We start from the raw sequence: 72089 nt of genomic DNA, 5'->3' as shown, positions 1-72089 counted from the left end.
GTAAACTAATATGTGGCAAACATACATTTTGTTAAGTTTTGTGTAAAACGTAACTCTCCGGCTAGCGGTCAGAGGTGTCACGTGCACAATATTCCTTTCAGACTATAATATTAGTGAATGCCTCGCACTGTCTGTACTTTTAAAAGTGATTACTATCAGCCTACCTCACTTAACCCAAGCACATTTCAATTTGCTAGCACTGACACAGGTTGCATGTCCCGACACAAATACATTGCTGTCTATAACTTCATGTAGCTCTGACGTTCCTATTGTCATCATTTCAAACACTGTCATTCATGGGTGCAATCACATCTACTTCTCCAAGTTTCCAGCACAAGTGGCACTCTACAGCTCTGAAAATTTTAACTACATCAAGTTGCTTTTTCTCAAGTGTCTACATAATCTCACTCATTGCAATTGCTTTTTCTGTAACAAAACTTTTCCCCTCTAATCAAGGTTTTTTTTTTTTGGTAACATTTCCTCTAATGCAGAGAATCTTCCAATGATCTTATTGTTTTGTAACATCTTTTGCAGACAGAAGAGTCATTTTTGGTTACAAAGTTCTAGAATATAAATTTTCACATGTACTTGTTTTTAAAGTGACATTTGCTCTGAATTCTAGAATGTTCAAGATTTGAAATATAGGGCCTGATTCATCTTAGGACATATGTTCGTTTGTCCCCTCTCATTAGCAACAACTAACCCAGGCAATGAGCATTGTGCTTAGATCACTTTTGGGTGGGAATACTTTTAAAAATGATTTAATTATTTTTTTAACACAGCACCAGGGGTCAAGCACTGACCGTCATATCTTTGGTTGAGTCCACCTCTGATTTAGTTGCATTTACGTGAATATGCCCTCAGTTGTCCACCCTATCCCTGCCTTTTCTGCTTCCCTAAACGTAATGCGTTGTAAGTATAAGACTCTGCACGCAGACGTATTTATACATTTCTTTGGTGCACAGGCAAATTCTTATTTTATGCAATAAAAATGTCTCTGAGGATCCGCATGGCTCTCACTAGTCTCCCGTTTTAAATTTGACATAGTCTCCCACTTGGAACTTGGTCAAACGTGCATGTCAGCTGCAACTCTCTCTTTCTCTGTGGTCAATCCTATTTTCAGCATTTCTTTGGCTGACTACCAGACAAGGGCAAGATTATCACTAGTCCTACTCTGATGGACTTTCAAGAACTTGGTTAGGTTAAACTACTTGAACCTAATCCTTTGTATTTCCATCTATATCTCCACCTTTAAGGATCACATATATTGAGAATTTTCCGGCGGGTTTGAAAAACCAATCAGATTCTAGCTGTCATTTACTTAGTGCATTCGACAAAATATCAGCTATATCTGATTGGTTGCTATAGGCAACATCTCCACTTTTCAAACCCGCTGGAAAACTCTTAGCTTGATACATTTACCTCCTGGTCTTCATCTAAGTCAAAAGAATAGACAAACACAGTCTGCTTAAACGAATAACAGACAAATTACAGTACGGTTTTTTTTTCTTATCCATATTGAATACATCTTTTTAACATTCAAAGTATAGGTTGGAGAAAAGTTTGTGAACCCCTAAGCTAATGACTTTGAAAAAAACAAATTAGCAGTTACCTAAGCTGGGGGTATATTCACTGAACTGTGGGTTTGAAAAACTGGAGATGTTGCCTATAGCAATCAGATTCTAGTTGTCATTTTGTAGAATGTACTAAATAAATGATAACTAGGGGCCTGATTCATTAAGGATCTTAACTTAAGAAACTTCTTATTTCAGTCTCCTGGACAAAACCATGTTACAATGCAAGGGGTGCAAATTAGTATTCTGTTTTGCACATAAATACTGACTGTTTTTTCATGTAGCACACAAATATCAACTTTAAATTTCAGTGTACAAATAAGCTATCAAGTATTTGTGTGTTACATGAAAAAACAGTCAGTATTTAACTTATGTGCAAAACAGAATACTAATTTGCACCCCTTGCATTGTAACATGGTTTTGTCCAGGAGACTGAAATAAGAAGTTTCTTAAGTTAAGATCCTTAATGAATCAGGCCCTAGAATCTGATTGGTTACTATGGGCAGCATCTCCACTTTTTTAAATCCGCAGTTTAGTAAATATACCCCCTGGAGTCCAATCAATGAGACAAGATTGGAAATGTTGGTTACAATTGCCCTGCCCTATAAAAACCACAAATTTGGAGTTATTTACAGGAAGCATTGCCTGATGTGAATCTTGCCTCAAACAAATGAGATCTCAGAAGACTTAAGATTAAGATTTGTTGACTTGTATAAAGCTGGAAAGGGTTACAAAAGTATCTCTAAAAGGTTTTATTTTTATCAGTCCATGTAAGACAAATTGTCTATAAATGGAGAAAGTTCAGCACTGTTGCCGCTCTCCCTAGGAGTGAAAGTCCTGCAAAAATAACTGCAAGAGCCCGGCGAAGTATTCTCAGTGAGGTTAAGAATAATCCTAGAGTGCCAGCTAAAGAGTTAAAGACATCTCTGCAACTTGCAGACATATCTGTTGGCGAGTCTTCAATATGTAAAACACTGTACAAGATTGGTGTTTATAGGAGCACAACACAGAAAAAGCCACTGATGTTCCAAAAAATATTGCTATAGGTCTGTAGTTCGCTAAAGAGCACCTGGATATTCCTCAGTGCTACTGGCAGAATGTTCGGTGGACAGATTAAACGAAAGTTAAGTTGTTTGGAAGGAACACACAGCACTTTGTGTGCAGAAAAAAGACGCAGCACATCAGCATCAAAACCTCATCCTAAGTGTAAATTATGGTGGAGTGAGCATCCTGATTTGGGGCTGCTTTGGACCACTTGCTCTCATTGACGGAAAAATTAATTCCAAAGATTACGACATTTTGCAAGTGACTGTAAGGCTAACTGTCCGCCAATTGAAGCGTGATGCAATGGGATGATGACCCAAATACAAAAGTATATTAACAACTGAATGGCTTAAACAGAAGAAAATTAGCCTTTTGGAGTGGCCCAGTCAAAGTCCTCAACCCAATTAAGGTGCTGTGCATGACCTGAAGAAAACCGTTCACAGCAGATATCCCAAGAATATTCCTGAACTGAAACAGTTTTAAAGGGAGGAATCGTCCAAATTTCTTACTGACCGTTGTGCAGGCCTGATCCGCAGCTACAGGAAACATTTGGTTGAGGTTATTGCTGCCAAAGAGGGGTCAAACGGTTATAAAATCCAAAGGTTCACATACTTTTTCCATGTTGCACTGTGAATGTTTGCACGGTGCATTCAATAAAGACATCAAATCATACAATTGTGTGTTATTAGTTTACACAGACTGTGTTTGTCTATTCTTGTGACTTCGATGAAGGTCAGATCACGTTTTATGACCAATTTATGCAGAAATCCAGATAATTCCAAAGGGTTCACATACTTTTTCTTGCCACTGCACCTCCTGACTCCTGTTTTTTTGGCTCACGTAAAGAAAAGAAAAATAAATATAAGGAAACAAAAATAAGGGGTAATGAAGTTGCTGTGAAGAAGGACTGTTGCACAGTTTGTAAGGATCTATCTACATTATAATTTTTATGTTATATAGTGTAGCCAGGATTTTGCTTGTGAATTTTTACTCCTGGCTCGGGTTGATTCCCTGGGCTACGTTCAGGGCACGAATACCCATATGAACTGAGAAATGGGTAAAAAATTAAAGATAGCACTCACTTTATTGATGTGTTTTAAAACATTTTCTATACACTTTTCATGCATTGCACTTTTACCAATAAAATCAATTGTACTGATAGCATATGTGTTTTAAATGCAATATTAAAATTTTAGAACACAATGATGTGTCCTGTACCACTGAGTTTTATATGTCCTAGTTTAATGTTCTTTTTATGTGTTTGTTAACGTATGAAAACCACAAAAAAGCTGATAGGTGTGAACAAGCACACAATGTTTGTGAAGCAATATTTTTGAAGCGACAATTTGAAAATCATTGTGATGTGGTAATACAATGGCCGGTATAGACAAGATCTGGCAGACTTTACATAGGAGATAAGACATGGGAGATACTTTTTTCTGGTATGGTACCTTAAGTTCAAACTCCTAAAATATGTGAATATGTGAACAAGCCTTGGGATCTATTGCACTCCCAACAAAGGGGAGTGACTGATAACAATTTTTCTGGTGAGTCCCTAATCTCACACTAATAGCATATTTGAAAAATTAGTTCTAGTTGAAATAATAATTACCCTGCTTAAATATAGTGACATATAAGAGTGAGCTTATAAAGCAAAAAAATATAATATTTGAGTTTGCTTCTGGAGAAGGGACATGCTATTTTTGGAATATCTTTGTTGCATTATTAATAGTTAGTTGATAAACTTAATTCATATGAGCAATCTTTAAAATGGATTTGTTCAACCAATTAATTATCACCCACCAGCCATTTTGCTTATGGAAATTCCCGACTTCTTGTGTTGTGTTGTTAATTGCAATTTAGAAACATGTTCTTCTATAACAGCGTGTTGCTAAAATAATACATTTGCATCTAATTTTTTGTTTGATTATGTATGCAGTGATATTGTTAATTTGTTAATTCAGGAGACATCTGTACATCGCTTTTTGACATTGTTCACTTTTAAGTTTAATATGAAATGCGGTGTTACCATTAATTGTAATATGTAGCATATTATAGTGTTCTACTATTTTTCAGCTAAAATAATTGGCTGGAGGCTGCCAACTTCCTGTCTTCACTAGACCACAGGGGACACCACTACCAAGATGGGAGATGAAGCGTAGCGTTTCATATTAACATGTTATAGTGCCATATACATAAACGCACAGTGCTATATACAGTATATATGCACACACAATACCATATACATACGCACACACACAGTGCCATATACATATGCACACACACTGTGCCATATACATATACACACAGTGCCATATACACATACACACAATGCCATATACACACACACATACACATAGAATGCCATATACACACAAACAATGTCATATACATACACAAAACCCAATGTAATATACATACACAATGATAGGCATATGAGGCCAGTTTCCCCAGCAATGTAACGCCCGCACGCACCTGGCCCCAGTGACGGATCGGGGCGATCGCCCTCCCTAGCAGGGGCTTGCTGCCAGCGGCTGCACACTGTGCAGGTCCGTTCGGCAGTGATAATGTGCTGCCCGGCTGCCTTAGAAGTTAGAAAGGGGGCCGGGCTTAAATCGCCCCCCCCCCCCCCCCTACATCGCCCGGGGTAGAAAAAAATTCTAGATCCACCCCTGCCTGGCCCCTTGTACATACCTGCTGACATCCCTGAGTGAAAGTTTTCTGCAGAAGCAGGAAAGTAAGCCTCATCAAGGGAGGCTAAAAGCTCTGCAGCCGCACACCCTGCAAGAACATGCAGTCTGGCAACAGTCTGATTTGTTGCCTGGCTGCCTGTCTCAATTAGATCTCTGAAAGGGCCTGCCCGATTAGCTGCACCTCCTCACAGGATTAGTTACACCCCTTCCCGTCCCCTCCAGTCGGGTGAAAAAACAGGAAAAAAAACCCAAACCTAAAAATGCCGATGATAATTTAAAAAGTGAATGCAATAATAAAAACAGTGTCAGAGCAGCCCCATTAGGCCACCGGCAATCCGGGAGAATTTCGGGTAAAGTATATGGCCAATCTGCCCCTGATATCCATTGAACATGGGAATGAAGACACATTTCTTTCTCTACCGCTGTTGTTCTGAGTTTGTAAATTAATGCACCTTCTAGCACAAGCATAATAGGAATGACCTCAGTGAAACAGGCATGGGGGTAAATGTATGAATCTCCGGATTCTTCATCTCCGGCGTATTTAGCCTCTTCAGCGCTTAAATTTAAAGCGGCGCTGCATTGTAAAGGGAAGTTTCCCTTTACAATGCAGCGCCGCTTTAAATTTAAGCGCTGAAGACACTGAACACGCCGGAGATGAAGAATCCGGAGATTCATACATTTACCCCATGGTCTTTACTGACCAAACATATGGCTGCACCAAAAAGTTTTAGGGGTTCTATTAATTAAACAATGAAAAGCCCTACACATTAAGGGGTCAGTTCCACTTAGTAAAAATAAATAAATAAAATAAAATTACTTTTAAAGTATTTAAATAATAAAGCATCTTTTAATTTATTTTATTCCCTTAACAAAAGGCGGATCATTGTTACAAATGCATGGGAAAAATTTCGCCAATGCAAACTCCCTGAGACTGGACCGGTGAAGCCATAATTTAACCCTTACCACTGTAGGCAGCTGAGCCTGTGAGATACTTTAATTGTAAATTGTGGCAATAGGTGATTTTCTATCAATGCACTAAATCTTTTTGCTGCATTTTAATAAATGGAGCATTTTAATAAATGGAGACTATGGTCTGAGATAAACTGCCACAGCATAAGCATTATATAGACAACCCGAGCTGTTTGGGACTAGCCAGTCATTAATGTGGTTTTATATTTTGTGCAGTGTGTTTTCAACATTGCCAGTTTAGAATAGTACCTTACAGTTTTTACTCAGTTGGGGGACATTATTTATTTTATTAGACATCATTGTGGCAGTACAAGTGCAAGTATGTACTTGCTCCCTTGTGGATGACAAGCTTTCCATTTGGACTATGGCAGACTAAGAGAGAAAAAAGATTTTAGGTAAGTGCTATTCAGCATTGAGCTGGTGCTCTCTAAGGGAGGGGTCCAAATAGATTTTTTTGAGCCCATTGCTGAACAGGCTAGGTTGTTTGATGACAGGGGGACACATGCTCATGGTCTCCCTGTTAATAGTGTTAAAGCGGTGTAGACTGGTGCCCTTTGCCTCTAGCAGGTAGACCCCAACACTTTTGGCCCCCAGTTTTAGTAGCGAACAGCAGAGACTACATATATTATTCTGCATCCTTAACAACTCAAATCTCAAATATATAAGCTCTGCAATTGACTAGTCAACCAATTTAGCAATTATCCATGTTGTAATACAATATAATTAGCTGCAAGACCATGCCCAGTTGCCCTGACCGACAATTCACTTTTGTTTTTCTTCTGTAACAAAGTCTCAAGGGTAATTAGCAACAAATTACTGCACACAATGGCGTGGCATGTCCGGGACTGTTACATTAAAGTAAAATAATTGAATGAAGCATTCTCACATAGAGCTTTATTAAGTCAATTTGTGCTGCATTAAAATGTGACTTAACTAAAATTTGTTGCACTGTGCATATGCACAACTTGCGCCTGAGTTTTGAGTTGAGCGGATCTCATAATTGGCTCTTGCAGCGGTGGATCAGGGGTGTTCACACTCAGCATAGTAGGAGTGGGGAGACACATGTCAACCATACACCTTAAAGATGATTCAAATTTGAGTTGCACATGTCTTTTAGATAAGCCTTTTAGGCGGCATATATGTTTGTGTTCCGTATCTATACATTAGATTTAGAGTTCCATATCTGTGCAAATTAAAATACAGGAATGTACGTGTATGGACATATTTTCGTGTGTATGCAAAAGCCACAATTTAATGTTTAAATCAGACTCATAAGAGTCCAGGATTGTCAATATTGTGCGCTTGTATTCCACCTTAGTTTATTTTACTATAAAAACGTATACATTATTAAATAAATATTATTTTTAATTTTAACTAACAATTACTACAATAGCTGATAGAAAGATAGATAAATTCAATTGTTCATCTTAAAAATTTACATTTTTTATAGTCGTTAACCTAGTTTTTATTCAGATTTCATTGACAGCCTAATCTCATTTTATGGGAGTATTTTAAAATCTATAGTCACTGCCTCCCTGGTTATGGTATGTGCTATAAATTTTAAATTGCTATATCTCATGTTTGTTACCCTGCATGAAATACAGGGTAAAAGTAAAGTGAATAGTTGTTCATCATCAATACAGGTTATTTATTAAATGTTTAACGGAACACTTCGATTTTTTTTAAATAAACAAATCAATCAATCTGTATTAAATCTATACTAGAACAATCAAGAATCGAGAAAGTTTCACAAGTTTGGAACAGATACCATGACTTCAAATGACTTTCATTTATCCCCATTTGCTTATGTGTAGACGTTCATGGGGGGGGGAACAACACACAGTCTTTGCCCACCCAACAGAAATCATGGGGGGGCAACTGTCCTCTCTGCCCCCCCCCCCCTATTCCAACACCCCTAGCCATGGCTGGATGTGTATTTGCTCCTCACCCTGCTACTGCAAGTACATTATAATGATGCTGACAAATGGCATCAATAGCTAGTCGTTGCTAATTGGATGACTGTGTAATCACAGCAGGTAGCAGTTCATTCATTGCTTGTAGTTATGTAACAAAATGTAGTGGATACTTCCTCAGAACATCTCGGTTAATTGAATCTCCTATGGTTTTTCATATGGGCGAAAATACTTTATTTTTATGTTTGCTGTAAATCTACTGATTGAGGGCTGGACATATCTTGATATGCGCACTGCTCTGAATATGGGCAAATATATGATCTTTTTTGTGTGCATACTTTCGGCACACAAAATACACCTGATTTGCAGCTATTTCTGAATCAGACATGTGTACAGCTGTGCTCTACATTATAGTGATATTATGAATGTATTTAGGACACTGCCCTATATGTTACTAGGTGTATTTAGATGCTTGTTCTTTGCTCTAATACTTTGTTTTGTAAGGGGTTTTAATTTGTTTAAATGACCACTAGGCGTAATATCCATACATTCAACAAGATCTGCTGCTGAATTTCTGATGTTCAGATAAGCATGTCTTATTTATATTTTGTTATGCAGATTCCTATGTTCTTACTGTCATATTAAAACTGCATTATTTTGCTACTATCCTTGGTGCCTATTTGTTTTTTATGACCTTTATACTTTAGACTTTATTCCTGACAAACAAACAGTTGTACATCCAAGAAGGCTGCCATAAGAACTTACTAATGTTCCTGTACTAACTTTCACATCGCTAATAGAAAGTAAAATATTTCTTACAATTACGTACTTCAATGTGAAAAATAAAGAAGCAGACTCTAGTACAATGTGAATATGTAACAAGTCAGATCATTATAGTATTGTTACAGTTGGTTAAATAATGATAATTCCACATATAAAATCAACCAAATAGTCACAGGTGCTTCAATTTCAGAAAATAGCAATGAATTCTGCTGTAGGAGCATCAAAATAATCCCATTATTACTCATCTAATGAGGACTATTTCCTTCAGCAACAAAAATAATATGTCCCGGTGTGACTCAAGGATAATAAGTAAAAAGACAGTATCCTTGACATATGCTGTCATAAAACTTATGAAATGCGTGAAGTTGACATAAATATATTTGATCTGCACAGATCCTTCAGTGTTTCGGATTGAAGTACTTTGTGCTCGCCACATAGGATGATATCCCCGGTAGTCTATATAGTTGGTCCAGAAAACAAAAAGGAACGGCGTCCCAGAAAGTTTGATCCCATCAGTATATTACAAGGACATCTCAAATCAGAGGCATATAATTTTTCGAAGTGAACATTAGTATAGAGCTCAACAGGGTTATTATACACAGCTCCAGGGAGAGATTAGGAATGCACTGTTCCAGTATAAACTCCATAGTCATTATGTATCAACACAGTTCAATCAGTGTATATAGATGTATTTAAAATAATATCCAATAGGTGAGATATAAACAGATAATAGCAATAATGTGTGTGGACAGGCACTCTAAGTTGGATGCCCCATAACCCATTTCACTGTGTTCTCCTGCAGCTTCCTCAGAGGTGAATATCTACAGCATGGAAGATACCGCTAAAGCACTATTTAAACCTGTATCAATCAATCATAGTGGTGCAGGTAATTGTTTAACAGATTAACCCCTAACATTTGTGATTACCAACAAAGAGTCTTGTCCCTATACACAGTCATGAAATATGGAATGTAAGAAATTATGATTCATAATTTTAATTTTGCAAACAATATTTTAATTTTATTTTTTTTATGAATTCAATAATAATTTGGATACCCCCCAAAATACTTATTTTATTTATTCATCCATAAAATGGATATTTAATTTTCATATTCAATTTATATATCTACCTCTTTTGGTTAACTGACTATTTTCAATGCCTATAAGCAGGGCCTGATTAAGGGTTCTGGCCGCCCTAGGCTAATACGGCCGCAGCGCCCCCCCCTCCTCCGAATATATAGGTGTATAGGAAGACTCCTGAATATGAATGTTCAGGTGTATTCTCCAGCATTCAAATTTAGACAGATTGTGCCATTGTCTCTTACCTGTCCTTGCTCTTCTCTCTTGCAACTTTGTTATCCTCTCGCTGGCTTCTGGAAAGTTGGCGTCCTTTTTTGAAAATGCAAAAATGTATTATAATGCAAACCCTGAATGATTAGGCCCTTTAGTTAAAACAAAACACTCCATTATGGCCAGCTAAAAGTACCCCATTGGACAGGCATATATAAGCAATATCTGAATATTTGTTGTCAATCAAATACAAACCTCTACCAGCCCCATCTCACTAATATTTAGTATTCTAGTGATTGCTGAGACCACCCATGTGACCACCACACAATCATGAGATTCTGCCCCCCAAAGCTGCTCTATTTTTTAAATACCCCCTGCAGCCATTTTCCTTAACCACAACCCCCCCCCCACAACCATTTTCCTTAACCCCTGCTGCAGCCATTTTCTTTACCTCCCACCCTGCATCCATCCCCCTTGCAGCTATTTTCCTTACCTCCACTCTGCTAGCTATCTATCCCCCCCGTCACATCAAAACTCCCCCAGTCACATATATCAGCCCCCCTCCTCTGCCCTCCTTCATACATATCAACCTCTCTACCTCCCTATAGATTTTCATGGCAGCCCCCCCCTCCCACCCTATAGATTTGTATGACAGTCCCCCTCTCCCTCCCTATAGATATGCAGGGTAGTCCCCCTCCTCCCTATAGATATGCAGGGTAGTTCCCCCCCTCTCTATAGATATGCAGTGTAGTTCCCCCCCTCCCTATAGATATGCAGGGTAGTTCCCCCCCTCCCTATAGATATGCAGGGTAGTTCCCCCCCCCTTCCTATAGATATGCAGGGCAGTTCCCCCTTCCTATAGATATGCAGGGCAGTTCTCCCCCTCCCTATAGATATGCAGGGCAGTTCCCCCCCTCCTTATAGATATGCAGGGCAGTTCCCCCCCTCCCTATAGATATACAGGGCAGATCCCCCCTCCCTATAGATATGCAGGGCAGTTCCCCCCCCCTCCCTATAGATATGCAGGGCAGTTCCCCCCTCCCTATAGATATGCAGGGCAGTTCCCCCCTCCCTATAGATATGCAGGGCAGTTCCCCCCCTCCCTATAGATATGCAGGGCAGTTCCCCCCCCCCTCCCTATAGATTTGCAGGGCAGTTCCCCCCCCTCCCTATAGATATGCAGGGCAGTCCCCCCCCCCTATAGATATGCAGGGCAGTTCCCCCCCCTCCTTATAGATATGCAGGGCAGTTCCCCCCTCCCTATAGATATGCAGGGCAGATCCCCCCTCCCTATAGATATGCAGGGCAGTTTTCCCCCCCTCCCTATAGATATGCAGGGCAGTTCCCCCCTCCCTATAGATATGCAGGGCAGTTCCCCCCCTCCCTATAGATATGCAGGGCAGTTCCCCCCCCTCCCTATAGATATGCAGCGCAGTTCCCCCCCCCTCCCTATAGATATGCAGGGCAGTTCCCCCCCTCCCTATAGATATGCAGGGCAGTTCCCCCCTCCCTATAGATATGCAGGGCAGTTCCCCCCCCCTCCCTATAGATATGCAGCGCAGTTCCCCCCCCTCCCTATAGATATGCAGGGCAGTTCCCCCCCTCCCTATAGATATGCAGGGCAGTTCCCCCCCCCCTCCCTATAGATATGCAGGGCAGTTCCCCCCCCCTCCCTATAGATTTGCAGGGCAGTTCCCTCCCCCCCTCCCTATAGATATGCAGGGCAGTTCCCCCCCTATAGATATGCAGGGCAGTTCCCCCCCTCCCTATAGATATGCAGGGCTCCTCTCCTCAGATCAGCAGATAGGAAGTGAAGACGTCCTGCTTCCTGTCTGCTGCACAGCAACAGGCAGCCTGGCGATTGGCTGTGTGTTGCTAACCACTGACCACCAATGCTTTTGATCGTCGAGCCCTCCACTCCCCCGCAGCGACACCCCCCCCCGCGGTGACCCCCAGTGGCGACCCCCCCTCCCCCACCCCGAAAAAAAAATGAATGAAGAAAAAAAAAAATAATAAAAAAAAAAAAAAAAAAAATACCCACAGTGCCGCGCCCCCCGGGACCCAGCGCCCCAGGCTGCAGCCTGGTCAGCCTAGTGGTTGATCAGGCCCTGCCTATAAGTGTATGATTTTGTAAGTTATGTTGATGTTTTTGTAAGAAATGGTGGAAATCTATGAGTTTGTATACTTTTAATCATATTTAGTCTATGCTCTAAAAACTTACATTTTAAAATGCAGGTGTGCCAGCAACATACTGCAGGCCACCTATCTATGTTAGATGTACATAGTGTAGTAACTCTTACAGTTGATAAACTCTCACTTGGAATTTTTTCGCCGGTGATTTAAAGCTAACAGTAATATTTTGAATAATTTGACATTATGCAAGAATAGTTTTCACATTCAAAAAAACAGAACAAAACACTGGCAAGCAGTTTAATCAATTCAGCACACCGTGAAATTAATATTTGTTCTCGTTCCAAAAAAATAAATGGCAGCGAGGTAATTTTTGAGACGTGTAGCTTCTCCTAAAAGTGATAATTGATTTATCTGGTATTGATTATTTCAGTAGGGGATCTAGTCTCAACATATAATATTCCTACATATTCCTACATATAATCTCTTTCACTTTTTGGGACGCGTAACTGGACTTTGAAATGAATGAGAGTGGGCTATCTTCCTGAGATTCTATTCTTTTAATATCCACATCTCAATGGTATGCTGAATAGTTATTTTTTAACAGACAGTACAGCATTATTGATTTAAGTCCATATTGTGATATGTTTATTTATTTACCCCATGAGTGTTAAATAGAATCCCAAATGCTGCTATATCCAATTTTCTCTACCATTATAATTAAGGCATGGGAGTGTCCCAAATGTAGGGGTACCAAAGACAGTAGGATGGGTAGATATGCTTATAATATAATGTCAAATAATATCATAAATAATTGTGATTGCTATTCTTTTGAAATTTGCATCCCCTACATATTTTTATGAATTTTGGCTGGTTAGTGGTAAGAACATTTATTTACATTGTATAACAAGTAATGAGCTTTGCAATTGGCAATTGATCACCCCAATGCCATTTGCCTATTGCAAGTAGCATGCACACAGTTCAATGACGCTATGATGCTTTGTTGCTAACATTTTAAGCAGTTAAAGGAAGTTGAAGCCACGCTGTTACAGATCACTAATATCAGCCTCTAGTTTAATAACAAGGGGGCAATACATTTGAACTAATCTTTTAGGGATTACTTCCCCAATATTTAACTTTGACATGGATGTCAATGGTTTCTGCACAATTAAAGATATGCATGTCACTAAGCGATATAAAATATTATTTTTAGGGCAGAACACAATTGTTTTCTGATGATAAAACGTGAACGGGTCAGCGAATTTGAAACATTTTATCAGGGTGAAATCGCTAATTTATTTCCTATACTTGAATATAATTGGATTCCGCTTGATTTTATGTATGCTGGTGTGACTCAAAAAATGTATTTGCTAACAAAAAATGAAGTGGGTGAGAGGGCAGAGGAAATTTGGAGCATCTTACAGTATATATTGCTGTGATCTTGAATGTTGATGGATTCTGCTCAGACAGGACTATGCTGCGGTATAATCACTGAATCACACACAATGCTGTGTTTGTAATGGAATCAGAATTGTTTATTTATTATCGTATATTCATATACTGACATTTTTTGCCGCACTGTACTGTCATACATCAGTATGTTTTGGATTGTGGGAGGAAAATAGAGGACGTAGAGGAAACCCACGCATCCATTGTGCCACAGTGTTGCACACAGAGGAAGAAAGAAGTAAATACGATCAGTGCGTTTGAAGCATATTTTCAGGTACAGTGGTAGTACAGCCCCTGACATTTGTTGTGTAAAGTTCAGACGCCCTAAGAACCTCACAGGGATCATTATGTAAAATCATGCCTCATTTCCAAAAATTGCGCAACTGTTCTGCTGCTACAGACACAGGGTTCTTTGTGCCACTTGATGCCACCAGTGCCCAGAAGGAATATTTTGCTGTTGGACTCGAACCACAAACTCTGGGTTGCAGTAGTACAGCCTCTGCACAATGAGCTACGAGAGAATAACCTGCTACACCCTTTTTATTATTACTTCATCTGTGCAGACATGCATCAAGGAATGGTCTAATGATCTGCTGCTAGTTTCCTCATTTCATATATATGAGATATACGTTTTTATTACATTTTCATGTTTATGTTTTTAAGAGAGCTAATCATTTTATCTATATGATTGTGTATTTATAGTGTGATTATGTGGTATAAATAAAACTAATATAATATTACATACCATTCCCGGGTAATGAAATTTGCCATCTATAATTGAATTTAAATATGTATATTCATTATTTAATTTATTAATTAGCATTAAGTATATATATATATATATATATATATATATATATATATATATATATGTATATATATATATATATATATATATATATATATATATCTAAAATTATATATATATAATTTTGTAGAATTTATATATTTTTTAGACAATTTTTTTCTATTTTTATATTTCACTATGTATATATTTATTATTCATTATATGTATTATTGTATATTATCACTTTCAACGCTGTTTGCTTCAGAATTTTGGTCTTGTGTTTCCTCTGGTTCTGGTCTTACTATTACTAGAGTCCCCAGACTGACACTCTACGTAAAGGTACAGCATTCCTTTTCAAAATATGAATGTTCCTGACATTGGAATTCATCATCTCCTTTAAATCTATCTCTGCCTAGTTTTGTGTATTGACAGATGATCCGGAAAATGTTCATGGTAAAAAAAATGTTAATATTAAACTACAATCACTTTAGAACCGCCGCTTTATTTATTTAAACCTTTCTTTATTTCCTTCTAAATCACTGCCAGTTTTAGCCTCATTTATGTCTTAATTTGATCATGAGAGAGAGGACATTGGCACTGTCCAAAGTGACACTTTTTTTTGTATTTGAAGCTTTTTATTACATTGAAGAAGAGGGTCAGAAATGTCCTTCTCTGCCAAAATGTAACTGGAACGAGCAAAATTCATCCATTATTGGTCTAGGGACAAGAGTCAATTTTGGACCCTCAGAGACAGTGAACAATACATGTCCTTGCAAGGGAGAAAAGACTTCCCCCTTTCTAATTCAAATAATATCCTCCAGAGTTTGTAGCTGCACTCTGTAAACACAGCCACAAAATGTCTATGTTGCCATTTTTTAATCCCATATAGAATTTATTTGTTGCTCAAATAATTTAGGTATGCTATTTGATCTTCCATTGTGACTACAGTTATACTGTTCTTCATGTAAATAATTATTATTCTAATTTAGAACTAAATATATGGCTGACTTTGCTACCACATATATTTATTTATACAGTTGGGATATTTTATTGATTTGCATGTATCTTAAAATATATGCAACTATTAACTTAGTGTATAGATATGTCCATCGCAAAGATGCGACTGTCATTATCATCAACACGAAAAATTACACCTTGCCTATGGGAAGTGCAAAGATATCCATCCTAAAAAGCGCACCTTAAGGATATGGATACATGTAAGTCAAGAGAATGTCCCTGACATACCTCTCCAAGTGGTTTGCGAGAGTAAGACATGCTCAACTCTAACTACAGAGCTCGTTTTGGTACTCAAGCACAGTATGGAAATGCACATTTTTACATGGACTTACTCCCAACTCTAAATCATGCCCTTTATGGGAATGTTTTAATGGGATGTAATAATAGGTTTAAAAAATGCAATCTGTTCTTCAAATATAGTCAAATTTGCTGGGGGGAGTAACTATTCCTTTTTAAAAACATTTCAACTTTTTACTGTTATTCTTCAATTTGGATCTGTGTAAGTCTGGCTGTGCCCAGCCTGGGGTGTGCACTTTTTCAGGGCTCAGGAGCCATGCTATTAGATATCCACTGACAAAAAGAGAGGCCTCTATCAGTCCCCAGTAAGTCAGACAGCATATAACTGAGATCCTCCAACCCTTCCAGTAAAACTGATCTCCTTCCCACTTATCTCTTTGTTTCAACTATCTGAACTAAATATCTAATTCATATTTAAAAAATACCCTTCTCATCAATTCATTTTTCAGCACAGGTACACTCAGGTCAATAGAAAAATAAGGGTATGATGATTTGAGCAGGGCCCTATAATCGTAGTGTCCTCCTCCTGTTTACCTTTACCTTTGGCTCCCCAGCCTCATTCTTTCACCTCAATATCTGACACCTTGTTTCTCCTCTTCTCCCTAGGTCTCACATCTCCATCACTATCCTGGTCCAGTTAGTGGTGCCTGCTCTGCTGGGCACAGGTTCAGCCTCTGCCAAGGTCTCTCCCGACCTCCTTTTATCCCCTTTCTCACTCTCTCTTTGCTGTAGAATTCACTTATTCCTCTTTGTTCTGTGCACCCGAACTTTGTATTTATTTATGTACTGCCCTGTGTGTCTTGTTCTCTTTTGTCCCATACTCTGTCTACAGCACTGTGGACCCTTTGTGGTGCCTTAAAAAATCAAAGATAATAGTAACAATTACGAATAACAGGTCTTCTGACTTTGGATACTACTGGCTGACCTATTCCGGCTGCTGGGCAGCTGCCTTCTTTTGCTCTGTGTTCTAGCTCCATGTAACTGTTCCCCTGATGTCCTAGCTCTGCCCTCTCACTTTCTATATAAGCAGAGCTTGATTAAGACTTTGGGGGGCCCCCGGGCACTTAAGACTGGGGGGCCCTTATGGTCTAACATTAAAGGCATAGTCATCAATCATGAAAAATAGAAAAACTGTGTTAATGTTACCCTTATCTCTCTTTTATTGCCCACTCCACATCTCACACATCATGTTATATATTATTTTTTTCCTTATTTACAAAGGGCCAAAATATTCCATAATACTCTCCAATTAAGAACAACAAGCTTACAAGTTATAGGATAAAAGGCGGTTGATACATGAGGTTAAGTGCCGCATATTACATAGAAGACCAGTCAGATTGTAAAGGAAATATTGTGGGGTTATGTAGTCACACAGCAATGTAGGGTCAGGGGTTGCTTGAGTATTGCAAGAGAAGACATGTAAGTTTTGTGTGAACTGTGCAGTGGGTTGGTAACTGGATAGAGTAGTTTGTAAATTTGTTAAACCTGTCTGAAAAAAATTGTTTTCAGGGAACAAGTTAAGATATGAAGGTTAGAGGAAAGTCTTGTGTGAGGGAGGACATTCCATAGAGTGGGTGCAGCAAAAGGTCCTGTAACTGGGAATGAGAGCAGGTAATGATAAAAAAAAAAAAAAGTCTTGCACGGAGCAGAGGGGTCGAATTGAGAGACATTTTGAAATATGTGAAGAGATGTATGTTGGTCTAGTTTTGTTTATTTTCTCATATGTTAGTTAAAGCATTTTAGATGTAACCAATGTAGGGATGGACAGAGCGCAGAAGCAGATAAAAATTTGTCTTGCCACTGCATTCATAGTAGATTATAGTGGTGAAATTCTGGTTAGGCGAAGACCAGTAAAGGGGTAATTGCAATAGCTAATGCAGGAGATAATGAGTGTATACAATCAATTAAACTTTTTGAAATGACTTGTGTGAGTGATGTGCATATTCTGGAAATGTTTATTGATGTATGTAACAGGATTTGGATACAGAATGGATGTAGAATACAAAGGACAGTTCTGAATCAAGGATGACACCTAAGCAGCAAGCTGGATGGGTATGGTTTATTGTCTTGTATTCTCAACAGAAATAGAGACTTGAAGTAGGAAACTTATGTTGGGTGGTGGGAATATTATTAAGTCCACTCTACTATTTTAGTTATTGTTGTTGTCTACTGCTCTATGTTGTCCACATATTGTTTTCTATAGTTTATTATGCTCTTTCTATGCCTTCTAACAGGACACATTTAGCCCGCAGGACAATGGTATTTTTCTCTCAGGTTGTAAATAATTTTCAAATTGCCAATGTTTTATACAACTCCACGACCACACTGTAGTGATCCAGTTCATAAAATAGTGCAAGAAATGAAAGTAGAGCAATGTAGTCTACGTGAAATGGGCTATGTAGAAAGTTAAGAGTCTAGTATGAAAGGCCTGACTAGATGGATCAGTGCATTTAAATACTCTGGTTCCTCCAAACATTGCCCAACAATCCATGGGTGGCATGATTAATTAAGCCAACCATGGGACCCCTCTCTACTAACCATGTCATAAGTAGCAATACAGACATATTAATCATCAAGATATGTGATTAGTTGAGTTTTTCTATGATTATCAGGTGCAAGATTTTGATAGGAGGGATTCCAAATTTGCCTTTCACTAAAATATTTATATTCTCTGGCTATACATATTATTTATTAATAAAGTGCTGGTGGTCTGCACAGCGCTGTACTTCATGACACAAATTAATTGCATACAATGACATGAAACAGAAGGTAAAGATCGTCCTATCCATTACAATCTAAGAGGTATGGGAAACAATTGATACATAAGGTAGTGGAATGCCAATTGTAGCCGCTGATAGGGAGAATGGGTGAGTACTGTAAGACAGATAACAATGCAACACAATTTCTTCATTTTAATAGTGAGTTCATCTGGTCTAGGTGAGGAGATTTCAGTTACCTCTAATCCCATATGTATATGCCAATGTTGATTACAAGTAGAGGGGAAGCTTCAGCACGTCCACTTGTGAACCAGCATGACCTTGATCCAAGCAATTAATACAGGCAATGCTCCATTGCTGCACATAGAGCCTGGACTTGCCCACACCCCGCTTGGCAGCAATGTACTCTGATGCACACATACGAAAATCTTTTCAGAAACATACCAGTCGTAGTTTTGGAGGGGATACATAAAAATAGCTGCCAACATTTCAGTATCAAGTAGATAAACAATAAGAATAATGTTCTCATGTTGTTTGCATTTAGAATGTCATCATTGTTAGAATTATATTTGTCACTGAGCTTATGTATCACCTTCTTGGAATTTGCAAGAAACCATTTCTATATAGCACTGTAAATAGGAAAAACAATCTTTTATTTTGTTTAAGCAAGAATGTTACTATATGTATGTCTCCACAGTATAGCTTTCATTTCAACATCTCTAGAGGAACCACAGCACTGCTTTACAATTGATAGCTAACAGTGTGTGATCTAGCAATTCTCACAACTGCCTGACATTAAGTAGGTGTTTGACTGAAAGTTTATTGTTAATCAGAAATACCTATAGAGAGCAACGAGATTCTTCGAGAGATTGCTGCAACTCACTCAAGCAGGAGGGCCACTTTGTTAACAGTGCAGTTGAAATCCTAGCAGGTTTTATAAATAAGCTTTAACTAATAACTAATTTATGCATCTGCAACATTTTTCTTTAACTCTTTGTGTATTTGTATGGAAATGGCTTGTGCCTCTTAAAGGTAGCATGTAATCTACATAAAGGAAATCTACATACAGTTCTTTCCAAAAAATATAGCCTACCAGGAACTGAGATTGGATAGAGTACATGTAAACATTACAGAAAACAATATGAAGACCAGAGAGTGACTCTTGAGGGACTTGGAACACTGGAGATCTTGAGGACGTGAAGACAGGACCGGCTAGGGGGTCATGGTTGCAGATGGACATCCAACTATCTAAAATCACATAGAGGAGATGTCCAGCTGCAAGCATGACTCCTAGCCGGTCCTTTCTTCAGGTCCTCAAGATCTCCAGTGTTCCAAGTTAACAATGTGGCCCTCCCGCTTGAGTGAGTTTCAGCAATCTCTCAAAGAATTTCATTGCTCTCTATAGGTATTGTGATTAATAATAGACTTTCAGTCAAACACCTACTTAATGTCAGGCAGTTGAGAGAATTGCTAGAACATTCCTTCCTAACTGATGTCATCATCATCATCACTATTTATTTATTTATATAGCGCCACTAATTCTGCAGTGCTGTACAGAGAACTCCCTCACATCAGTCCCTGCCCCATTGGGGCTTACAGTCTAAATTGCCTAACACACACACAGACAGACAGATACACAGACTAGGGTCAATTTTATAGCAGCCAATTAACCTACCAGTATGTTTTTGGAGTGTGGGAGGAAACCAGAGCACCCGCAGGAAACCCACGCAAACACAGGGAGAACATTCAAACTCCACACAGATAAGGCCATGGTCAGGAATTGAACTCATGACCCCAGTGCTGTAAGGTAGAGGTGCTAACCACTTAGCCACCATGCTGCCCATAACTGATGGTCTTGTGACAGCGTGTGCCCAGAAAAATGGGGTGTCATGAGAGTACCACTGCATAAACAGCAGCAAGAGTGAGGAAAACCTGGTGGCATATGACTGCTCAAGCATAATACCCCATGGATTGGCTTAAAGAAACTGGTAATTGTAATGTATTGTTTAACTTTACATTATATTACAAAGTTTCAGTGTGATTGTTAACCATTTCATAACAGTGCTATAGGTCTTCAATGATTATGTCAGTAAGTATTCTTTATTCAGATGTTTGTCTGGGTGTAAAAATACTTTTATATATTCAAGCTTTTGGGTAAGGGGAAGATATGTTGGCAGTTGTCCTAATAAGTGCTGACTTGATGTGGGAATTGCTGCCTGTGACGTCAGAGTTCATTCTTTGCCAATTGGTGTGGGTGGATTGCCTGTAGGTGCCCCAATATTGATATACCATTGTTGAAAATAATTTAGTTTATATCACACACATTGGGCTAGATTTACTAAGCTGCGGGTTTGAAAAAGTGGGGATGTTGCCTATAGCAACCAATCAGATTCTAGCTTTCATTTTATTTAGTACTTTCTTCAAAATGACAGCTAGAATCTGATTGGTTGCTATAGGCAACATCCCCACTTTTTCAAACCCGCAGCTTAGTAAATCTAGCCCATTGTGTGTTTCCCTGTTTTTCCCCCCATCCCTTGGTTTAAAAAACCGCTGCAGTAAAGAACACATTTACTTTTTATCCTGTCCATTTAAGGGGCAGGTCCATCCTTGACATTTCTGTCCTTTATAGGTGCTTGAGTATTTCTGGGAACTCCCCTCACACAGAAGTAGATATCCTATGGGATATACCCCACTAGACAACGGTCACTGCATTTTTAAAACAGCATTTTGAAGGTTGACATATCCTATAACAATATGGACAGAGCCATCGCTTATAAGGGGCAAACAGCATTACACATCACTGACATCACAAATCAACGGCTTTCTCATACTGAGACCCTAACTGCATTTCTTTCATCTGTTGAAGAATTATTTTTTGGCATCTTGCTTTTATTTAGCTTGCTCGATGAAAATCAAACAATAATAGTTTAGATTTTTTTTTTAGATAAAAAAAAGGATCCTACTGTGATGAGTGAACACTTACAGCAGAAGATAAACATTGGAACTATCTAGTTTGGCTGAAAAAAAAAAGGTTATAAAACCAACCAAATCACATAATTGATTCTTTATGTGCATCATTCAATGGTACAGACGTCAGTGCAATTAAGTAGAACTCGTTACACACATGGCGAGTTCAATAGAAAAATGCTAGTACGAAATTACTTTCACATTTCTTGAAAATATATTTTCAAAAGAAAACAGTGGCTAGTTGTTGAACGCTTTCTTGCAAATACTCACCAAAAGAGCAGGAGTATATACTATAGCTCAAACAAAAATGTTTCTTGTTTGCTGTTGTTTTGGTAATTTAAGTTATGCTAAAATGAATGTCCTCTCAGGAGGGAAAAAGCATATTATTTGTACATTGCCATTCCATAGGACAACAAAGAGATTTCAGGCACAGCTATCTAACGCATAGAGATATAACATATATAGCTATGTATGCTATCTACATCCCCTGTACAATGTGCAATTAACCCAACAAAAATGTTTCTTGTTAGTGTGCACTTAAATAACCTAATAGGGATTGTCTCTCCATGAATTTACCTAATGAGTGCCCTGACACACATAACTGTGCTTACAGATTTCGAAACTGATTAATTAGGTGACAATCTTTAGGGACTAATTTCACCTACAACTCTATGTTTTTAGGATTCACATCCCTACCATCCTATAAGTCAATGCCAAATTTACTATCACTATCTGAAATTTCAGCACAATGTATCACTGTCAGTAGCCTGCACTGAAATGGCAAATACATTTAGGACAGCTTTCCTCAAGTACTTGCAAATTTAGGGCCTGATTCATTAAGGATCTTAACTTAAGAAACTTCTTATTTCAGTCTCCTGGACAAAACCATGTTACAATGCAAGGGGTGCAAATTAGTATTCTGTTTTGCACATAAGTTAAATACTGACTGTTTTTTTTCATGTAGCACACAAATATCAACTTTAAATTTCAGTGTACAAATAAGCTATCAAGTATTTGTGTGTTACATGAAAAAACAGTCAGTATTTAACTTATGTGCAAAACAGAATACTAATTTGCACCCCTTGCATTGTAACATGGTTTTGTCCAGGAGACTGAAATAAGAAGTTTCTTAAGTTAAGATCCTTAATGAATCAGGTCCTTAGACCCTGAACACTGAACTATCCACAATCTGACAACTGATGAATCTATTTGACTATCTCTAGATACTAGTACAACTTTCATATAAAGGAACTTTTTTTGATTTCGGTTGTGACAAACTTAAATATTTGAATGCTTCTCTCAACATTATATGCAGTGTTGTTTTAACTATGGATGTGTTATCACATATGTACATTAGAAGCATAAATTATTCAGAATTGAAACAAATGTACAGTGTAATCATGCACATATTCCCCTAGAGCAGTCTAGATCGATTAAAACTGACATAATGTATAATTAAGGTACATTTTATATGCATCATTGAGAAACTGACTGCCATCATTTTGGACAGTTACACTTTGTTCCTTCACATGTGGTGACAGTGGCAGCGTAGGCACAGAAGTCATTTAGAGCAGTATGTCCATCTAGTTCAATAACAATAACGTAATATTGCATTGTCATATTCTGAGTGCCGTGTGTGTGGAGCAAACTACTAAAGTATGGGGACAGCAAATTATGAAAACAAGATACACCCAGTGGACCTGATGCTGAGTTGTAAGCAATTTTACATTAAAAAAGATGGACACAAAAATAGCTATTTTGCTCCCATATTATGAGCCATATACGCGCATCGCAAAATGCGTTTGGATCTCCATCATCAGCATATGCTGCAGTTATACGCCAAGTGCAAAAGTAATGTATTTACGTTCATATGCTGAGCTCCAAAAATGTCTGGGTAGTTATTAGTGACATTTGTGCGTTGTTTACAGCAGTCATACATTAGATATGCTTACACGGATATTAACCCAGAAAATAATGGGCCTGATTCATTAAGAAAAGTTAAGCAAAAGTAAGCAAGTAAGGCAAAATCATGTTGCATTGGAGGGAGAGGTAAATTTAAAATGTGATGACAGATTTATAGTTGGGGTAGGGTATGTCCTAGATCAACTTTAAATTTCAGTGTACAGTGTACAAATAAGCTATAATAAGCTAGCAAGTATTTGTGTGCTACATGAAAAACCAGACTGTATTTTCCTTATGTGCAAAATAATAAACTCATTTGCACCCCTTAAATTGCAAAATGGTTTTGTCCAGAAAAATAAGTAAGAAAGCTTACTCAATTTCTTACTTAAGTTCCGCAGTGAATCAGGCCCGATGTGTGTATAGCGAGCGAGAAATATGCTCATTAGTGAATGTAGAGTGCAGTGTATGCTGTCTTTCTGAATAATGTTAACATCCCAATTAGGAACTCTTTGGGTTTTCTTTGAAACATGATTATTGCTACCTTATTATGTATGTATTGATTGTCTATGTATTGGCCATTGGCAATACTATGTGACTATCCTATGCTGGACTGTCACTGTAACACTAATAAGCTCATATTAATCACATTGTTTAATAACAATGCATTAACTTAATTTGAATAAAACTATCCAATTAAGTTTGATGAAACAGCAAGTTTTCAACAAAAGCAAAATATTTATTGTCATGATACGGAGACCCTATGGCTATTTTGCCCTGGCCAACTATCAGGGAGTATATCATGGGGTATCAGGCAAAGACTCCCACACCAAGACAGCACTTACTGAACTGTCTTCAACCCCTTATCAGTCATCAGTATCATTAATGTCGGAACATATTTCACATCCAGGCAAATATCCAATAATATAAGTTATATGATTGCTAGTACTGAGTGTAACTCCCTCAATAGGGTGGCCACCAAACATTCATGAATCCTTTCATGGGTGAATTTGCTCAGAAAACGTTTGATTGTCTGTGAAACATGCATATCTTAGTACACCTCCTGTGATGACACTGCAACTGGTGGTGGTGACATGTCCTAGGAGGTTTACCTATCATTCATGAAGCTCTGTAAGAGCACCGGGGCATTGCAGAGCTCAAAGGGCATAACCAAGTATTCAAAATGGCTGTCCCTTGTTTTAAAGGTGATCTCCCACACATCTCCTTGTCCAATCCGGATAAGGTTGTAGGCTCCCCTAAGGTCCATCTTGGTAAATACAGTGGCCCCTTTCAAGCAGTCGAGTTCAGAAATGAGTGGGATGGGGAACCAATTCTTAATGTTTATGGCACTCAGACCATTGTAGTCGATGCTGGTGCAGAGTGACCCATTCTTTTTGGCTATGAAGCAGGACCCAGCTCCGGCAGTGATTTGGACTTTCGTATAAATCCCTTTACCAGGTTGTCCTCAAATTACTCTGACATTGCCTAGTTTTCTGACAATGAGAGTACATATACCCAACCCTGAGGTGGGAACATTCGTAGGACCAGTTTGATCCCACCACCACAAGGTCGGCAAGGTTGCATCTGCTCCGCTCTTTGTTTGTTGAAGACGTCCAAGAATTCAGAGTAGTGGGAGGATAGTGTCAGGGTGACCTCAGAGTGTCACGGGGCTTTCTTTGGCCATTTTGGTGAAACAATGTAACGGATATTTGATCACCCATGCCTTGATCTTTTGAGAGGTCTAGTCCAGTGTGAGTGAATCCAGACATAGCCATGGTAGCCTTAGGATGATAGGGTGGATGGCTTGTTTTAGGACCAGAAAAGAGACGAGTTGGGAGTGAAGAACCCCTATTTGCATATGGGTAACAGTGGTACACTGTGTGACTGAGATTTGTGGGATATTTTTTTCTCTTTTTTAGGAATTTATCAGTGTATTTTTTGATTTAATGTTTGCGTACTGCCCTTTGGAGAGAGAGACATATCCATTTATTTTTATTTATGGTGTTTTTTTCAGCTACTGTTCAGGGGCATTTGCCATTATTAAAGCACTGTGTACTTTCAAATAATGCTGATCTCCCTGCTGCCCAATACAAAACATTAAACTTGATGCAATATTTCTGTTTAAGAGTAGCCCCCCTGTTTTTTATATATTTAGTCTTCCGTAATTGCAGGGGATGTCAGAGAACAAGGCTTTTTCTGGCATTTTCATTAGGCCATATTGCCTGTAACTAGCAGGACCACAAAATAAAAACGGATGGCTTCTAAATTCAGCATTTTGTGAAGCCTTATTATTTTTTCCTGTGGAAAGTGGAACAGAAGCCTATTTTGCTTCCAGTTCCACTACGCATGTGTGAGCCGGCAATAACAGGACACACATGCGCAGAGGCACCATGTACCAGCTGGCGAATCAGTAGGAATCCTTTAACAACTGCATGTGCAGTGGAAGAGCAGAGGCTTCTAATATAATGACAAGGCCCTCCAATTGGTAGCTGAAGCTACCGATAGCAAATGGTTTTGCAAAGGTGACCCCTTCAGGAGCCGTGGCGGCCACGGGCACCGGCCGGACGCCGAGCAGTCTCTCAGCACGCCTTGGCAACTCAGGGCAGCCGGGCGCATGCGCCAAAACACTGACAGCCTGTGGGCTGATTAAGTAACCAGCCATTTAATAAATCCCCATCTGAGAACTGTTACAGGGCAAAGCCTGAATTGGCCAGTACTAGTATTTAAGGCAGGGAGGGCTTAGCCTCCCTGCCGGTTATAGCGCTTACTACCTTGTATGCTGACCTGCTCCTGTCCTGATCCTGTTGATCCCAGTGCCTGTGGATACTCTGCTACTTTTCTATTGGATCTCCTGTTCTGACTTTCTGTCTGTACTTGGACCCTGCCTACTTGCCCGTGACCCTGACTCTTTGGCCTGTACCTTGGACTCATCTTCTTTGCCTGTGACCCTGACCTTTGGTGTGTTATCCGACCATTCTGCTTGCTAGTGACCCTTGACCTAAGCTTCCATCTGACTATCCGCTGCCATCTATTCAGCCTCCTGGCCTGCCACTACGGTCTTGAATTACCAACTTACACTACATCTGGAGTTAAGTCCTGGGGCACCTGAGTATCGGTGAGCGTATAAAGGTCTAAATGAAAGGTGCCTGCTATAGTTGAAGACCTCCGCCATCTGGTTCTGTAAGTTGGTGATCTAACTGTCAGACTAACATTATAACTGTCCCAAGTAAATTTCCAGGAGGAAATCCTCAGGATGGATGAAAGTGGAACCAACTTGTCCCCAGCCCAAGTCCTGGCTGGTCAAATTCAGACCCTGTCGCAGATGGTCCAGGGATTATCCCAGCGTTTGTCTGCTTAAGAGGAAGCCTCTAGGACTTCACAAGCCACCTTGGCTTTTGCGGTGGAACCCAAGTTAAATTTGCCAGACCGGTTTTCTGGAACAGAGCCTTGTTCCAGAATTTCACACTATTACTGACACAGTGATACAGTGTTTGTTATGGGACTTCACCTCAATATACCATGCATATATACCAACAATTTAACTGCATATTAATCAGGTTGGGAACAGTCCGGCTGCTTGCTAATCAAGTTTGAGTGCACTACTTAGAAACTGGATTGACGTGGAACTTTACATTATAAACGCCTTGATGATTGAACTCAGGTATTGGACTTATTATGTTGAAGTAACCCTATTGTTGTTTCATTAAGGGATCTACCTGCACTCAATTAGCTGGAAACACATTGTCTGTATATGTTTGCATACGTTCTGTCTAGAACTTTACTATGTTGCATTTATAAATTTTATTGATGTAGTAGACAATAAATCTGTGTTAGTTTACATATTTTGAGTAGTTGCACCTGAAAATTCCAGCTGTGTATTATGTTGTGTGAATAGACATAATTTAGATTAAGTTTTAGGCTTGCCAGGAATATAGCTCACTTTGTCTAATATTTCAGTAGTAGGGATATCACTTTCTCTCTAAAGGCAGCTATATTAGGATCCATCATAGTTCATTGGCTAGAGGTACAGCACTGGTTTTACTTGCTATAGTTCACTTTTCTATCATAGCCAGCATTAACTTTTTTTTAGCAATTATTGCTACAATAGCTCTTCTGTGGGATTGGACCAGACAGGCTAGCCTTTGCCCCTCCCAAGCATCAATGAGCATTGAGTGTCTATGACCGTGTCGTGGGTCACTGGTTGTTCATTCTTAAACCAGTTTTGGTAGGTACTAACCACTGTGTACTGGGAGTACCCCACAAGACCGTCCGTTTTGGAAATGCTCTGACCCAGTTGTCTAGCCATCACAATTTGGCCCTTGTGAAACTCGCTCAGATCCTTAAGCTTGCCCATTTTTCCTGCTTCCAACGCATTAATTTCATGAAGTGACTGTTCACTTGCTGCCTAATATAGCCCACCCCATGACAGGTGCCATTGTAATGAGATAATCAATATTATTAACTTCACTTGTCAATGGTGTGAATGTTGTAGCCGATAGGTGTATATTTATATACAGTATATTGTGACCCGGGTAGGGGAACAGGTGTCATCTACTGGGGTAGATGGTAGTGTGTTTCAGCCGAGAGGTCACACAAGTCCAAGGGTTCGGTTAGATCTGCCCTCAGCCAGTTTTATTAGGCAAGGAAATTAAAGAAACTGCAAAATAAACACCTGTCCGGCACAAACAAAATAAAAATCACTCCTGATTAACAAACGAAAACAAAACATAAGAATTACCACAGCAAAGATCAGGCTTTGTCTCACAGACACTCTGCTGTCCCTTTCCTCAACTAGTAAGAGACTGAATCAACTGTCTAGCAGCCTTTTAAACACAGCTCACAGGTGCCAGTATTAATCAATCTAACAGCAGAACAAAAGACCCCGACTGGGTTTTGAAAATGGAGCCCACCCTTCTCTCTCCATTTGCACCCTAGGGTTCCTTACCAGTTTTTCCCATAAGCTGAACCTTTCTCTGAAAAGCATTTCCCAAATATAAACACTTTAGTTTACAAACCTGGGACTAATGTACCTGCCTGCAAACACTGTTCCAGTGTCTTTGTCACAATATAAAAATATAGAGATTAATATTAACCGTACCATTGTATTAATTTAAAAAGTATTATATTAGTTTGGTCAGATGTTGAACATGCATTTATATAAAGAATATTAATGTTAATGTAGCATTTGTTTTTTGTATTATTTCCTATTGAACATATGTTACTACATTTTTAACATTGTACTTTTCTAACTCTATTATTATTGTGGAAAGTGTTTTTTTTTTTTTTGCTTTGTCCTGAAATCAAGCATTAGGAGAAGCCTCTTTATAAATCCTGTTTTGTCCTGGTCTAAATTAGACCCATAGCTGTTACAGACAATTAAGTCTGTTGTTCCAGGTTCAGTCAGCAGGGCTCTTTCTTATCTATACACTGCAAAAGCCCAGTGGTCAGATAATTTACTTTGGAGGGAACATAAGCTGTACATGTTTTGAAAGCTTTTTACACAATTTAACATCTCCCTTATTGCCTCCTCTTTAGGGATATAATTAATGGAATTTGAATTCAACTGTTGATAATGCTGTTAATTAAATATTAAACTCGCGGCCTATTTAAAATTCTAACTGTTCAATTTAGTTCATCCAGTTGTGGGACTGAAAGGGAATTTTAAATAACTTTGTCTTGCAAATAATAATGAACTGTCTAGAAACTAAACTTTTTTGCTGAAATTGGAAGCTATATTTTCTTGTTTATTAGCAGTTTAAATGTGTTCTTTATCAGTGTACATCTTGACATAATGTAATGTCAAGTGACCTGATTCTTCTGGCTTTATCTAGTGGAGAGGAGAAGCGAGTGTACAATAACATTGCTTGCTATAAATTTAACATACCACCTCTGCAAACTGTGGCACATTTAATTAAGAACAATTATGCCTATTCCAGTTAGCATACGTCTCTTGCACTTCCGCATATTCACACTTCTCTGTCAATAATCCGGCTTAGAGATTTCCGTTTCTTACAGAAATGCATATTTTTGCCAGTTTTGTAGCTTTAGTTCAGAAATAGGTGCTATTTAAAAGCATTGGAGTTTTATAGAGGGTGATCGCCATATCTTGATGTCATTTTATTATATTAGTTAAAAATCAATATATAAAGCATATCTTACCATCAATGTATCTTCAAACATAACCTAATAAAAAAACTTCAATAGATCCTTAATATGCCATGTCAGCATTGTGTTTTGACTTTATTGACAAACTTTAATAAAGAGGAAATTACAAACATTGGAATTTGATAGAGGGTGATTTCCAAATCTTCATGTCACCTTATCAATCTATTGCTAGGTGGCTTGCTCTGACTATAAAGCAAGCTTATGTCGGTACTAACAGTCCAGTAACAGAGTGTATTGTTGCCCATTCTACCCGTTCTGTGGGGACGTCCTGGGCTTCACTGAATCGGACCTCAGCAGACCAGTTATGCAGAGCACTTACCGGGTCCTAGGTCCATATTTTCATAAGATTTTACCAATCCAATGGCTTGCGTCTTGGACGCCTCAATTGGACGTAGTACTCTATGTGCTGGGAGATCAGAGTGGTCCCACCCTTCAAGCGGGCTGCTTTAGTAAGTCCCCATGGTTAGCAGTGTCCCCCAGATGGATGAAAGAGAAAAGAGGATTTATACTTACGATAAATCGGTTTCTCTGATTCCATCTGGGTGACACTGCGTTCCCTCCCTTCTGCTTGCTTATATGGGTTCTTGGTTGATTGGCCTATTTTCTTGAGTCTTTGTTAATCAAACTGAGTTCTGTTGGGAGTTGGCGGGGGGATGGTCTGTCAGCAGTTAGAAAAGTTAACTGTTTAGGTGCCAGACTCTTCCCTACCCTACTCAACCCACATGGTTAGCAGTGTCCCCCAGATGGAATCAGAGAAACCGATTTATCGTAAGTATAAATCCTCTTTTTTCCATCATACCCCAACCCAGCCATAACCTTCATTTAGCAGGTGACACCCATCTGACCATAACAAACTAGCTGTAAATATGAGATGTGTGAAATAGGTAGTGGCGGAGAGGATAGGATTGCTCAGAATACAGGTTTGAGACAAGGAATAGTGGAATCAAAGGGGTAAAGTACTGGGCACTACATGCCTCTCCTCTCATATTGGACCCTGAAAGGAGCGTTAGTTGGGCTATGTAGCTGTTCTACAAGTGTGCATTGACTCTACACAGGATTCCTTTATTGGGTAGAGTCCGGGATAGTGACAGAGATCCACTGTGCTTGAGGCTGTCTGTCAGTAGTGACCATGCCCATTGCTGTGTCTGTTACTCCAGGACACCCAATCAGCTATGCTTGAAACTAAGTAATGGAAGATCCAGACACTGATCAGGTCACAAAAAAAGTATGTTGGGCATATGATCCCCTAACTGATCAGGGCCTCCAATTTTCTGCACTATTGGTAGTTCCAACACTGCATCTATCCCAAAGTGCATCTCATATCCTCCCCATGCAAACAAATAAAACAAATACGGTGATGAAGTACAACCAGTGGGGGATCTAGAAAGTGTATCTCTCCAAACATCAACCTCTTCTCCTGTCCTTATGTAAATTGTTAAGGTAAAGGGACTTAGGTAGCTGAACATGTTGACTTTCCTATGTGGAAAGGCACATAAATTGCTTGTTAGTAACATACTGGCAGCTGTCCTGGATTTGTGAAATGTTTGTACGTGAGACAGAATGGTTAGTGGTTATTGCATCTGGGTTTTATCCTGCACCTCACCTGCTTCCCTGTGTGTGTACCACTTATGCCAGCTGAGGGTGTGGTACATTATACCAAGTATGATAAACCCGATAGTACTTATCGCGACAAGGATTACCCGACTGTCACTTTTTCTACATACTTGTGAAGCTGAATGTTTATTACAGTGAATTTCAAGAATTCCGATCACATAAGAGAGTGGCAGCTGTGAATGACGTCACTTTTAAACCCGACAGCAATATTTATGGTGTTAAAGGGATAATTTAAGGAGGCGCCAGGTCCACAATGTCTTTTAGTAAGGCTTTTAAATTATAGAGGCAGCGCCTCCTTAAAGTATCCCTTTAAAAGCATTTATAATACTGTAGAGTTTAAAAGGGATGTCATTCACAGCTGCCACCCTGTTATGTGATCGGAATTCTTGCAAATCACTGTAATAAACATTCAGCTTCACAAGTATGTAGGAAAAGTAATGGTCGGGTAATCCTTGTCAGGGTAAGTACTATCAGGTTGGTGGTAGTCGGGGAAATGACTACCACTGCCAGCTGAAGGGTAGGCTTTCCAAGTAGTGGGAGCCACGTAATTTATGAACGGGCTGGTTCACAATATGACAGGTTTCCTTGTTGCATTGTAACCAACCCACCTCTAGCACTAACAAGAACAGGCTGTAACACTGTTGCTCATTATTTATTTGGGAGGAGGTCAGAAAATATCAGTGTGGAATTGGATAACATGCAGGGCTGGTGCTAGCATTAGGTGAAGATAGACAGTTGCCTAGGGTGCCAATGGTTAGGGGGCTGCCTAAAACACTGATGCTTGTGGGCTCTCATTGTAAGGTAAGAAGCCATGTAGGTTAAATAACATTTAATCGTAGTCTCTAAATACTTTGACAATTGCTACTGGGTCATAGGTGACTGAGCCACTTCCTTGAATATTAATCTCTTTAATCTGATTGAGTTTCCTCTTCTATAAGAAGGGAGCGGCTCAGTTTGTGTTGAGAAACCAACAAATCTATCTTGCTATCAAGGTAGGTGATTTATTACAGTTTTTGGCCATTGTCACTCTAATCAACATGTCTCACTGTAACATTATGAGCTTCCTAAACTACTCACAGTGAAACCTCTTCTGAAGTTTTTAGGTCAAAATAGTCAGATTATTGCACTTGTTTGATTTCTAGAGTTAGGTCATTATTCAGGACTAGAAAGTCGATGAGGTTTCATCTACGGGGCTGAGGAGAGGGCTTAATTAGGCGCAGATGACAATACATCCCTGTGTTGTCTAACCACAAGAACATGGTTGTACCTGCCTTGGTGATCACCAAAGTCAGAGAATGGGCACAATGAGCATGTCAGTGTGTGAGTAGGTTAGTTGTGGTAGTTATGCCACCTACCGTGGGGCAGCTATCAGAGATCACATTATATTAGTGGACCCATCTGATGTAAAACAGGGGCTAAAGGGGTGGGGAACGGTATAATGACACTGATTAATCCGACAACACTTAACTCAACATCATGACACCAAAGGGCTCCTTGCCGACGAGGATCGATGACGACTGTTGTGGGAAGCGACTGGGATGACGTCAGTTACATTCACGACGCTGTTATTGCCAAGATGTCGGTGTAAGTGTTGTTGCGGTAGTCAGCATCGATATGCTACCACTGGGCTAGAGCCTATAAGGAGGTGATCACTGGTAACCCACCAACAATGAAGACAAAAATACAGAACTTAAATACTCAAAGGTATTTGCAGCTCTAAGTGTAGGAGTTAAGGGCACTAAATTCAGTTATAAATTAAATTCAGTTATAGGTTAAATTAAAGTCCACTAAATCTATCAAAGGCCACAAAAATAGAAGTACTTAAATTGCATAATAATATTTTGTTTTCAAATAGACTGAGTATCCATTCTGTAGCAATATTGCCTTCTGAAATTTGTTGGGGCTGTCAGCCTGAGGGAAGCTACTGCTATGGTGGGTACTGGACTGTGATGCCAAATGGCGGCTCTCAGCAGCTTTAGGGCACTGCTCCAGAGGACTGGTTAAAGAGTGTAGTTGAAGGGAAAAGCAATACACTAAAAGAGGGCACCAGGTCTTATTGGCACAGTTAAAGGGCTTTTCCAATGTGTAAGACAGATAATAAAGCCCAATATTGGTGGGTTATATTAAGCTGTTGAAGGAGCTATGGTAGCAGATATTGATCCCCATTCAACACAAGGGCCACAACCCCAATTATATATATTTTCTTTTATGCCAAAATGACATAAGGCTAAATATAGGACATGATACTAATTATAGGGGCCTAACATCAGCTGTGACAAAGTCAAATGTTAGGCCACTTAAAAAGAAAAATAGCTATTTGCTTTAATTAGTGGGTCATCTTACCTGTTCTTGCAGTTTTCACTATCGGCTGCTGGTGTCTTATGCTCAGGTGCTGCCTATCTGGATCCTGGAAGGGTGGTGCCCTATATGAAAAAAAGGGACATGAAATATAGAAAACTCCAGCGTTAAATCAATAGCCATGTTTTATAATTAGGCCTCCCTCCCTGCAGCCAGCCCAATTAAATTAAATAAAATTAATACTTTTCACACTTAATAAAAATACCTATTTACCTCCAACCAGCCCTGACGTTAATCTAATAACATACACCAGTGGTTCTCAAACTTTTTCAGTTTGCTGTATGCTTAGGGTCTCCATAATTTTTCCAAGGCACCCCTCCAAAATAATTATCAAGCAGTCCCATTTTATAAGTAGTTAGGTCAAAATTATGTAATAAATATTTAGATCAGGACAGAAATACTTATTAAGTTGTTTGCAAAAATAATACACACAAATCCAAAGGAAATTAATATTTTTATAAATGTTTTTTAATTATGCTTCTGTCAAAGAACAATTTACAGCTATCATTAAGAGGAATAAGATCAAACAAAATAAAACAATATGAACAAAAAATATCACACTGTGCCCTTCATGCTCACACTGTGCCCCTTCACCATTACACTGCACCCTCCTTCTTCCTTTTCCCCTCCATCGCTGTTTTCTATCACTATTCCCCCTATATGTCGGGCGTGATGAAGTCATGCCTGACATTCAATGAGAAGGAAACAGGGAGGTGTGAGGAGGGTGGGGGATGCTGGATCCTGGGCGCTGCCGGACTGGTAAGTATTTTTTGTTTTGTATTGGCTGCGGCACCCCTGTGACTGTGCAGCGGCACCCCAGGAAGCCGCGGTGCACACTTTGGGAACCGCTGGCATAAACATTTAACAAATTGCCCCTCCAAACATCCCTGGTAATAAATGAATAACATTTACATATATTAAATATTCCTATTTCCCTCAACCTTCCCCAACATTAAATAATTCATAATGACAATTAATAAATAACCATTTTTCTCTGCAAACTTAGCTCCCACCCACAGTCCATCATTAAATTAATAGGCTACCTCTCATTACATTAAGACATACCCACCCCCTGCCTTCATTACATTCAGACAACCACCCCTTCCCTCATTATATTAAGACAACCCACTTCCATCATTACAGTAAGACAAATCCCTTCCCTTTCTTCATTACAAATCCCCTCCCCCTTCTTTATTACATTAAGAAAATAAACCCCCTCCCACTCACCTTCCCACACACTTACCTTCTTTCAGCTGCGCTGTGTAGGAGAGTCTCTTGCAGCCTGAACGCATGGAACGACACCTGTCATGTGGTGCATGTCCCATGTGAGGGCACAGAGGACGTATCCAGAAACACAGGCGGAGGGCAGGGAGGACAGACACACACACGCAGGGCGGAGACAGTCACAGACACTTAAACGCAGGGAGAAGACAGTCTCAGACACACATAGGGTAAGAGAGGGAGGGGGGACTGATCATACCATCCACGGCTGCAAGTTTAATACACACATGCTCTGCAAGGGTAGCAGAGCATGTGTGCAGCTTAAATGGAGTGGGGAGAATAAGTGCCGATATGCCATACTGGCACATACAGCTCCACTTCGCGCACTGGCTGTATTAATGAATATCAGTTAGTTTCCTATTTGTATTATTTTCAGGACCACCGTTAAATGTTCATTCACCTATTTATTTATCCTCTGCTAATGCTGTATAAGACAGCAGGTCAACAGTCATTTTTTTATTCTTTCTTATTATTATTATTTTTGTTTACTGGTTCATCTCGGATACTCATTCATAGATTACCCCATGGGAAATTGGTGACAATTATAAATGTTTTAAAATATCAAATCTAGTTCTACATAATGTTTTAATTATATTCAGCTTCTCTATTAATTTATATTCAATGGAATATTATAGGTACATAATTCTAGTTGTAATTTTACAATGTAAGCTCTGGATTGTTGGGATATAAAGCAATTATGTAAGTCCTTTCATATGTACAACTTTGGGGTCAAAATGGTACGGAAAAGTACATCCTGTCATATCTACTCACCATAAGACTTGTGATAGTGCTTACCATTCAAAAACAGTATTAAACATCACACCATTTATCGTTCTTTGCACAATCTATCATACTGCTTATCGCAGACTTTAATGAATACAGCGGAGAAAGGGTTAAATTCAGGTGGTCAAACCAATTGTGCTGCAATGGCACACTGATAGCACCAGCTCAACTGTCTTACTTGTGAGCCTTAGACTTGTCTCACTGCTACTGGACGAACATTTGCTCTGCATTGATTTAGCCTGATCAGATTAATGTAGAGTTGGCAGTCAGTTCACTAAATAATGTAGGCAGTATTGCAGGTGTAGTAGATTTCAAGTTGTTAATCTTGACCGATGCAAACACCAATTTCAGGAGGTATAAATTTAAGACTCTTTTTCCACATCTTTATTATGAAAGTTCTGTTATTATTTTGCTTTATAGAGCTCCAACATCAGCAGCACTGTATAAAGGATGTTTATTCATTCACATCAGTAAGTATCCCAGTGGCATTTACAGTCTAATTTTCCTACAAACGCAAACACTTAGAAACCAATTAACCTACTGGATTTGTTTTTTTTTGGCTATAAGCAGAAACTGTAGCACTGGGAAGAAACCTACATAGAGTATGTCTATACAAAATAACGAGCAAGGACATTCCTGGAGTTAAATTTGATTACAAACAGAAGGAAACCGCACTGGGTAGTCCGTATTCTTCCTCAATAATACATATGTCAATCTTGCCTGAATGGCTTTATCTATGCATAAAGAGGATCGGTGCACCCGATCATGTGTTAATTAGAGATCACAGTTAGAGAGAAAATAAAGAATGATCAAGTGGGGCACTCAATTGAACTAAGTAATAGATATTTATAAATTCTGTTAAATACTTCTTTATTGTTATTAATTAAAACATTCTAATAGTGAAATATAAAACGTGAATAGTGGATGAAACTGATGGAATAAATAAACTGATAAAAGGACAAAACTATTGCCCAACCGCATTACTGCACCATGTCCACTTATCTTTATTATTGTCTTGAATATCAATTATAAGATTTGCTACAGTGGTTAATCAAATACCTGGTTATTGTATTGTATAACAGTGCTATGTGTTTGATCTTTTATGTTGGGAGTGTGGGCTAAGTATTGGACCTCCTAGGTTGTGAAATTACTACCTTGATGAAATCATAATGGCCCCGTTTTAATGGATATGTCTATCCACTTGGCAATTCAATCTAAGCCTTGATTAAATATATTTATTATCTACCCAACTGTTGGGGCACAGAATGTAGCTCCCAGCATAATAGCCCCAGTCTGCACACAGGTGTGTTTATTACATAAAGTACACTGATTGTTTCATTGCCCAGGAGGCATAACATATGTGGCTAAATTGATCCGTTATAAGCTGTCCTTATTAAGGCTTATTCAGTGACTTTTGTCTCCTCTTATGTATAAGGGTTTAATCCCATTGGCATATCCCCTTTAAAACTGGTATCAAGACCACATTAAGCTATATCAACTAAGTGGGAAACATATAAATGATACCTAGGATACTTGTAGGAACAGCTTATAACGGATCAATTTAGCCACATATGTTATGCCTCCTGGGCAATATTAGTGGTAGTCTTATTCTCTGTAGATGATTTGCCGAATTTTGTACTGTAAATGAATTCCTGTGCTCCATCTTCTATTTAAAACTTAGCAGGAAAAGATTATTTTTTCCTTCCGCAATCCGATCATTATTGCTTGCATCTACCGAACCACTACCAACCCCCCTCAAATCTTCTCGCTAAATTTGTAATATGGGTAGCATCAGCTCTCCTAATATAAAAAGTCAGCTTTTGGTTTTTGGGAACATTAATCTGAGTTAGATTGACCGCCAAACTGGCACATAATGTAGTCAAAACCAGTCTCTAATTCTAAACCAACTAATCTCCCAGCCAAAAAGGACGAATATCCATTCCTTCACTCATGGACTGGATCCTATCATCATCCATAGCTGAATAAACTGCTCTGGTATGCTACCTGACATTTTATGTGACCAGACTGTAGATTGTGGGGATAGAGGGTGAAGTTGGATTAAATTATGATTTAATTATGTTGTCATCATAAGGGGTGTGGGAAAGGGAAAATGGTAATGTTGATGGGGAATAGTGTATGGAGTTAGTTGTCATGCATGGGTATGGGAAGGAATATATGTGAATGTTAAATAGATGTTGATGAATTATTTGAATTTTTATGAAATGAAGAAAAACAGTGTAGCTCTCCTCTTTATCCACCTCATGTCAGGGAAATCACAAGGTGTCTAATAGCTTGGGGAGTACTTGCCTTTAAAAGCTGTGTGCCGCTCCCCTCCATTGGAACAAGCTCCCCCGCTCCATCAGAACTTCCCCTAATCTGTCCTCTTTTAAACGAACATTAAAAACCCACCTTTTCCTTAAAGCCTTCCAGTCTCATGCCTAAACTCCCACCGGTCGGCTACCTCTCTTTCTCATCCCTTCTTCCCTTCTCCCCCTTCCTCCCATCTCTCCGTCTCATCCATGTGTCTGTCTGTCTTCCCCTCCCTTTAGATTGTTCGCTCCTTTGAGCAGGGCTCTCCTACCTCCTGTTTCCATCACTTTTAACTGCGCTCTCCAGCTACTCAGCTCACCTCCTCTCAGTCCCTTTGCCCTCTGTCTCCTCTCGCTTCTCTCCGCTCCCCTCAGTGACTCTCAACCTGTCATCCGTGCCCACCCTCTTGGGCCATAGTTACCTGCCTGTACTCACTTTTCCCCTCCCTCCCTCTCTTTCTTGCTGTGCCTGAGCCCCCAGAGTTATAGTGCTTACTGTTACTTGTACTGTGCTGTTTCACCTTGTACTGTGCCATTGTTTGTCCTTGTACGGCGCTACGGATACTTTGTGGCGCCCTATAAATAAAAATTAATAAAATAATAATAATAAATTCAGCTAACACTCACAGTTAAAAAATTGAATTCATGTTTATATTTAGTGTAGGACTGGCCAAAAGGGGAAGACTTTAGCGCAAGTTGATTAGCTTAACATGTATTTCAATTTGTGTAACTAATATTTCCTGTTTTTTAATGCAGTGTACAGTTTTATGTAGCTAGAATAGCATTAATAATCTGTTTGGTGATTGCAGACAATCAGCTGTCTTTTTGTTTACACAGTGTGGTCATAACCTCAGTCACTTAATTCTGCTACCTGTCATTGATCGATCAAATATTCAGGTATTCAGCTCTGTAAACATGTTTGTAATGCTTATTGCCTACTGTCTGTACATGATGTACCCAGGTATATTTGCAAGTGAGAGGTGAATCTGTATATAAATATAGTGCTTGTAAATGGCTAACTTTTACACCCAGAGCTGCATTTGTTTTCAAAACAGGAATGCTGTACACTTACCATAGAAGTGGCAAATGTGGACTTTATTATCAAGTTTCTTTGATTAATTAAAAGTACTAGTTCAATTAAGCTGATGATAATATAGCCTCTTAATTTTTACTTGCTACTATATTCTTTATGATAATTTTTGGTAATAAATTATAATTCCCCATTATATGTCATGCTATTGCAAATAAAAACTCAATTAAAACATATGTTTAAAAAGACCTTATAATTAGAGATGTTCACTGACCCCCGTGTTTTGGTTCTGGATCTGGATCTGGATTAACTTCGTGTTTTGGTTTTGGCAAAACCACCCTCGCGTGTTTTTCGGTTTGGTTTTGGATCCCCATTTTTTTTCTAAAATCACGATTTTTTTTTGCTAAAATCACAAAATTTGGCTCTTTTTTGTTCCTACATTAGTATTAACCTCAATAACAGTAATTTCCAATCATTTCCAGTCAAGTGACAAGAACACTGCTATCCCTGTTTCTTTATGAGCAATGGCACTGAGCAATGTTACTGGAAAATGGAGAGTGCTAAGAACACTGCTACCCCTGTTTCTGTGTGAGCAATGGCGCTGGTTATACTGGGGAGGGAGGCACTTATGAAATCCAAAACCCCTAAGATCCGACAATGCAGCGATGACATTTTGCCTCGATTCAGATCTTAGGACGCGCAAAAGTACCGAGATGGCTCACGAGCCTACTTGGATCCCTTAAGTTTGGGTGGCTTCGGTTTTCAGAAAACTGAGCCTGAGCATCTCTATTCATAATATAGAAAAACACTAAATGTATTAAGCAGCGTTTTTTTCAAATTGCCGATAGTTGGCAACTTTGTAGGGCAAATTTAAAATGGCAATGTCTTAGAAGGCAAGTTTCGCCCTGATATTTACTGTAATTTACAGTAAGAACATGCCAAACTCAAGCGCATGCAGCCATGTGCAATTAAAGCTTTGGGCATCTCAAAACGACTTATTTTTCTGATATATCTCTTGCCCCAGCTACAGGGCTAGTCTAAGTCCTGATGAATAGTGATAAAAGTCTTGTGTGCATGCTATAACATGTGTTTGTAATCACAAACAACTTTAAAAATGTATTTTAAGCTCAGTAGACATTAACAACATACTAATAAATGTTTTTTAAGTATATTCATGGGGAAAAAACAACAAAAAACACTTTTTTATATTTTACTGTTTTAACATTAATGCCTTTATTATTCTTAACAGGTAACAATACTGCAAGATTTTTATTTAATTTTCCTGTTTGTTCTTTTGCAAATCTATAATTGACATAGGTATTGGATGCATCCTGCTGCGTCCGGTTCAGTACAGCACAGCAGACTTGCCTCCAATTTCAAAAGCACATGTATTTTGAGATCTGTGCCTTGCTGAATTCGGGCAGATGCAAAGCCTAAATATGTGCGTCTAATACTGAACACTGGTTGCGCTCAGAATACGGGCCATAGTGTTTAGCATTTGCTTCTTTATGTTTTGAAGTTATCACCATATTAGACAATTTAACCTGCCTCTCAGTCTATGTTTAACTAAAAAAAGAGTAAGTAGATGCATAGTCCAACAACCTGTGTCTTGTTTTAATCAGCTGAGGAGGTGTATCAATGCATAGTCAAACTATGAGAATACATTCAGTAATTGTAGCACGTCACTGACACAAAATTAACAAGGTAGATGTATAAATGTTGTTTTAGCTAGAGGTGTATTTTACAACACAATCTTCCTACATCAGTGTGACAGGTGCCTAACTTCACTCATTCTGTGCTGTTTTGGTATCCCACTCGTTCCACTGTAATATATATGTCTCCTGCTTGCCTTCATTCCCCTTCACACATAATTATACTGTCCCGTCACATGCAGCCCTTCCCCTCACTAATACCAAATCACAAGTAATATGCACACCCATCTTGTGAAATACTCTGTGTTGCTGCAAACAAATAAATTATGTACAAGTTATTCTATCCCTACCTACTTAGTACAAAACTGTAGATAGATGGACGCAGGATGGATGAAGATTGGTAATGACCCAAATCAAACACACAGACAACCTCTAAAACCAGGGCTCTCCCTGCGATGAAGTACAATATAAAGTGCTAACTGCAAAAAAAGAACACCTGGGGACATATTTACTAAACTGCGGGTTTGAAAAACTGGAGATGTTGCCTATAGCAACCAGATTCTAGCTGTCATTTTGAGAATGTAGTAAATATATGATAGCTAGAATCTGATTGGTTGCTATAGGCAACATCTCCAATTTTTCAAACCAGCAGAATAGTAAATATACCCCCTAAACTTTAAGGAAGAGAATGATTACAAAAGAACATATGCCAAGGGATATACAGTAAGTAACCCTTTGATTGCACTTTACCAAGTGAAGAACATTGGCCTTTTATATTGAGATTAAATAATCTCAATATTCCAAACATACATTCACACATGAGAACAGCGCTTTCCTATCTTTTGGTCACTTGCATGAGATTATATAAAAGAGCAAAATATCATCATCATCATCATCATTTATTTATATAGCGCCAACATATTCCGTAGCGCTTTACAATTGGGGACAAACGTAATAAACTAATAAACAAACTGGGTAAAACAGACAAAGAGGTGAGAAGGCCCTGCTCGCAAGCTTACAATCTATGAGACAATGGGAGATTGACACATGAGGTTAAGTATACATTTTGCATCTTGGCCCAGCCAGACTGCAAAGGTAGGGTGACTCATAAGCTAAATGATCCTGTCACACAACAATGTTGGTCCGGGGGTAGTTGTCTTGTGTGAAATTGTGTAACAGGCTAAAGGTAGTGAGGTTAAGATGGTGGTTGAGGAATATTATAAGCTTGTCTGAATAGGTAGGTTTTCAGAGAACGCTTGAAAGTTTGTAGAACAGAGGAGAGTCTTATTGTGCGAGGGAGAGAGTTCCATAGAGTGGGTGCAGCCCGAAAAAAGTCCTGTAACCGGGAATGGGAGGATGTAATGAGGGTGGATGAGAGACGCAGATCTTTTGCAGAACGGAGTTGCCGAGTTGGGAGATATTTTGAGACAAGAGAGGAGATGTATGTTGGTGCAGCTTTGTTGATGGCCTTGTAGGTTAGTAAAAGTATTTTATATTGGATTCGGTAAAAGACAGGCAGCCAGTGTAGAGACATACAGAGTGATTCAACAGAGGAATAGTTATTTGCAAGGAAAATCAGTCTTGCCGAAGCATGCAAAATAGATTTTAGGGGTTTGAGTCTGTTTTTGGGAAGACCAGTAAGGAGGGAATTGCAATAGTCAATGCGGGAGATGATTAGTGCATGAATTAAGGTTTTAGCAGTGTCTTGTGTGAGATATGTGCGTATTCTGGAAATGTTCTTTAGATGTATGTAACATGATTTAGATATAGAGTCAATGTGGGGAACAAAGGATAGGCGTGAATCAAGGATTACACCTAGGCAGCGAGCTTGTGGGGTGGGATTTATGGTCATGTTATCAACAGAGATAGAAATGTCAGGTATGCTCTTGTTGGCGGGTGGGAATATTATTAACTCTGTTTTAGAAAGATTAAGTTTGAGTTGACGAGAGGACATCCAAGATGAAATGGCAGAAAGACAGTCAGTTACACGGGACAACACAGATGTCGAGATATCAGGAGAGGATAGATAGATTTGGGTATCATCCGCATAGAGATGATACTGAAAGCCAAAGGAACTTATTAGATTTCCAAGAGAAGCGGTATAGATAGAGAACAGCAGAGGACCTAGCACCGAGCCTTGTGGTACTCCAACTGATAGGGGAAGCGGAGCAGATGTGGCTCCAGAGAAATTAACAGTGAAAGAGCGATTAGAGAGGTAAGATGAGAACCAGGATAGAACTGTGTCTTGAAGACCTAGGGATTGCAGCGTTTGTATGAGAAGAGAGTGGTCAACTGTGTCAAATGCAGCCGAGAGATCAAGGAGAATTAGGAGAGAGTAATGGCGTTCAGTCTTAGCAGTGATCAGATCATTAACAACCTTGGTCAGCGCAGTCTCTGTGGAGTGTTGAGAACGAAAGCCTGACTGAAGAGGATCCAACAGGTTGTTTGCGGAAAGAAAGCGTGTGAGGCGAGTGTAGGCAAGTCTCTCTAGAAGCTTGGAGGGGCAAGGGAGCTGAGAGATGGGACGGTAATTTGAGAGAGAGTTTGGGTCGGAGTTTTGTTTTTTTAGAATAGGAGTAATCACTGCATGCTTGTATAGTGATGGAAAGATGCCAGTAGAGAGTGAGAGATTACAGATTTGAGTTAGAGGTGAAATGAGCACAGAAGACAGGGATCTACCAATTTGCGAGGGAATAGGATCAAGAGGACAGGAGGTAGAGTAGGAAGATAAGAAGAGCGTAGAAATTTCCTCTTCATTTGTGGGGTCAAATGAAGAAAGGGTGTCAGAGGGTAGTGGGAAGGAAATGAGCTGATTGCTTGTTGAGGAAGAGGATACCATTTCTAGTCTGATCTTATCAATCTTGTCCTTGAAGTAGGTAGCAAGATCCTGAGCACTGATAGTAGATGGAGGGTTCGGGGTGGGAGGATTGAGAAGATGATTAAATGTATTGAAAAGGCGTTTGGGGTTAGAAGCCTGAGCATAGATAAGAGATTGAAAGTATGTTTGTTTTGCAGTGTCCAGAGCATTTCGATAGGAGTGGTAGACAGAAGTATATGTGAAGAAGTCATTAGAGCTTCGAGATTTACGCCAGTGACGTTCTGCTTTACGGGACAGTTTTTGAAGATTTCGTGTTGCTTTGGTGTGCCACGGTTGACATCGAAGTCGACGTGTAGTATGAAGTGTCGCTGGAGCCACTTGATCAAGGGCCGTTGCTAAGGTTAGGTGAAAATGAGGTACTGCCATCTCAGGGGATGAGAATGTAGAGATAGGGGAGAGAAGGTGTTGGAGAGAGGTGGAAAATTGTTGAAGATTAATAGAATTAAGATTTCTACGAGTATGAGGAGGCTTGGTTGAGTTAGACAGTAGAGAGGTTAGAGCAGTGGGGGTGAGAGTGTAGCTGATAAGGTGATGATCCGAGAGGGGGAAGGGTGTATTAATAAAATTAGAAACTGAGCATAGTCTAGAGAAAACAAGATCAAGGCAGTGGCCATCCTTATGAGTAGATGATTCAATCCACTGGGAGAGGTCAAGTGAGGATGTTAGAGAGAGTAGTTTGGAAGCAGCTTTGGAAGGTGGGTTATCAATGGGGATGTTGAAGTCACCCATGATGATGGGGGGATGTCTGAAGATAAGAAGTGAGGGAGCCATGCAGAGAAATCCTCAATAAATTGTTGGTGTGATCCAGGGGGACGATAGATCACCGCAACACGTAGGGAGAATGGATTAAAAATGCGAATAGCATGTACTTCAAAAGATGTGAAAATATATTGCGCTTTTCTTCTCTTATATTGTAAGTACACTTAGGTAAAGGTGTAGTGGGCAGCACAGTGGCCTAGTGGTTAGCACTTCTGCCTCACAGCACTGGGGTCATGAGTCCGATTCCCGACCATGGCCTTATCTGTGTGGAGTTTGTATGTTCTCCCTGTGTTTGCGTGGGTTTCCTCCGGGTGCTCCGGTTTCCTCCCACACTCCAAAAACATACTGCTAGATTAATTGGTTGCTATCAAAAATTGACCCTAGTCTCTTTCTGTCTGTCTCCCTGTCTGTCTATCTCCCTCTTTGTCTGTCTGTGTGAGTGTGTGTCTATATTAGGGAAATTAGACTGTAAGCTCCAATGGGGCAGGGACTAATGTGAATGAGTTCTCTGTACAGCGCTGCGGAATTAGTGGCGCTATATAAATAAATGATGATGATGATGATGATGTGTTACAAAGGAGGTTTTCAGTAAAAACTATTAGCACTAGAGATCAAATGGGTGAAGATTTTGTAAAGACCCACTATCTAGTACATCAGCAGGATATATGTGTATATACTATGTCAAGGAAACTTACAGTACAAGTGAGATTGGGCATGTTTGCTAAAGGCTACGGAATATGTTTTGCAGTCATGCTAGAAGAGATAGTGTAACTCTCTGAAATGATCTTTGTAGTAACCTGGAACACTGCCTGTCCCCTAGCTGGCATTTTTCATACAAACACTCTTTCAAAGTATCATGAAATGGATAGCATATTACAAGCATGTACATAGCAGAGCTTTATCTCCTTGTTTTGATCTTTGTATTTTATTATACTGTTTATTTCTCTCATGCCTACTCGCACTGAGAAAGCAGATATAATAATTTTGACTTGCCAGCTTATCTAAAAATATTCTCCACAGGGAAGCTCTTTTGTATTATCCATCATTAGGCAGATAGCACTATGTGCCTATTCACCATTTCATATTTCATTTGCAGATTATTTGTAGATTTTTATCCAGAATACTAAATGCAACTTAAAAATATATTATGAGATACATAGGGCCTGATCCTGAGTTGGAAGCATGTAGGGTGTAATTTATGGTACAAAAAAGCCTGTAAAGATAGTGTAAAAGGAAAATGTTCCTAGCATACCAATGTGTTGTGCTGATAAATAAGTGTTGAAAGTTAGATGTAGATATAGAGGAGATAGTCCACCTAACCCCCTCATCCCCTCCGCTCGTTCTTCCCTCTCTCCTCCTGGCCCCCTGTTCTCTCTCTACATACTTCAACTGGCTCCCTTTGTGCTTTAGTTTTGTTTACCCTCCCTTAGGATGTAAGCTCGTTTGAGCAGGGCCCGCTTCCCTCCTGTCTCCATTCCTGTTCTTCTGCTCCATCTTTACTGCATTAGCCTGCCTGGAGTTTCTGACGTTTTGGTATTTTTTTGTTTATTGTTCAGTAATGTTTCACCCTGTATAGTCTACTGTTTGTGCTGTGTACGACGCTTCGTAACTCTTGTGGCGCCTAACAAATACAGGATAATAATAATAATAATAGTCAGTATAAGGTAATTACCTTTATGGAACATTATAATACATCAAGATTATCTGCATACATTCAGAGTTAACGGTAGAATTATCATAAATGCTTGTTTTAACATAAACCAGAGCCATTAATTAATAGAATATCCATTTTCCAAGTACCTGGGTAAGTAGAAGCTGTTTTAAAGTTCAAAGATAATGTCTATACAGAGACAGAATGATTAGTTTCTGTGCCTAGAATGGATGGAGTTGTTGAAGCAATAGTGATTCATACTGATTGATACTGATAAATAGTGATCCATACTGATATACAGTAAAAGTCAGTTATATCACTTACCGTTGTGCTTCCCGTGAATGTCTTTTTCGTACCAGTGGTTCGGTTGAGGGGCAGTTCTTACTTCCAGTTGATTTGAAGAAGGCAGCACGTTCCCCACTCCACTCCCCACCCAGAGTCTCTTTGTTGGAGGACAGTAAGAGACCAGTGAGGCTTTAAACACCACTGATTTTGTCCTCATTTTTTATATTAAATCTTTCAAACCTTGAGATAGGGAATCTAGATTTAATAATAAATCACAATTTGTTTCTGATAAATTATAAAAGTCTATATATCAATATATTTTTCTTTATGAAAACAATCCGGAGGACTTTCAATCTCTATGTGAAAAATAAAGTGGAGATTACCCATTTTATCATAATTTATCCATACAAGAACCTAAAGCACTCAAAGATCTTTCCAATAACAAATCTACCTTTTTGTCACTGCACAACCATCCAGGTCATCCTATTATTTCGGGTATTGAGTCTTTGACTGCTAATTTGTCTGCATTTCTTAATTATTTTCTTCAACTACATGCTGCTTCTTTCAAATCAGATATTAGCGACAGTATTCAATTGATCAATATAGTTATTGATGTACAGTGGAGTATGAATTATTTTTTTTAACATGTGATATGTCTGCACTATATGTGAGTGAATATTCCACACATGGGTGACCTTAAAGCATTTCAAAATTTCTTTTAATAGATGAAATCATGTCAGAGAAGCAACAGAAATGTATCTCTATCATATTTTGACACATAATTACTTTTCATTCGATCACACTTTTGAACTTTAGGCCACATAGGCAAAAAATTGTACAGGTGAAAAAAACATTTTAAGAATAGGAAAGGGGGAGTTGGTAAGGAGGAGAGGGGTCAGGGGAGAGGGAGGAGGGAAAGGAAAGGGGACTGTTCATCCCTGGCAGAGAAAATTATAATGCAAAGGGAACTATTATAGATTGTCTCAGAGAGGGGCACAACTCGGATGGACCAGCAATGAAGGAGCCGCCAGAAAATGGAGACAAATGGAAGTATGAGCAAAGGGAGGGGAAGTGAAAAGGAGTTTAGAATATACAAGCAGAGCCTTGGAGTCCAGACCTGGTGGAATTTGTCATTCTTACTATGTAAATGATGGGTGATCATTTCCATCCAGGCAATAAACCAAATATAAGACCGCAGGGCTGACATAGTGGGGTGCTCGGTCTGCTACCACGTCTTGGCAATCAAGCACCATGCTGCAGCATGAATATGGGAAGCTAATTTCGCGCAGTACCTGTCATCATCAGGCAGGGAATAGCAGAGGAGGAAGGACCATGGGTCTTTCCGGAAAGGACACAGGAGGAAAGAGGAGAGGAGGGCCTTAACTCAGTCCTACAAGGAGGATATTTTAGGGTAAAACCACCATATATGTAAAAATTAACCCTGTTAGCCACAACCATGCCAGTAGGATGGGGAGCTAGAGGGGAACATTTTGTCGAGCTTGTCTGGGGTGAAGTACCACTGATAGCATACCTTATAGGCGTGATCTTTGATCAGGGTGAATATTGAACTGGTAGCTACTTGTTCCCTAACAGTCAGCCAGTAATCCTGCTTGGGGTGGGGGCCCAGACCTCTCTCCCACTCCCTCTCCTGTCTGCAGCCAGGTGTCAAAGGTGCATCAAGTTTAATGTATAAATGTAGGAGATCATACTTGTAGATAGGGATGAGGAGAGAGAGAGATTCCAAAGGAGGACGTAGTGGGGGGGACGGGCACCCCTCGGGAGAGAGCCCACAAGGTGTCACAGTTAAAAATACTCATAGAATTTAGGGAGGAAGTCTGGATATTTAGATCTCAGATCATCCCAGGAGACAAAGGTGCTTTGGTGCAGAAAATATCCAACAAACCAGATACCAGAAGTAAGCCAGACACTAGGGAAAACCACGGAGAGCTTAGAAGTGAAGGCTTGATTCCCCAGAGAGGCAGGATAGGAGGGGAAGAAGATGGAATATCAAGATGGGGCTGGCAGGACTTCCAGAAAGTGGCCAAAGGACAGGGCGGGGCAGCGACCTGTAAGAGGGTGATCTAGAATATTTTGGAAGGCCCCATATGCAGGAGAGGAACTGGAGGTTGAGGTGAGTGGATTCAATGTCAACTCGCAACAAAGTATGAGGCCACTATCTTGTTATGGTGAGCAGCCCAATAGTAAATGTTTAAATCTGAGAAGCCCCTGCCACTGGGAGTGGGTGGGTCTTTAACGGGTCTATCTAGGAATGGTGTTTGGAGGCTGCATGTGCATAATAATGTAGTTAATTTGCCTTAGAGTCCTCTAACAATTATGGATACCGTGTTCTGCCATGAGGCTTTAGACGTTATGAACTGTGCATTCGTAAATGTATGAGTTAGGTGGGTTGTCTGTAATGTTGTATAAGGTCCTCCAACTGGGGACCTCCTGGACTTTCACCACCCTCTACACTCTATAATGTAGGTATTGGAGTGGCATAATGACACGACTTACTATCCAACATAAAGTAATACAGATACAACAGTACTATAACTGTATAGATAAAGTATTAATATTAGCCTAAGAAAGAATTTATATAAAATATTTAGAACTGGAGTGGGTTTTAAAATACCACACACATATTAGTCCCATATATCCATTCCAATAGGAACATTGCTAGTCCCAACTTCAGACTGCAAGAGGATACTTTTTACAGTCAAAACAAACAAACTAAATGCTGTAATTCTCTTAGAGCTCTAATATATCCAGTAGCAGGACTTTTTTTTAATCCATTATCCAATGAAATAACCTCAGACACTAGAAAACAAACCAGGTGGTATGTTAATCTGAAACAGGAATAAATATAAACACCAAATGGCCACTGTCTCACCACATCTTTTCACATTCTAGATTATGGTAGCATAAAATAAGATTCCCGATCAGTAGATACACAAGGATCTTCAGTACATGCAAGAAATTATATCCCTTAATGTGTAATCCACTATCTATTCATTGCTCTACATACTTTATGCCTTCAAAGGTATGCATCTTAATTAATTAATTACACATCACCTCTTGGCGTAAGTAAAAATATACAAACTCTTTCTAAAAATTCTATAAAACCTTCTTTTTTCTTTAAGGTAAGCAACGGTTTAGTCATATGCTTACATTTATGAAAACAGTATGTTTATAAATGGAATAGCACCTAGGTATCTGCACCAAAATTAGATATCAGAATAAATGATAATAAAACACAAGCCAATTCTAGTATGAAATCAATCCTAACGTCTCCTTTATTTAATTTATAAAAGCAACTATTTTGTTTATACATGAATTAATAAACGGCAACCTATTTATAAAATAGAGAAGCATATGGCCAGCCTATATCAGCTATCCAACACCTTTAATATGATGATATAAAGCCTTTCCAATTTCAGACTGTTCTAAAATATATCATTGTTGATACAATCACAAATGTGCATAGAGAAAGTGAATATTTCAGTAAGAGCCTTTAAACTTCTCTTTATTCATCAAAGATATTCACTGCTCATTATGCAGTAGTTAAGTAAAAGTAATAGCATGTCTTCCCTTATTATATAATAAGAAATAGAGGCTTCCAACAGAAAAATTATAAAATATTTCTTAATGTCTTAAAATCATAGCCCTGGATTTTTCATCAGACTGGTAATTGACATAATAGCGATTTTCACAGAGCCAACCATCATAACAGCTCTTGCGGGTTTCCCCGAAATAACAAGATTTCGATTTTAAATAAAAAAACTGAACCTACAATCATAAAATAATGTTTTCAAACATGAAGGTACCTTTAAGGACAAAGGGGTAGATTTATCAAACATTCTAATAAGGAAAGGTGGAGGTGTTCTAGCTATTATTTACTTTGTACATATAGATAAATGATTACAGGTGGTCACCCTTCCCAGTCTCACTTAATCAATTGGAAAAGCAGAGTGTAATCAGGATAGGTAACCAGATAAAAGGAATATCTCGCATAAAAGCAAATAAAAACAAAGGAACTAACACATAGCCAATCACATGCTCCTCCAACTGTGAGAACCTCAGCATTTCTTCACCCTATAATGTAGAGCAGTGTTTATTTACTCTGGTACTCCCCCCGACGCCTCCCAACAGCTCCTTAAAATATGATTGTGAGGAATGGAGATAAGAATCACTGATGTAAAGGTTGGAGTGATAGGAGGAGTGTCGTCAAATTGTATGTTTCTATGAGGAAAACCCTTATTATACAATGCTGTTGTCACACTTCTGTTCTAATAACTGGAACCTTGTAATGATAGCTGTGGAGCCAGGAGTACGGTGAAAACATAAACTGTTTTCTTGGAGAAATAACTCAATCCAAATAGTGCAGAGAAGGTACAGACCAGGTAAAGCTGAGCATAAATAAGTGATATCTGGGTATGGCTGAAAACAGGTAAATAGTAGTAAATACAAACAGCAGGTACAGGTGAACTTAGCTGAGCAAAGGTGAATAGCCAGAATTTGGGATACACAGAAACAGATTGCAGCTTGCAGGAAGTCCAGGGGAACAATAATTACCAGCAAGAAGCATTGGGAGGAGCAGGCATAATTAGTGACACAGCTGAGGTAATTAACCAGGGAAAATGGTTATCTCCCGCTGATGAGGGGAGAACAACAAAGGTACAAGAGCAGCACCTATGCTGAGACAGAGGTACTGCAGGGCTGGTATAAAAAAAAAGTCCAAACATTGGTCCAGCAGACAGGAGCTGTAGAAAACAGCACCCCCATGGGCAGATCCTAACTGCTACTCAAATTGATCTAAGATAAATACTTTAAAATAAGACAAAGGAGTGCCCGTAGCAGATTAGTTAGATTGAGATTGAGTGAAATTTTTGTTAGACGCTTAGGGAGTGAAGACACAATGGCTCAGGCCCTTTCTCTACTCGTATTTAAATTCGAGATAACGACACACCTCATGAATAGCCCTCATTTATACAAGCTATTATATCTTCCTCAAGATATAGATAGATATATATATATATATATATATATATATATATATATATATATATATATATATATAATGGCAATTGGGACACTTTGCCACCTTCTACTAGAGGAAAGAGTGGTGGTTTCTCTGGGAAACCACAGCCTAAATGTGCAGAGAGGGTTACATCTGCATACACACATACACACACAGAGCAGGAGACCCGGTGGAGCACCTGGTCTAATCAATTAAGGAGACAGCCAGCTCTGGCTGACAGGGGGCTTAAAAAGCTGGGTTTGAACTGTGTGTGGGAGACTTCTGTCAACAAGTGGCCAGTGACCAGTTAGGGACCTAACTGTTATAGCCAGAGTTGAGGGCTATTGGATTATGTTTATTGTTGTGAATGTTTTATTTGTTCGCTGAAGACACTGCCAAGACTGTTTATCCATCCCAACAAGTAAATAAACGTCAAAGTGCTTCAGAAAATTCCGTGTAAGGAACCATCTGTTGGCATGCTTTTCACAAAAAAATATATACACATATATATATATTTATATATGCACACACACACTTGAATAATATTTTTAGGCAGGTATGTATGTGCCAGGCTGGTGATCTACATGTTTTAAAAACCCCAGGGAGATTGTTTTGTGTAGGAGGGAGTTTACTAAAAGACTGTTTTCAGCTTTAGGGTAAAGCTGGTAAGAGTCCCTGGGGTATTAATGGAGAAAGAAAGGTGGGCTCCATTTTAAAACACACCTGTTGTGCTGAACTTCTTATGTTTTTGTTTAGTCAGAATATTTTGTGTTTAGTTAGTGCTGGACAGGCAAGGTTTGTGTTTTGAAGTTTTCTTTATTTGTGTTCTGCTTAATAAAAATGGCTGAGGCCAGTTGAACCAAAACCTTAGACTTGTGTGACTTTTCTGTTGCTGTACACTACCATCTACCCCAGAAGATGGAACCTGTTCCTCTTACTCGGTTACAAGTAAAAGTCGCCAATGCTCTGCTGATTCCATAGCTGAAGAGATCTGAACTTCCACTGGCAATAATGTAAGCACAAAAATTGTGCGGTGGAAGCTTAATGGAATGGGTTTCTATGGCTGAGCAGCTGCATGCAAGCTTCACATCTCCAAGACCAATGCTAAGAGTAGGGTCTGGGTTTGACTGATGCCGGGAGAATGTTACTGGCCTGACTGCATTATGCCAACTGTGAAGTTTAGTGGAGGAGAGATAATGGCATGGGGCTGTTTTTCAGGGTTTGGGCTAGGTCCCTTATCACCAGTAAATGACAATCTTAATGCTTCAGCATACCAAGTCATTTTGAACAATGCTATGCTTGCAACTTTGTGACAACAGTTTGGAGAAGGCCCTTTTCTATTCCAACATGACAGTGCCCCAGTGCACTAAGCAAGATCTGTTAATCAATGTTTGGTTTTTGGAGACCAGACCCTACTTCCCTGTGCTCTAATCCCTGCTGATTTGTACCCTACGTATCCAAGCTTTCAGTGAATCAAAGGCAGGAGTGGGGATGATGACAGAGACTGGAATAAAAGAGAGGAGTATGACCTGCTATGAGGACCCCATCTGGTGATCTTTGGGTCACGGGGAGAAGTTCATGGGCATGTAAAAATAACAATTCTAGTTGTTAGGTCTGGTGTACTTGTATGAACTCCAACAAAGCTGTAATGTAAGCACTCTTAAGTGACCTATGATCTATTCATCGACCTCTGCTTTTCTTGCATTGTGTTTCTTTTTTCTGGGAACTAATATGCTCCTTCGGCCTCTACTACCACCTTTATGCAGACAACAGCCAAATCTACCTCACTTCCCTCATCCTCTCTTAATTTGTTCAGCTGCCTCTCTGCAATCTCCACTTGGATGTATCAATGCAAACTAAATCTAAACAATCCTTTGCAAGAGGAAGCAAGTATGAAAGCTGTCACCCAGTTGCAAAGCGGATCACAGACACCATTGCGACTATGCTAGTATTAGATATGCGTCCAATATCCACTATTAATACAGCTGGTTTAGACAGTTAATTGAGGTCCTGTGTCCCCATTACCAAATTCCATCACGACACCATTTTACTAGAAAAGCTATTCCTCACCTCTACCAGAAGGTTCAATAAAATGTAATTATTGGGCTACAAAATGCCATTCTACCCACTGTACACTTAACCACAGATATGTGGACAAGCAGAACTGGGCAAACTAAAGATTATAGGACTGTGAAAGCCCACTGGGTTGGTGAATTGCCTTCACCAGCAGGGACAGCAGCAGCATGTACCCAACAACGCCATATTATTCCGAGGCAGGCTACTCTGTGTATCAGCGGCTTCACTAAGAGACATACCGATGGCAACCTGTTTGAAAAACTAAGAGATGTCATTACAACATGGCTTATACAGTTTTGACTCTCCTGAGGATATATCATTTATGATAACGCCACCAATATTTTAAGAACATTGCAGCTGGGTAAAATCCATCATATTCCCTGTTTTGTTCACACAATCTACTTGGTGGTACAGTCCTTTTGGAAAAATGACAGAGACATGTAGGAGATGCTGCCTGTGGCCAGAAAAATTTCGGGACATTTTCGGCATTCTGCAACAGCATGTAGGATATTGCAGCAGCTGAAAGAACATTTTATTTTGCCCTGCACCCAACTGAAGCAAGAGGTGGTAACAAAGTGGAATTCCACACTTTTTATGTTAGTGAGGATGGAGAAACAGCGAAAAGCCTAACGCTTACTCCTCAAGCCATGACATTGGGAAAGGAGGGGGAATGTATTTTAGGCCAGCGCAGTGGAGAATACTTTCCGTGTTGTGCAAGGTGCTGAAACGATTTAAAATAAGTCACCTGTGAACTGAGTTCAGACACTGATACCTTGATCAAAGGGATTCCCTTAATTAGACTTTTGTAAAAGCACCTTGAAAAATTGAAGGAGGAGATGAAACAAAGAAATTACGCTAATTATGTCAGACTTGTAGATAAAGTACTTTAATCGCTTCGCCAGGAAGAGTTATCAACTTCTGGAAATCATATCACTACATTTTGGTGACTATGTTTTTCTTTATTTCCTACTGTCCCAGATTATAAGAGATGCAATGAGCTCCTGGTGAGCAAGTTGACAGCTGAAGTGGACCCAAGGATGATGCAGATAATTCAGCAGAACATTTTGACATTTTGTCTGGTCTAAAAGAATTGCCCAAAACTCGTGACAGCTCTGTCGTAAAATAAACTACAAATTCCACGAGGAAGGGCTTTACTGGCATTTAGATCAAAGTACAGAGACTTCTGTAATGGTGGGTTCAGCCGGGATTAATTAGTATTGAGTGATGATGTACACACTGATGAGGGTGAGTATGATGACAATGTAGATTTCAGGTGCTGGGAACTAGCTGAAAGAAGGAAGCTAGCTGATGCTGGAATGCTTATTTATGTTTGGTAAAATGTCATGATGGCAATTTAATGTTTTTCTACAGTAAAGTTTTACTTTTATTAAAGATGTGTTTTTTTTCTTTAAAAAGGTAAAAGCTTTTTTATACATTTTTGTTTTTGACATTTATGTTACAGAGACTTTTTTAATGGTAGTTTCCAGTGGGGTTGAATTAATATTGTGTTAGGATGATGTACACACTGAGGGTGAGGATGAGGCTAAAGATGATGACAACATCATCTTGTCACTGTAGAGTTCGTTGACAGCACTGTTACCTTAGCTGCCTTAAACCCATTGTTACCTTGTTTTGTAGGGGGCCCAAATAAACCAAGAACTTCAGCCACAAAAGTGGCACTCCCTGTCGCTGAAGTGCTTGGTTTGTTAACGTGCGCATGTCCTTATTTAAGATCCATTATAAGGGTGGGTGACAGGGTCCAGAGGACAATTCCATCTTCCACCACTTTTCATTTCAGCTACCGCTGTGTGCCAATGTTATCTATAAGTGCTGAAGTTTGTTTTCAATCATCCTTTTAGCTGCTTCTTCCTCGTACGTGTGACCACATACTTTGTTTTTCACTGGGTTCACCATCTCCAACTGTGTTAAAGGAGTGCTCTGGGTGATGGCAATCTCCTCGTATTCATCTTCCAAATCCTCGTCTGCAGGGGCCGGTGACACACACACATTTGTTTTCTCAGGTCTCTTAGCTGTTCTTTAAACTGGACATATTTATCATCCTGCCTTAGAGTCTCCTCTGTATTATTCTTCTGAAGTGCAGTGTATCTCTTGTGTACAAGCTCTCTAACATCCGGGATCTCACCCGGTGGGTCACGTTTTAATTTAAGTACAGTCTTCTCAACTGAATCTATATATTGGTTTAAATCTCTGTTCAAAGCAGCGTATTCCAAGATGACAGATTCCATGCTGTCCACAAGTTCCGTGTCGCAGTCTGTCTGAAGGAGATGTAATGTCACTCCAGTTGTAATATCCATTCCTTTGTCCATATAAGTTTGGCAGTTCTTCATGGATGAAAGGGAGGTATCCAGAGAGGAAAAGGAGATTAAAGATGCAGCACGAGCAGACATGGTTTAATAATGTAGAGTTCATTGACAGCACTGTGGGGCTTAAGATAGCCAAGCTATTGGTAGCTTGTTTTGTGGGGGCCCAAACAAACCAAGCGCTACAGCCACAAAAGTGGCACTCCTTGTCGCTGGAGTGCTTGCTTTGTTAAAATGTACATGTCCTTTTCAATATCTTACATAAGGGTGGGTGGGAGGGCCAAGGACAATTCCATCTTGCACAACTATGAACTGCCGAGTGTTTGTGTCGTTGCTCTTTCGCTTAGCATCCAGCCAGCTCGCTGCAGTCTTTGTCTGAAAGTAGATGAAAATAATATTGTGACCTGTGAGGTGGTCAAAATTGACTACAAATGAACTGGATATTAGTGTGATTGAGGTTAATAATAATGTATGAACAGAAAAATAGTAAAATTATGTGATTTTAGAATATTTTAGATATTTTTCTAAAAAATACAGAACCAAAATCAAAACATGGGGTCAGTGAACATCTCTAGTGCAGAACTGGAACCTGTGTGTGTGTGCAATGTCACACACTCTCTGGGGACTTAGAGCTGCTGTCAGCTCACTCCCTCCCTCCCCCTTTACACCGCCCCTCCCCCCCCAAAAAAACGCATTTGAGTTTGGTGATAAGAAAACCCCCCCAAAAATCCTTTAAAAACAGAAAAAATGAATTGCCTGACTGTGAGGCAATTTGTCACGCCCCGCCCCCCCCCCCCCCTTGGCGCACCTGGGAAACACATGCAGGTTTGGTACCTTGCATTAGAAAGAGAATGCTTTTCCACTCCACTAAGCTAAGCTTCTATTCTGTTATTAAAAATCACCTGCCAGCTCCAGAAGTGACCAAAACCGTAAATAGTGCTATCTGTTATGTATTCTGGCCAGACATGACGATTCAAAAGCTCTGTCCCCTTCCCTCCCCAGTGACTTCATGCTTCATCTCTCTCAGCCTACATCCATATTTCCCCAGCCCTTCTATGGGCATTCATCAGTTAGGCTGGAGGAAGCTGGAGTGTGATATCGATGGTATGATATCACAAATCTTCAAACTTGTTCGGTGCAATTTGCTGGTAGGCATGGCGAGGGGCGTACCTGGACAAAGAGTGTGCTCTGGGATCAGATGAAATCAGCTCGCCTACTACCTTGGGATGCTCTCTTCAGCATAAAGTAGTGTATGGTGGCTGAGGGGTTTCCATCCCCTTAAATCTCAATTACTCAATGGAAGGTGATTTATATTCTGTAAGATTTATTGGATGGGGGTTTTATGAAGTTCAATCCATGGATGATTCAACAGGCATTATAAGGTTTCCAATCAAACATAACACATGCTTATCAGATGATGGCATAAAGCTTATTTCTAAAATTAATCTTCTAGATTATTTGCAGTAATATTTTTATGCATCACATTGTTTTTTTTATTTTTATTTTTTTTATTCACGTAAAACAGGATGTTGTGTGCATTGTGTCAAAAGAATACGCTACACAAACTTAAATCCCTTCAAAACACCTTTTTTATATTATTATTTTAAATTTGGGCAGCTATGTGTTTTTGAAGTTTTATCAAACAATGAACCGTCTAGGCATGCAGGCTACTACTTTGATATCATCTTCATGATCCTAGAGATGCAAAGATGGTTATAACCCTCAGGTTTAAGACTATTGATTTTGCTACAGTACTTTGAGTTCTTTAAAGATTTGAGTTTGTATTTTATATTGCTTGTGGATGAGACATGCTCTGACTGTAAAAATGTATAATGTAATAATTAGCTTGTGGACATAAATTGTAATGTCCCTGACAATCTGGGACAAACTGAAATTCTGCTCATGAAACAAGCTTTTGTAGAATAATTATGTATTTATGTTTATAAGCCCTTATATCATATCTGTTAGTAGAGGTGCTTGAAGATTTCTAACTGGTTAAAACTTCAATTGAATTTCACTGGTTCAATGGCCATGGCACAATCATCAATAAACCTTGATTTAAATGTGTTATCAAAATGTGCAGCTCCAGATCACAGTTAATGGCCACCTCTCACTGATCACTCTTAAGGTGTGCTGTTTGCCATTCAAAGTTCATGTTTTTTTGGTTTTTTTTTTAAAACACAACACAACTGTGATAGAAGTACATTTTGTTTTTAAACAAAGCACTTTTTTATCTAGCAAATTTTGGGGAAACATATTATTGATGATAATAATAATAATAATAATAATAATAATAATAATAAAAAAAAATTATGAATAGTAATAATATTTTTCTAAAATTTATATATATTTTTTTTGATACTTACGTTTTCTGCTTCTCCTCCTCAGAGGTCCATCCTTGCCCTCATAGCGTTTTTTTTGCATGTTAATGGGGCGGATGGTGAGATGTTCTGTTTGAATAAATATGACACATTAGTTTATTTATAAATGTTATCTCTGTCTCACACATACATAGAGACATCCAGATAATGGTAGATTGCAACGTGAAATATAAACATATGGACCACCATTGGCCAAATAATCGCACCTCTACACGACTTTCATATAGATTTGACCTGGGAGGTTTATATTAATCACATATTGACTCAGAGACATCGCTATTGCATAGCAAGCGTTGTAATTGGTCCAATAAATGTAATTACAAGCCATATTACTGTGTAATGAACTAGATATAACTGTAATATTATTTATAAAAATAAACAATTGTGATTAATAAAGTGCAATCTCGGGCCTCAAATCTGCGAGGAGCTGGGGCTGTTCTCTCTTCAGATCACTCCACCTTTGCTGAAGCTGCACAATTGTACGCCTGCGGTTAAAATGTAACCACAGGCGCTTGCAGACGGCCATGTATATCCTGTTCTTGTCTTCATTGGTAATATACCAAGCTTTGGGTCGCTGCATGTTGTCCATTGCTGCGATGAGTACCTGCAGTTCGGCACAGGTGAACGTTGATGAATGCATGTTTGCAAGTAAATGAGATTTTTCAGCATTTTCATCACTGATTAGTTCTTATTGCACGTATGAGTGTATGCATATCAGTCACAGATCACTTAATACCATATCTAAAAGGGCTAACTTTCACCGGTCAGTTATTCACAATAATCAAATACTTCCGGTCAGTTATGGGTGTGACAATGACTAGCCGTTCATACACATGCAATCACAAGAAAACACACCTATATATCAGCTGTAGAGAACATCATCTAGCCCTGACATTTTGTGATTTGTAAGCACTACGCAGTGCAGTTGGATTATTTGATCAGAACTTTTGCTTGTCGTTTCATAGTGAGTACCAGGCCTTCTGTGAGCCACTTTACATGGCATTTAAGTATTACTAATAATGATTGTCTTTTTACTCCTTTCTCTTTTGTATAACAAACCTCTTTGGCACAAACCACTTCTACTGACCACCCGTGGTCTGTTGCACCTCCATCGTCTGCTGTCCCTCCACTCTCAGCTGTCCCACTGCCCTCAGTTTCTTCACCACTGTTGCCTTCCACATCATGGATAGCCAGAAGCCAGGTCAGGCAAAGAACCCAATCAAATGTTGGACCAAGGGTCAAGTGGCCCTGAAGAAAATAACCAGTTTATGTTTTTGCTCGTGTAGTTTGTATCTTCATTAATACGCATTTTTTCCTGAACAAAATCATTGTCTTCACTTGTGTTTTTGTCCACTTACTTTAAGAATTACAAAGTAAAAAAAGTACTTGCATGAAAAGTAAAAGGAAATCACATATCCTTTGTAGGCTACATAATCTTGCGAATTATAAGGGCTCAAGTTAAAGTCATTCACCTGGCCAGCAGCCTCGGCCTCTTCCACCCATGGTGCAAAAATTTCACCTTTATGTATATGCTGACACATAGTGACTTTTATATATTGTTTGTTTCTGAGTGTCGGACAACATTTTTCTTTTATTTACACTTGCACATTGATCTTATTTGTCCTTGGCTGCTGTCTCAAATGATTTTATTTACTTGTACACGATTCACGTTTTTTTCTCTTTCACTATTTTCTAGTTTGTTTTTCTGGGAGTTGACTCCTCCCTACAGGTGCTACAGGCATTATAAAATGGAGGTTCAGGGAAAGGTTTTAAATGGGACACCCTGAAAATAAATTTGTATCACTAGCTTAGGGCATACTTGCCAACTTTCCCGGAAAGTCCGGGCGAGCTGGCATTTCTCCCGCTTCCTGGATTTCACCGAGAATCGCGTCATTTGATTCACGCCATTTTGGAGGGCGGGAAGGGGGCGGGGCAAGGCCAATCGCGTCATTTTGGCCCCACCCCGCGATGGGTTCGCGGGGGTGGGGCCAAAATGGCACGATTAGCCTCGCCCCGCCCCCTCCCGCCCTCCAGTCACGCCCCCTCTCCCGGAAACTTGTTTCCGGGAGTTGGCAAGTATGGCTTAGGCACTCGCCTACAGGAGATGCCTTGACGCTGGCAGGTGAGCTTAACCCCAATATAGCTATATTGTGCACAACATTCTCCTTTATGTATATGCTGACACACAGTGATTTTTATATATTGTTTGTTTCTGAGCACCGGACAACATTTTTTTTTTATTTGCTCTTCCACCCATGGAACCCCACTCCTGATAGTGATGTTAAGGAATAATTAAATTATAAAATAATCTTTTATACATTATGTATGGCATTACGAAGGCATATATAGAAGACTACATAGTCAAGACCAAAACGTTTAAAAAAGAAAAAACTTCCATGGAAATGTATTAAAAAAAATAATAATAATAAAGAAACTATCACATAACAGTCACATAACATTTTAAAACAGATAAGCATTGGTAATGTGGCCCATTAAAAAAATGATACAGGCCCCACATTTAAATGTATGAACCAAAATGTAAAAGAAAAAAATAACCTTCACATTCGAATGCGATGCTTCTAGCAAAAATAGAAAATATAACAAAAAAGCTTCTTTCTGAAAATAAGTCTGCAGAAAGTTTTTAAAAATCACACAATCTGTCTCTGGTCTCTTTGTAAAGAAATTCAAACTAAATGGCACCATAATAATCTCTCTCCATGGGTTTTATATAGGGGTGTATAAGAGATGAGTGTATGCAGGAGAAAAGGTAAAACTCCCACTACATGACGCATTTCTGACTGCTGTGTTTGTTCATTACTATCATTAGTCCCCCTGAGCAGGTGCATGACTTACGTCTGAAAAATAGCGCCTTCCTGCGTACACTGAATCGGACATACTTGCAGTGGTTCTCTCTTACTGTATATTGCCTGCATGCATCCATCCCTTTCCACCCTGTTCCCCCCCTAAAATCGTAGGCTGTAGTAAGTGTCAATTGCTCTCGAAGATGAGTCAGACGCGGCTGCTTTCACGGGCATATTAGCCACTTCTGAGCATGCGCAGAGTAATTTTACGTTCTTTGATGAATCGGGCACAGAGTCTTTAGTTATAACTGTTAATTTTGGCTATATCTTCATTCATTTTAATTACAACCTTGACCACTTTAATAGAAGCCATTTCATTTTAAGGGCACAGTCAAGAGAAACTATGCATGCCCTGCTTAGGATGACCTAATATGTATATCTAGCAACAATAGCATAGCAGATATTAAATAGGTACATCTAAGAACACTATGAGGCTTATTTTCTTCTTGTTGGGTATACAGCACCAAAATTGTTTTGCTTTTAGTGATTTTGTATGGAACTATATTTTGTTATTTTGTTCTTGCAGTCCATTTGGCTTCTCTAAGTCCTACATGCTATTTTGAGAACATATATGCATGCCTGTGCTGGTAATGGCCAGTGAGCATGGATTGCACGTTGATAGTCAGCTAAATGTTCATTCAGGTTCACTATGTGAGAATCTTCTTAATTGTTTCAGACTAATTCTTTCATACTGATTTAACCTTGTACATGTTTGAGTGCACAATGATTTGAGTACTGTTTGAATTTATAAATAAAACAAAACCCTCGTTTTGCTATAATAGGTTGTAAAATGTCCTTGTATGCACTGGCTTCTGTAATGTATTTATTTTTAAATTGATGGATGGGATTAGGTTGGAGCACATTCCCTGCACAGTCAATGATTATAATACAAGCCTAATAATTAGAGATGCTCACTGACCCCTGTGTTCTGGTTTTGGTTTTGGATCTGGATTATTGTCGTGTTTTGGTAAAACCGCCCTTGCGTGTTTTGGTTTTGGATCCCTATTTTGTTTTTGAAAATCCCTATTCTTTTTTTGCTAAAATCACATAATTTTGCTCATGGAAAGCTATTGTGAAAATCAGAAACTTATGCTAAACAATAACAACAAGCATCAGCTACCTCCCTTCTCTCAGCTAGATCTCAGCACCTGCAATCTACACCCCCAACACCTTCATCAACATCCTCATAAGTGATCAGAGTTAGTCCTGCATCGAAGTTTCTAATACAAGATGACTCCTCCCCTATCCAGGACTCCTCAGAAGAATCGTTGAGCATTAGGCCCACTGCTGCTGCTGCTGGGGGTGGATCTTCAACCCAGAAGCAGACCAAGAAGAAGGCTACTAGTAGTTTACAACAATTGACTGTTAAACAATGCTTTGCAAGAGGAAGCAAGTATGAAAGCTGTCACCCAGTCACAAAGCGGATCACAGACGCCATGGCGACTATGCTAGTATTAGATCTGCGTCCAATATCCACTATTGATGGAACTGGTTTTAGACAGTTACTTGAGGTCTACTGTCCCTGTTACCAAATTCCATCATGATACCATTTTACTAGAAAAGCTATTCCTCACCTCTACCAGAAGGTTCGTAACAATGTAATTATGGGGCTACAAAATGCCATTCTATCCACTGTACACTTAACCACAGATATGTGACAAGCGGAAATGGGCAGACTAAAGATTATATGACTGTGACAGCCCACTGGGTCAGTGATTCGTCTTCACGCGCAGGGACAGCAGCAGCATGTACCCAAGAACTTTGCATTTTTCTGAGGCAGACTACTCTGTGTATCATCTGCTTCACTAAGAGGCATATTATTATTATTATTATTATTATTATTATTATTATCATAGATTTGTAAGGCACCACAGTGCTCCACAGTGCCATACAGTAGGGATGACAAGGACATACATAAAACAAGATATACGTAAAACAAGAACAGACAAGGCAGACAAAATGAATGGAGACATGAAAACAAAGGTATGGAAGACCCTGCTAATTAGAGAGCTTACATGCTAAAGGGTAGAGGGCACCTATGAAACAAGAGAAGTGAGTGTGGCTCAGAATAGAGATTAGGATAAATGTGAGGGTGCATTAGTGTGAATAGTGTTATCGAGGATAAGGTCACCTCTAAAAAAAGAGATGGGTTTTCAAAGAGCATCTAAAGATTTGAAGGCTGTGGAAAAGTCTAATTGAGCATGGTAGGGATTTCCATAAGTGGGGAGCAGCACGGGAGAAGTCTTGAAGGCGGGAGTGAGAGGTGGTTATCAGAGACAAGACAAGGAGCAGGTCAGAGGTAATACCGCTGATAATCTGTTTGAAAAACTAAGGGATGTCATTCCAACATGGCTTATCCTGCTTGGACTCTCCTGAGGATATGGGATTTCTGATAACGACACCAATATTGTTAGAGCATTGCATCACATTTCCTGTTTTGCTCACACAATCAACTTGGTGGTACAGAACTTTTTAAAAAATTACAATGACATGCAGGAGATGCTGTCTGTGTCCCGAAATATTTAGGGTAATTTTCGGGATTCTGCAACAGCATGTAGGAGAATGCAGCAGCTGCAAGGAGAAGAATTTAGGGGAAATGTACTTTAGTCCAGCGCAGTGGAGAATACTTACCATGTTGAAGAGAGTGCAGACACTGTTAGCTTGAGTCACCTGATTCCCCTAATTAGACTTTTTGAAGAGCAGCAAGAAAAATTGAAGGAGAAAATTAAACAAAACAATTCCGCTAATTATGTTGCTCTTGTAGATTACGTACCTTATTTGCTTCGCCAGGATCCATGAGTTATCAACATCTTGAAATCGGATCATTACATTTTGGCAACTGTACTTTATCCTAGGTTTAAGAGCTATGTCTTTTCTTTCGTTCCAACTGACCTAGATCTCAAGAGATGCAATGAGCACCTGGTCAGCAAGCTGACAGTTCAAGTGGTACATGACACAATGACGTCTCCTCCTTCAGCTTCTCTGCTAGGAAAAAAATTAGCTTTCCCAAGACACCCAGTGGTGATGCAGATGAGTTAGCACAACATTTTGACATTTAGTCTGGTGTAAAAGAATTGCTCAAACATCGTGACAGCTCTTCCGTAAAATTAACTACAAATTCCATAAGGAAGCCCATTACCGGCAATTACATCAAAGTACACAGTCTTCTGTGATGGTGGATTCCTGCGGGGATGAATTAATATTGTTTGAGGATGATGTACACACTGATGAGAGTAAATATGATGACAGTGTAGATTGCAGGTGCTGAGATCTAGCTGAGAAAAGGGAGCTAGCTGATGAGGTCTTGTGGGGTTGTCCTGGTATTCAATACTTAGTACCTACCAAAAATGTCCCAAGGATATACAACCAGTGAACTGGCGACAGGGTTATGGGTGCCCAAGGTTTACTGATGTGTGTAGGGAGCGTAAGCTAATCTCTCTGGTCCAATCCTACAGAATAGCTAATGTAGCACAAATTGCTAGAAAAGTTAATGCTAGCTATGATAAAAAATATGTTAGAACACATAGTGCATCGCAGCTTGCTGTGCATGGGGTTGAGCATTCTACACTGGGCACGTGAGTACCAGAACTGGACCATGGAGCAATGGAAGTAGGTGGCCTGGTCTGATGACTCACGTTTTCTTTCACATCATGTGAATCGCTGTGTGCATCATTTACGTAAGGAAGAGATGACACCACGATGCACCACGTGAAGAAGGCAAGCTGACCGAGACAGTGTGATGCTCTGGGCAATGTTCTGCTTTGAAACCTTGGGTGCTGGCATTTATGTGGATTTTACTTTGACACTTACCATCTGCATAAACATTGTTGCAGACTAGGTACACCCCTTCATGGCAACTGTATTTCCTGATGGCAGTAGCCTCTTTCATCAGGATAATGCACCCTGCATCACTGTAAAAATGGTTCAGGAATGGTTTGAGGAACATGACAAAGAGTTCAAGGTATTGACTTAGCATCTAAATTTCCCAGATCTCAATCCGATTGTGCATCTATGGGATCTGATGTAAAAACAAGTCTGAGCCATGGAGGCCCCACCTTTCCACTTACAGGATTTAAAGTATCTGCTGCTAATGTCTTGGTGCCAGATACCACAGTACACCTTCAGAGGTCTAGTGGAGTCCATTCCTCGATGGGTCAGACCTGTTTTGGAGGCACGAGGGGTAGGATTAGGCAGGTGGTTTTAATGTTGTGGCTGATTGGTGTACATTGTATATATAAAAATTCTCACAAGAAAGGCACTCATGTTTGTAGATATCTCTCGAGCCTGGGTGCAGGAACTCCAGACTCATGGATATGTAAAGTAATATATTTAGAAGGCAGAGGACTTTTCCAATTTTTGAACAATTTTATTCCACACAAAAGATGTCGACTATCAAGACTTACACCACAGTGAACCAAATAACTTATAATGTGAGAGCGAACTAATCAATTAATCAGCACATGTGCATACTGGCTGAGGAAGGTGCAGAGCACAAAATAGCAGAAATAAAACAAGGTAAACTTAAACAGCATTGATCAAGAGGACACTTATATGTCCATAAGAAAATAAAAAAAAAATCTAACTAAAATCTAAATATTTCAAAGAGTTAAAATGCTGTCAGTGAATTTCAGACACTCAATATTACAAGAAATGGAGCTCACATTGCTAGGCAAATCCATCATGAAGGAGTTAACTGAGCAGTTATGAGTAAAATGTGTTTAGCATGTTTAACATGTGTTTAATTACACAGCAGTAAAACTGTGCAGAAATCCTTCCATTGGCACACGCTAGTAAGCGTTGCTATGTAACATGGAGTCTCTTGTTGTAATGCTATTTAAACTAAATTAGAGATGAGCTGTTCGGATTATTTGAAATCCAACATAACCTAGTTTAGGTTTCTGAGTCTAACCAAAATATGACTCGTGCCAAAATCGGATCTGAAAACTAGATAAAATGTCATTTTCAGAAAAATGCGAGTTTTGGATCAACATCTTTCATAAATAGCCCCCCCCCCTAAAAATCCTGCGTGCGCCCCTGATATGATTCTGGCATTTCAGATTCTGACACTGTAATTACAGAGCAGCCTCCTTCCCAGATTTCTCAACCATTAGGAAATGTAAGAATTAGTAGTAATAATTATGAGTTAGACATAGAAATTGAGGATGCTACTTGGGAACTTGCAAATGTGCCTTGCAACCAGCTGAAGCAGCAGATAGTAACAATGTGGAATTCCACACATATATGCTTCAGTGACTAGAGGAACAGCCACAGCCATCAAGACCTACTGTCATGGTTAATAAAACCGTAGGAGTCACTGGCTGGTATTTACGCAACTGAACAGGGAGGCACGGAGTCTAATGCAACCCCGATCTGCACCAGGGACCCCCCGCTAGGAGGTATGGACTTCGGTGCGTGGGATGCGCAGGTTGCGGTTCTCCAAGTTAGTCACCAGCACAGTGGGAGTAGGAGTAGGACAGAAATGGTCGAACGATCCAAGTCAAGCCAAACAGTAGCGCAGTACACAGGGATAACCAGAAGAGGCGTCAGGAACAAGCAGAAGGTCAATACCAAATGAGCTGTGCAGAAACAAATTCTAATCCAGGAAAATGAGCCAAGAAACAAGCCAGAAGTCAGCATACACTGGAGACAGGACAAAACAGGAAGTGGTGGAGCTAGTGTGAACCAATACTCTGACACCCTAATGGTGCCAGAGTGCTCCTTATATAGGGAGGAGAAGAATTTGATTTGGCGATCAGAACACAGCTGACTGCCGACAGGAAGCCTAAGAAGCGTATCCCGTTGCCTAGCATTGGAACACAATAATTTCTGCGCACAGAGCGTGGTGTCCCAGGGCGGGAAGCACACCCCGTTGCTAGGCAACAGGGTGTGGAGAGTGGCGCATGGCAGGCGACCGTCCCCTGCACTTAAGAGGAGTGCTGGGACGGCGCCTGACACCTACACATCAAGCCATGAGATAAGGAGAGGAGGGACAATTTGCCTTACTCGAACACATTAGAGAATCCTTACTGTTTATGCAATCTAATGAAACCGTTTGAAAATGTAATAAATTAAGTGACTGCAAACACTGCTAGCCTAAGTCAAGTCATACCCCTAATCAAACTACTGAAAAAGCAGCTGGAGAAGCTGAAGGAGTGGAAACTTATCAATAATGCAAAGTATGTCGGCCTTGTAGATGAAGTTTTTTTTTCACTTCGCCAGGACCCAAGGCAGCATCTTGAAATTGAATTATTACATTTTCTCGTTCCTAGGTTTAAGTTATATGCAATTTATTTCTTTCCAACTGACACAAAACTTCACTGATGCGAACAGCTCCTTGTTAGCAAGCTGTTGGCTCAAGTTGCTCAAGTCCTCTGCTTCAGCTTCTTATAAAAATGTTACTGTCAGTAGAAAACTTCCCTTTTTTAAATGTCACACTGACGATGAGTCAACACAGAACAACAGTGTGAAAGATTATGACTTCTATTTAGGCTATTCACCTCTACCATTCTCTAAATGATACCCATTGCATTAGTAGAATGGTGGAGGATTATTTTAATGATAAAGTAAAAATTAACATCTCAGACGGTCTCTTTGAATTCTGGGAGGGAAAAAAAGGCAAATTGGAGCCCCATGTACAAACTACAGTCATGGCCAAAAGTTTTAAGAATGACACAAGTATTGGTTTTCACAAAGTTTGCTGCAGCAGTGTTTTTAGACCTGTTTGTCAGATGTTGCTATGCTATACTGAAGTAAAACTATAAGCATTTTATAAGTGTCAAAGGCTTTTATTGAAAATTACATTAAGTTTATGCAAAACGTCAATATTTTCAGTGTTGACCCTTTCTTTGAAGACCTCTGCAATTCGCCCTGGCATGCTATCAGTCAACTTCTGGGCCACATACTGACTGATAGCCGCCCATTCTTGCCTAATCAACGCTTGGAGTTTGTCAGAATTTGTAAGTTTTTGTTTGTCCACCCACCTCTTGAGGAGTTCTCAATGGGATTAAGGTGTGGGGAGTTTCCTAGCTATGGACCCAAAATTTCGTTGTTTTGTGAATTATCACTTTTGCCTTATGGCAAGGTGCTCCATCATGCTGGAAAAGGCATTGTTCATCACCAAACTGTTCTTGGATGGCTGGGAGAAGTTGCTCTTGGGGAATGTTTTGGTACCATTCTTTATTCATTGTGAGTGAGCCCACTCCCTTGACTGAGAAGCAACCCCAAACATGAATGGTCTCAGGATGCTTTACTGTTGGCATGACACAGGACTGATGGTAGCGCTCACCTTTCCTTCTCCGGACAAGCGTTCTTCCAGATGCCCCAAAAGAATCTGAAAGGGATTCATCAAAGAAAATTACTTTACCCCAGTTCTCAGCAGTCCAATCCTTGTACCTTTTGCAGAATATCAATCTGTCCCTGATGTTTTTCCTGGAGAGAAGTGGCTTCTTTGCTGGCCTTCTTGACACCAGGCCATCTTCCAAAAGTCTTCGCCTCACTGTGCGTGCAGATGCACTCACACACCTGCCTTCTGCCATTCCTGAGCAATCTCTGCACTGGTGGTGCCCCGATCCCGCAGCTGAATCAACTTTAGGAGCCGGACCTGGCGCTTGCTGGACATTCTTGGGTGCCCTGAAGCCTTCTTCACTCCTATTGAACCTTGAAGTTCTTGTCTGTGAAGCCCTTTTTGAACAAAGCAATCACCATTCACCATTTATTTATATAGCGACACTAATTCCGCAGCGCTGTACAGAGAACTCACTCACATTGGTCCCTGCTCCATTGGGGCTTACAGTCTAAATTCCCTAACACACACACACACACACACACACACACACACAGACAGATAGTAGAGTCCTGATGAGCTAGAAGCCCTGGAGCAGGATTAGAGAAGATGCACAACAATCTGCAAATGTCACAGACGACTGTGACATTTGTAAGTTACAGACCGACAGCTGAGGTAAGTGGTAAAGAATGGATTGTCTGGGTAAGTAATGTGCATGTGGTTGGTCAAATTATGTAGGGGATAATATGTGCATAGGGTAAAGAGGTTTGGGCAAGGAGTTGGTGGGTGAGTGGGTATAGGAGGAATTAAATAGAAGAGGTGACTGAAAGGGTGGTAAGTGTAGGGAGCAAGAGGTATGAAGTATGGGGACGGATCGGATAGATGCAGTATGAGGATAGAATAGGTCTAGATACAGTCAGATCAAATAAAATAAGGTGGCACAAGAGGATGGGGGAAATAATGATATAGTGATAGAGCCGATTGTCACGGGCACTAGGAGTCTTTACCCAGGGATCACCAGGTGATAGGCTTACCAGAGCAGTATAGGTGGTAATATGGTACTCTGGTAGCAGGGTGATCACGGAACAGGAAATAGCAGATGATGAGATGCTCAGGAAAGTCTATGACTAGCAGCACTGGCAATATGGAGGTAGTAATACACGAGGAACTGTATGGACAAAGGACACGTGAAGGTAGTCAGTGGTCTGCGGTAGCAAGTTGTACCACTGCTATAGTGAGGAGGAATGTCCAACAGAAACGAGGAGGTGATGAGAGTCAGCGGTCTGCGGATAGCAAGTTGTACCGCTGTCTGAGTGAAGGAATGGAATCCAAATGGAGGTATCCGGGGAGTCAGTGGTCTGCGTTAGCAAGTTGTACCACTGCTATGTGAGAGGATACTGGAGCAGGTGAAACTGGAAACAGGGGTCAGTGGTCTGCCACTAGCAAGTTGTACCACTGAATATATATGTGAGGAGGTGCACGGGGAGAGACTGCAACACAATATATACACGGGCACCTTGACTTTGATCCACAGTAATATGCACAATATAAATGTATAAATGACTGAACAACACTGCCAATATAGAAAGTCTCTTGAAGTAATCCAGCATGAGATAACACAGTCAATGATGGCAATAGACTCAGCGGATAGTACACTCCAGAGGAGAACCAACACAGTCCAGCAAGGTATGCAATACACAGCACAGTCAATGGGAAGTATGCATACCGTGGTTCAGGAGAAGGCAGTCAGACAGAAGTGCAGAGATACCTGAACGGCAGGAGGCCGGCAGGATGCAAAGTCCCTGGATGGGTGAAGCGGTGGTCTAGCAGGTGCAGCGCACAGGTAGGTAGACCAGCAGGGAACCCAGGAAGGCGTGGAGAGCGGATCAGCAGTAGATGGATGCGTAGCGCTGAGAAGTAACAGCAGCGGGTCTCTGCGGGAACACGGAGGTAGCCAATAGCAACCAGCAGGTGCAGTAACGATGGGACACCAGAGCAGAGTTGAACTGGAACAGTTGATCACGGAGAGTAGCGGGTAGCAATAGTGGCAGCAGACTCAAGGAAACACGGGAGAGTTGACAAGGACTGAAGACTGAAGCGCACAGAGGCAGCGGATAGGAATCAGCTAAACAGTCACGATGAAACACAGACGGGTTGCAGGTTGAAGACTGTAGTGCACGGAGGCAGCGGATAGGAATCAGCTAGCAGTCACGATGATGAAACACAGACGAGTTGCAGGTTGAAGACTGTAGTGCACGGAGGCAGCGGATAGGAATCAGCCAAACAGTCACGATGATGAAACACAGACGAGTTGCAGGTTGAAGCCTGTAGTGCACGGAGGCAGCGGATAGGAATCAGCTGGCAGTCACAATCATGAACAGGTGAGTGGATGTGAATGAAAGACTGTAGTGCACGGAGGCAGCGGATAGGCATCAGCTAACAGTCCCAATGATACAAGGTAGAGTTGAAGTGGTTAGAAGACTGTAGTGCACGGAGGCAGCGGATAGGAATCAGCTCACAGTCACGATGATACAGTAGATGGTAGAAGTGGTATGGGAACCACAGTAGTAGAAGTGGTTTGGAAACCACAGAGGTAGAAGTGGTTTGGAAACCACAGGAATCAGCTGGGCTGAATAAACGAGGAAACACAGGAACACCTTCAGAGACTCATGGGGAATGAGACTCCAAGATCAGGCAATGTGGTGATGACCACAGGTGCTTAATATAGGGAGGTTGCCTGATCTGCCAATTAAGTTAAAGGAACATACACTGGAGGTATAGAAAGAGCTGCGCATGTGCAGTCCCTCAGGATGGAGGACGGCCACGGTTCCTAAATGTCCGGGAAGAAGCACTCACAGTCCGGTGAGTGACAGTACCCCCCCTTTTAAAGGTGGGCACAGAACGCCTGGAACCGGGCTTGTCCGGATTTTTGGAATAAAACTTCTTCAGAAGGGCAGGAGCATTAAGATCTTCAGCTTTGATCCATGAACGCTCTTCAGGACCAAAGCCCTTCCAATGAACGAGGAAACGGAGGACTCCTCGCGAAATTTTTGCATCCAATACCTCAGTAATCTCGAAATCCTCCTCCTGATGAACTTGAACTGGCTGCGGTGCTGAGGGAGGAGTCGAGAAACGGTTGATGATGAGAGGTTTGAGCAAGGACACATGGAAGGCATTGGAAATCCGAAGATTCTTAGGAAGAAGAAGTTTAACACATACTGGATTGATAACTTGAATGATCCTATATGGACCAATAAAACGAGGGGCGAATTTCATAGATGGAACCTTCAAACGAATATTTTTGGTAGATAACCAGACACGATCTCCAATTTTTAGTGGTGGAATAGCCCGCCTCTTCTTATCTGCGAAAGACTTATATTTATTAGATGTCTTCTTTAAACAGGTTTTGACCTGAGACCAGATATTTTTGAAGGTTTGACAAGCAGTCTCCACAGCAGGAACTTGGGTGGGCGGGAGGGCAGGAAATTCCGGAAAAGACGGATGGTGACCGTAGACCACAAAGAATGGAGTTTTGGATGATGACTCATGGTACATGTTGTTATGGGCGAATTCAGCCCAAGGGAGCAATTCTACCCAGTTGTCTTGGTTGGCTGAAGAGAACATCCTAATAAAAGTCTCAAGATCTTGATTGACTCGTTCCGTTTGTCCGTTAGATTGCGGATGGTAAGACGATGAGAGTGCTAATCGTATGCCCAAGGTTTTACAAAGGGCCCGCCAGAATCTGGAAACGAATTGTACTCCTCTATCCGACACAATCTCAGACGGACATCCATGGATGCGGAAGATTTCTTTAATGAAATGTTCAGCCAGAGTAGACGAGGAAGGTAAACCGGACAG

The sequence above is a fragment of the Mixophyes fleayi genome, chromosome 9 (genome assembly GCF_038048845.1).
Source record: "Mixophyes fleayi isolate aMixFle1 chromosome 9, aMixFle1.hap1, whole genome shotgun sequence".
Taxonomy (NCBI): Eukaryota; Metazoa; Chordata; class Amphibia; order Anura; family Limnodynastidae; genus Mixophyes; species Mixophyes fleayi.
Note: the sequence above shows the minus strand (reverse complement) of the source record.